At 51.8% G+C, this 57693-nt stretch overlaps 2 protein-coding genes across 6 annotated transcripts; both read right to left on the bottom strand.

The window, feature by feature from the left end:
- Positions 1-7308: 7308 nt before the first annotated feature.
- On the bottom strand, positions 7309-39711 carry RPS6KA1 (ribosomal protein S6 kinase A1). 5 transcript variants are annotated; one of them, XM_014258549.2, is made up of 23 exons: positions 39579-39711; positions 33879-33923; positions 24283-24336; positions 20710-20826; positions 18987-19068; positions 15817-15897; positions 15177-15256; positions 14299-14405; positions 13715-13752; positions 13462-13604; positions 12840-12910; positions 12526-12614; positions 12275-12339; positions 11875-11977; positions 11302-11429; positions 10735-10860; positions 10130-10219; positions 9503-9661; positions 9121-9282; positions 8742-8818; positions 8510-8627; positions 7984-8121; positions 7309-7720 (listed from the first exon to the last, which is right to left on the bottom strand). In XM_014258549.2, the coding sequence occupies exons 1-23, from the start codon at positions 39639-39641 to the stop codon at positions 7598-7600; spliced, it is 2259 nt and encodes a 752-aa protein (XP_014114024.1). In that variant the 5' UTR covers positions 39642-39711; the 3' UTR covers positions 7309-7597. The 5 variants fall into 5 exon arrangements, with proteins under 5 accessions (XP_014114024.1, XP_087923448.1, XP_014114027.2 ...); XM_088067322.1 differs by having other exon boundaries at positions 10735-10857; XM_014258552.2 differs by lacking the exon at positions 33879-33923.
- A 13945-nt stretch (positions 39712-53656) lies between these two features.
- On the bottom strand, positions 53657-57318 carry HMGN2 (high mobility group nucleosomal binding domain 2). Its single transcript, XM_005529683.3, has 6 exons — positions 57010-57318; positions 56330-56374; positions 55910-55939; positions 55284-55334; positions 54877-54972; positions 53657-54532 (listed from the first exon to the last, which is right to left on the bottom strand). The coding sequence occupies exons 1-6, from the start codon at positions 57022-57024 to the stop codon at positions 54497-54499; spliced, it is 273 nt and encodes a 90-aa protein (XP_005529740.1). The 5' UTR covers positions 57025-57318; the 3' UTR covers positions 53657-54496.
- Positions 57319-57693: the final 375 nt, after the last annotated feature.

The raw sequence follows: 57693 nt of genomic DNA, 5'->3' as shown, positions 1-57693 counted from the left end.
ACGCATCCAATTCAGGATTTCACTAGTGGCTCGTCAGAGCGAGAACGTGCACATTTATCGAGAGTGGGAACTCAGCACAGCCCTCAGTTTCCTCTGCTGCCTTTGCCGGGATTTGGTGCTGTGCGGGCGGGTGGGTGTGCGAGGAGCGTGTGAAATCCAGGAGCTGGTTGCCAGCAGAGGGAGCGTGGGGCAGGGCCGGGTTCAGCGGGGAGTCAGGAGCCTGGAAACGGGACCGGCTCCCGAGGAAGCATCACACAGCTCTCTGATAAAAAATCCCGAGACTCTTGCAACATCAGCAAGATTTGTTTCCTTAATCCAAATGAACCGAGAGGTGGGATCTCGTTTGCAAATCTGGGACCTTCTTGACCTCCCTAATTCACTCCCGGCTAAGTGATGCTCCCGGGAAGCCCAAGTCACTAGATGGTAGTGTTGCTGTTCAATATTGACGCCTCCGCGGGCCAGCTCCTCGGGAAACTCGCGTTTCTGTCGGGAGGGAGGCACGGCTGTGTCATTTGTGAGGGAGACGTGAGCGAGGAGCCGGGGAGGAGAAGTAGGTCAGAACTGCTTCCTGGGATTGGGCTGTGGGAGGGGGAGCGGAGGGGTGGCAAAGATTTTGTCAGGGCTGGTTTGCTTCCAGGTTTGCTGCCCAGAGGGGCACGGGGTCAGGCCCTCACATAAACTCTGTAAAAAGCTGGGTTTTGGTCAGCTTCACTCGTGGTTAAGCCCAAGCTTAACGTGGATGAGCCTTGTGTGACCACAGCCGGGGAAGTTTTGTCACCCTCTGACCTCAGGGCACACAGAGTCACCTCCTGGTGGGAGGCAACACAGCAAACCATAGAATCATAGAAAGGCTAGTTTGGCTTGGAAGAAACTAAAGCTCATCTCGTTCTGCTCCCTGCCATGGGCAGAGACCTTCCACTCTCTCAGGTTGCTCCAACCTGGCCTCAGACAATTCCACGGATCTCCAGCTCTCCCCTGAAAGCCAGCCCACAGTGAGGGACTGGTCACACAAATTCCTGGAGCGCTCTGAAATCCCCCCAAGCTTTCTAATTACATCATTGCCTGGGTCCCATCCCTGTTAGGAGGTCACCAAGCTCTCCCTGGCGAGGGTAACAAACAGGTTATTGTGCTCTGTGCTGCAAACAAGCCCCGGCCCTCCCGGCTCCAGCCCCAGCACAGAGTAGAGGAGCTGCTGCCTGCCCGCCCTGTGCTCGGGTTTCTGTTAGAGGAGAAAGTCAGGCCAATTAAATCAGGCAGCATTGAATCTCTAATTGACATAAATGAGACAGACAGACAGCTGGGAAAACTGGGAGGAGGGGAGGGAAAGGGGAGCAGGTGCCCTGGATGAGAAAGACATGGAAATACACCCTAATAGGACCACAGCTTTCCTTATTCTGTGTGTTTACATTAGCCAGCAACATCATGGAAAGTGTCTGAGCCTTTGCTGGAGAGAAATTAGTGAAATAAATACAAGTTACAACCGTTGTTGAGTTGATTAGAATGTTCCTAAAAATCTCCAAGCAAACCCGAAGGAAAAAAAAATCACCCTCAAAAAGACGTTTGAATTTGTGTATTAAATTAAGAAATCTGGTTTTTCCCATGCAGTTTGAACATGAGGCCTTGCAGCTGAACAATTATAAAATAATTTAAAATCATATTTGTTTAATTTTCCACATCTGAGCAGTGCTTGCCCAGGTATTTCCCCCTCTCCTTTTACCAGGGAGCGCTCTTTTGTCTTTAACAGACCTTTCAAACACTAATTTATACAGAAATAAGTTATTTAAATTCATACATTTCAGAAGGATGAGGCATAAAGAGGAGGAACTCACCCAGGTCCCACCCGGCACTGCAGAAGGAACCAGAATTACCAGCCCTCACTCTGCCTCGCCCAGGGTGTGCCCTGATGGAAACAAACTGTTGGACATTCTCTCCAAGCACCTCTGCTGCTGGTGGGGAGCGAAGGTGGGAAAGCATTCCTGACTGGATGGGGGGAATACAGTTTTGTGGTGCTGGTGAATCCTTCAGTAGCACGACAGAACAGCAATTTGGGATAATCTCTTACAAACCAACCCTATTTTAGTTTTAAAATAATCAAGATTTGCACATTGTGGTGTAAAAACCAGAAATGTTTTTCATTTACATTTCCAGAAACTTTTGAGATCTCTTCCCGAATATTTCAACACATTCTCCTTCCCCATTTTCCCAGCTGGGATAATTTTTTGCCAGCACAGGCAATTCTTCTTGGTATCCATGGGAATTGCCTCCATAATTAGATGTGCACCCAGTGCACAGATCAGAGCGCTCCAACCCAGCAGCTGGAACTAGGAGGCAGGTCTGATTAAATCTGCTCTGCCACGAGGAGAAAAGCCAGCTTTAATGAAACATCACAGGACTCCCTACCCCGTCTTTAAACAGGGCAGGAAAAGGGACTCTGGGATTACTTTGAGAGTGGCTGCTCGTGGTGTGCTCGCAATTCACAGAGCAGAAAGCGAGCACTGAGTGATCCAGGGCCTTGGAACTGGGGATCTGCCTCATTAAAAAGGGGCTGATTGCCAGCAGCTTATTAAAGGGGCTCACAGTCTGCCTTCAGAACGGCAGAAGGTTGGAGGGGTCAGCAGGTGCAGATGCAGGTTTTCTCCTTGATAGTTTTACCCCAAGCCAGTGAGATCAGGGTCAGCTTGTAGAAGAACAGCTTTTCTGGGTTTCCTGCCCTGCCCAGCAGTGATTGTTTGTGTGGATCCACCAAAAGACACAGAGCCAGCCAACAGCTCTTTTTTTTTTTATTGAATCCCAGAAGGGTTTGGGAGGAAAGAGACCTTAAAGCCCACTCAGTCCCACCCCTGCCATGAGCAGGGACACCTCCTACTGTCCCAGGCTGCTCCAAGCCCCGTCCAGCCTGGCCTTGGACACCTCCAGGATGGGGCAGCCACATCTGCTCTGGACAATTTTCATGGAAAGTAAATGATTTCTATTCCTGCACACCCGGTTCTGCAGGTACAATGTGCTCTTCAGGAAAGGGAGCTGGTGAAAGAGGCAGATGGTCGGATAGAAATTATTAATCCCATTCAAGTTCTTTATCTTTAGTTGCTGCTTCCACTTGGTGTCACAAACCCCATTGACTCCTGGGGGCTTCCCCTTTTAAAAAACAGAGCTGGAAGTTGGGGTGGAGCAGATGTTAAAATTCCAAGTGGTTTGGTGGGTGGGAAAAAAGCGACTTTTAACAAATAGGCCCAGGCTGGGGGATCAAACAGGGCTCTGGTCTAGACAGAGCCGCACTCCCCGCCTGCCTCAGAAGTTCATACCACACCAGCTGACAGAATTTAGCATCTCGTTTCCCTAACATGATTAAAATGCAGCTCCGTGTCCTGGGGTACCGACAGCCCCTCAGATCTCTCTGCATTCCAAGCCACGGTTCCATTTCCACTGCTGGAGTCGCTCCCTTTGGAAACGCGGCCCTGCGGACGAGCGCTGCTCACGGATCCCAGCAGTGCAGGTTGCTTTAGCTGGGGTTTGAACTCAGCCCTTCCTGTAATTCTATGATTTGAATATCATTTTCACAACCCTCGCAAGCAGCAGATGAATGAGAGATTCCTGGCTTTGAGTCAAAAGCTGCGGTAATTAAATGTTTATAAAACACTTTAAGCATGCGAAGTGCTGTTATAGACAAGGAACCAACAGATCTGGCAGATTGGAGCCGGATTTTAAGGCACACCAGCAAACAGAGCCCATTTCCCCCACTACATCCCTCTTTTAGAGCTGCTAGCAGAGGGTTATGGAGGCCATCACAAGGTTCCTTTTATTCTACCCAGAATAAGTGAAATCAGAATCACTTTCTTGCATATGAATATGTGTAATTCAGGAGTTTTCCCCTCGGTGAGAACTCTCCAAGCAAAGGGCCAGCTTGCTGTTCAGCTCGGGAAGGAACTACCCCGTGGGAAACAAAAATTGCTGCTACTTCTGATCTCTCACATAAAACTGGAGAGCTTCCACCTGTTACAGGTTTCTAACACCATCTGCTGTTTAAAAGGAAGATGGCATTGGAGCTCAGCAGCACTGGGAGCTTGTTTGATAAACCAGGCGCGACACCAGTGAATCTGGAACGTTTCTGTAATTGCCACAATTCCTTTTTTTTTTCTTATTTCAAGCCCTGAACATATTCTGACTTGATCTTCATTATGAAGTGAATTATTTCTTCACTAGAGGAAGCAGAATCCCAGTGAGCAGCAGCTGAATGTCAGGTCCACAACACTTCAGTTTTCATTCCCAGCCACGGGGCTGTGCCATTTCAGCACCAACACAAATTTCAAGCAGTGTCACTCTCTCCAAAGCTTGGCCCAAAGAACCGACTTAAAAATGTTTTCATAGTAGAGAGCCATGGTCTCCCTGGTGTATGAGGAGCTGAAAGCAAATCATTCTTTCTATTAAAAATAAAAATATTGACCTTCTGCTGGCCCACACTGCTGCCTGTAGGACAGAATAAACACTAACCAAGGATTCTTCTGCTGCTTCCTAATTGAAAGAGAGACAAACTTTTGTCCCAGCAAAAACAACAGAACCCAGGAGCTCATTACACATTTAAACTGAAGAGTTCACAACTACTGCTCTTAGTTTTGGTTGCAGATATTTGTAATAACAAATTTTTCTGAAACGAAAATACTTTTTTCCAAAGGAGTCCCTGACCATTCACCCTGAGACAAGCAGGGTTTAGACAAAAACCACCCAAAATCTCCAAATGTAAGCACCAAGCAGAGGTCGCAGCTCTGGGATTCTTCTCCAGTCCATCCCATCCGCCCAGCTACAACATCACCCCCCACCTCTCGCATTTCTCACCCCCTCCACATCATTTAAAGTCAGCGGCTCCTTTTGTGAGCCTCACCCCGGCACTTTCCCTGCACTTCGACAAAAGAGACCTTTTACATGTCAATTTATTTTCAGACAAGCATATCTGAAAGGGAGTTTCCCTCCGGAGTCGAATTAGTATTAATGGCAGGTGTTCAGTGGCACACAAAGGCAGGGAGGCAGCGCCTGGGCTGAGCTGAGGCACTAAGACAGCTTGATGTTTTAATAAGCAGAGGCAAGGAATGGAGTGGCAGCGGACCTGCGGCTTCCCCGGCGTGAGTGAAGGTTTTATTCAGAGCCCCCACGTACTGCCGAAAGAAGATCTTGAAATATTTTAAATGTTTTCTTTGCCTTGAAAGAGGGATTAAATTGTTGAATATTCCATGAAAGCACAGCATCCACCCCACATCCCGTGGAACTCACTCACAGTCACCGAGTACTTCCGAAGCCTCCTGCGGCCTTGGGAAGCGGCCGTGGCCACCACGAGGAGGTGGTGGCACCCAGGAGGCCACCACGAGGAGGTGGTGGCACCCAGGAGGCCACCACGAGGAGGTGGTGGCACCCAGGAGGCCTCCAGCTGCCCAGCTCACCATCCACCAGTGCCTAGAGATGCTGAACAAAGATTTACACGGACTGACTCAAAGGTGGGAACTTGGAGAGGGATTTGCATTAAAGTTTAAAAAGTTAAAACCACAGATTAGTTGCTCAGTGAAGTTTCACTATGAAAAAGAAAGAGAAGATGAAAGCTGCTGGCCTTCAGTTTTAAACTGAGTTTATATGGGGATGTTTCCCAGGCCAAAAGACACTTAGTGATGCCCTGGTGAATTTGACAGCAAGAGAAAGGCACAGCTACACAGTGGGAAGAAGGGAAACATCCTCTCAGCTGGGTCAGCCCCTTACAACAGAAAAATGGCTGATTTATGCTCCAAAATAGGAAAATTTAGCCTGCATTATACAGAAATAGTATTATATAGAGCTGTTCAATATTATTTTCGGGCTCCTTGACTTTGGATCAATATGCTCTTTCTGCACAGGTTATTTTCAGGTAGACTCAGCAATTTGAGGCTGGATTCCGGGATTTCTGCTCCCTTGAGCTTTCATTCAGATCTACAGGACAAAAGCTTTAAGATCAAATCCACTATTAAATACCTGATCTAACAGAGGTAGTTTTCCTTGTAAAATGTCCTTATGGATGGAAGTTAAATCCATTTTTGCCCCTTTTAAAACCAAGACAATTTATGATATCCTCCTTATCTTCTTTGTCCCAAGTTAAAGCTGAATGACCCCAAACAATGTGCATCTCACATAATTATTTTTGTGGAATTCTCCATTTTAGAGCCAACTGGTACTGAACAAAAAAGCAAGTTTCCTTTCTTGTGACATGATCAGCCAAAAGTAGCAGAAATTCACATGAGGACCTTTGCTGGCTCCAGTCACATCCTCAAGCAATCCTGCTGCTCCCAGAAATGCCACCATGGAACCACGGAGCTCTGGCAATTCCCAGCAGGTCAGAACGGGGTGGGTATTTATTTCTAGCACAGTTTTTCTCCAAGTTTTGGTTTTTATAAGCACAGAAGTGTCCTGAGAGTAAGAAATTCCCCATTCCTGTTGGTTTTTGCCTCAGTCCAGGACTGGTTCTGGTCACGTCCCACTGAGAGAAGGTAGCGTGGAGAGGCTGCCCTAAGCAGCACTGCTGGTTTTCCCATGATCAAAAGCTGATTTTGGTCTGATCAAAAGCTTTGCAGCTTTTCCAGGAGGCAGACAAGGAGCACTGTCCCTGCATGGCACGGAGGGACAACCTGGGAACGATGGGGAAATGACCAGGAAACGCCCAGGTCGCTGGTTCTGCAGCTCACAGTCAGTAACCCTGAATGAAATGTTTATTGTACGAGCCAGAAAGAAACCCTGAGTTACCGGCCAGAGAACAAAGTTAAATTAAAAAAAGAAAGGGTGGTTTGGTTCAGAGGTTCCTACTGAGGGGAAGGAAAACCCCAAATGGTAAAAGCAGCAGCCAGAGCCAGCCCTAAGCCTCAGCTTTGCCAGGGAGGAGGTTCTGTCATCATCCCCCCCTGCACAGGTGACAAACTCCCTATGGGAGGGCACAGGGAAGGAATGAGCCAAACCTAGGAGTGTCCTGGCCGGCTGAGCATCTATGGGAGGGCTTGGAAAAAAAGTGGTTTATTTTGTTCAGAGATCTGAGCTGCTGGCTGGGCAGAGAGGGAGAAACAGAGGCTGCAAAATCCACCTTACATGGAATAAACACACAGGACTTGAAGGGAAGGGGTGTCCTTCGTGGGCTGGGAGGCTGCAGGGCTGGCTTTGGGAAATGCATCCAAAGCTTTGAGGGAGGAAAAGCCCCAAAGCCTAAACCCCAGGTGTGACAGTCTTCCAGCTGCTGTGGAGTCGGAGAGGATCAGTTCCAAGAAATGCTGTAGTGACAACAAATACCTGGCCCTACACAGGGAAGGGTGAATCAGAGCTGCTTTTTAGTGCCACTTGACATCAGTTATACATTCTAGTTCTCATATACACAGATGGATTTCTTTAAAAATCGACAATTTACACATCAAAAAAGTTTTACAGTGAAGTTCTCTCAGCAAAGATCAGTCTGTACGAGGAGCCAGTCTTTCAGGAGCAGGAAGGCACTTGGCCTTTTAAAAGCAAGTCCCCAGGAGAGCCCCTGTGCAGACCCTGCCTGTCCCCTGTGCCCCTCTTCCATAGGTGTGCAAAATCCAGGCTGTTCCTGCACCGTGGGGCCTCACAGGGTGGTGGAGGGGAGCTTCTTCACCCGCCTCTGTGCCAGGATAGAGGATTCGATGGGCTTCAGCTGAGGGCTTGGCTTGGAGCTGTTCAGTGCCGAGTATGTGGCAGCCATGGCGCCCTGGAGAGAGGCAGAGGAGTCACTCAGGTGCAGGAGAGCTGCTTCAGGCTCGTGGCTTTACAAGACAGGGGACCAGAGCAGACACACCCACAAACAAAGCCAGAAGCATTAATCTTATTTCTTTAAGTCCCCCTCCTGCACTGACATGCTGTTAAAGAATTTTCCCTTTTTTATCTCCCAAAAACCCCAGCTTGTCCGTACTGCCTGCCCTGGCTCACACCTCTCCAAACTTCCAGCCTGCTTTCCCACTCCAAATTTTGTACCTTTACAAGCTGAATGTCCTGGTGATTCAGCTGGCTCTGGGGTAAACTGTCCTTCTGGGTTATCCAAGGATGCTGAAGGACCTGCTTGGCTGTGAGACGCTGGTGAGGATCTACGTGAAGCATCTTTGATACCAGATCCTACAGGCGTTGTTTGGAAAGTCAGACTTTAGAAGATTTCATAATTTAAATGCAAAAAACCCACCTGTGTACACCCTCAGATTAGGATTTGAATTCAGAGGCCAAGTTTAAAGTCCCCAGACATCAATGCCTTTTTGTATGAAATACGTTTTTGGCAGGCCTGGGGGGCATAACACAGAGCAAACCCCACAAGGGTCAAGCATGAGATTGGTTTTCCATGCAAATATCCACAGCTAGAGCTGAAACAAGGCTGCTGTGGAGGGACATGTGTGGGGTAGAAGCTGCAGTGCTGGTTTTCTTCTCTCTTGTGTGCTCCCTCCACAACCTGATCTAAATTTGCCTCACAGCAGCCCCAGCCCCTGAGTGTAACACAAATATCAAACCCTACCTTGGCCATGTCAGAAATAGTGTCCCAATTGCCCCCACTGATGGAGAACTTCCCCCCTCCTATCCGTGTCAGGATCTCTTCTGGAGTGTCACCGGGACCATTTGCAAAGGGAGTGCAGCTGGGGAGAGAGGAGAGGAGAGAGCCCTGGATTTACTGACCCAGGCAGGAGAGGGGCAGCTGTCCCCACAGAGCACGCTGGGGACGGGAGGTCACAGCCCCAGCACTGCCTTACCCTGCCAGCATCGTGTACAGCAGGACCCCCAGGCTCCAGATGTCACAGCCCTCGTCGTAGCCTTGGCGTTTCAGGACCTGAACACAACAAGCAAAGGGAGGAAAGTGTGTTTGGCTCCTGACATTGAGCTCATTTCAGAAGAGGGGCTTGACCTGGGTGCAGTCCATGTGCAAAGCTTCCAGAGCTGGACAGAACAGCAAAGTCTGGGACTAAAAGATCAGGATTCAAAATAGGTTCATTACTACAAGTGATATTTCTGTAACTGCCTCTTCCAGGGCGGGCTGGAGATGGGAACAGGGTTCCCACTGTGCCAAGTGGGGGCACAGGTCAGGTGAGGTCAGGGGAGGGACAAAGGGACTGCTGGAGGGTCTCAGCTCACCTCGGGTGCCACGAAGTTTGCTGTGTAGCAGGGGGTCATGAGGAGCCCGTTCTCAGCCCTGAGCTGCTTGGCAAAGCCAAAGTCACAAATTCGGATGCTCTCAGGGTTCCCTGATTTATCCACGTAGAGGATATTGCTGGGCTTCAGGTCCCTGTGAACTACCTGTGGAGACAAGAAAAGGCTGTGCTCGTACCCCAGGAAGATAAAGGTCTGAAAGCTGCCTGAGGTCACTCATCCCCTGCTCTGGCCCCACATCTGCTTTGCCAAGAGGGCAGCACCAGCAAGAAATAATTGTCATGATGGGCAGAGCTACTCCCTGGAGGAGAGGGAGTGCAGGGTAATGCAGGGAGCTTCCCAGGAAAATAGTCGTGACCACACTCACCCCTTGGGAATGCAGATATTCCACTGTTTTACAAATCATGTGCAGGACTGAACTGGCTTCTCTCTCTGAGAAAAATTTCTGTCTGAGGATCTTATCCAGGAGCTCCCCTCCCCTCATGAGCTCGGTCACCAGGTACACGTACTTCCCATCATCGTACACCTGCCAAAGAAAACATGGGTGGGGTAATCAACATGTGCTTCCAGAGCTTCCCTTTTGTGCTTCCATCACCAAGGAGCAGACAGGGATCAGCAGAGGTGGCTCTGGGGATGCTTCCCCAGCCCAGAATCAGGATATCAGAATATATCAGAATATCTCAACCTGGAATATCTCAACCAGCATCATCCAGCCCAGCTCCTGGCCCTGCCCAGACACCCCAACAATCCCAGCCTGTGCATTCCTGGGAGCTTTGTCCAAGAGCTCCTGGAGCTCTGGCAGTGTCAGGGCTGTGCCCATTCCCTGGGGAGCCTGGGCAGTGCCAGCAGCTCTGGGGGAAGAACTTGGTCCTGAAGAGGAACAGCAACACGTGGAGCTGGGTTGTTGTGCTGCCCCTGCTGGGGCTGAGCTCTGCCCCTGCCAGCCTGCGCTTCCTCAGGCAAAGCACAGGGAAATCTCTCAAGCCACACTCACGTCTTTGAGGGTGATGATGTTTGGGTGCTGCCCGTACCGCAGCAGGATCTCAATCTCCTCAGAAGGGTCTCGCTTGCTCTTGTCAATCACCTGCAAGAGCAGGGACACACTTTAGCCACGGATGGGGAAGGGACCAGGACAGAGCACACGAGCTGAGTTTGGAGCCCTGCAGAGCTCCTGTGCCGTATCCACTCCCTGTCCCCTCATCTCTTTAGCTCTAGAAATCCTTCAGTTGCTTCATCAGTTCTGTGTCCCCATCCCACAAAATTTTGTCTTTTGTTAAGACCTGATGTAGCCACAGTTTTGCACAGGAAGATGAGATGCTCTCCCCACTCTGAGGGAGGAGGACACTGCTTCCCTGCTATTCCTGGGGAAGGGCAGGTACCCGCAGAGCAGCACAGAAATTGTCCTTTTGCGTCCTAGATGAGCCTAAAGCTCATCCTGTTCCACCCCCTGCCAAGGGCAGGGACACCTTCCACTGTCCCAGGCTGCTCCAGCCCCAGTGTCCAGCCTGGCCTTGGGCACTGCCAGGGATCCAGGGGCAGCCCCAGCTGCTCTGGGCAAAGATGTAACCGGGCTGCTCAGCCGGAGGGCAGATCCCAGACCTTGACTGCGTACTCCATGTTGGTGGCCTTGTGGATGCAGCGTTTGCAGACGGAGTAGGAGCCGACGCCGATGGCCTCCTTCACCACGTACCCATCGCTGAACTGGACGTTCTTGCCGTGCAGCTGCTGCCAGGGCACAAAGGAGAGCTGAGCTGGAGGGTTCAGGGAGGGGTTTGTGCAATATGATGAGTTAAGTGCAGCACAGAGAGAGCTGTCAGACTGTCTGCTGCATCCCACAGCTTCCCCTCGCGGCGGGGAGCGGGAGGAGAGGAGAACGAGGCAGATATAGGTCAGTGGGCCGACACTGCCTGCACCGAGCACGGTGCCTTTGCCTTTGGCTGCCCAAGCCGTGGGCATTACAGACCCCTGCCAGCACTGATCCGCCTGGGGACTGGAGAGCCACAGCCCCACACTGCCCTGACAGCCTGTGCACAACGTGACAGTCAGCGGTGATGAAAGAACAGGAGGCAAGAATTCCAAAGAGGACTGCCTCGGGATCCAGGTGGTGCAGAGGTCCCGGAGCATCCCTGCACCTCCAAAGAGCTGTTCCTCTGTCCCATTCCTTACCTGCACAACTGAATGCAGGGGTGGCTGGGCAGCTTTCACTTTGCCATCCTCCATTAAGCCGGTTGCCACAAAACTGAAGCCTCGGAAGAGCTGATGGGCCCCCGCACTCGGGGGGACACCCGGGGAATCTGCAGCAGGAGTTGAGAGACAGCTGGAGAAGGCTCTGAGGAGCAGAAGCCTCCCCCTCACTCCCAGGAGCTATAGCTGGAATTTATTCGAGACAGGAGCCACTCCAGCAGCACTGAGCTTACCCCTAACGTCCCACAGAGAATCATGGAATTGTCCAGCTTGGAAAAACCCTCTAAGATCAGCGAGTCCAACAATTCCCCCAGCACTGCCAATGTCCCCAAGTGCCACATTCACATGGCTTTTAAACCCCTGCAGGAATGGTGACTTCACCACTGCCCTGTAACAGGGACTGACAACCCTTTTGGGAGAAGAAATTTCCCTGATATCCAACCTGAACCTTCCCTGTGCAGAAACCTTATCCTGCTGCTGCCAGATATTCCCTGGAGTGAAGCCACCAAGTGACATCTCACAGGAAACTTGGCCTTTTCCCCAAGTCATACAAACCTTTTGGTGTCCGTGACGTGAATTCTGTGTCAAAATAAAAGGTGTCATCTGGCTGGCCCACTGCAGGCTTGAAAGGGGGTTTGATTTCCCTGCGGTATAGCTTCTGCAAAACACACAGAACCAAAAAACAGCTGCAAAACCAGCTTGGAAGTGCCCCCACAGGGTGCACAGGCTGCTGAGGAAGGAGGGCCAGGAAGAGATTTTGTGAAACTCTGTGTCTTAGCATTTTGCTACAGCTCAGTGAGGTGTCAGGCAGCCCAGATATGAGACAGTTACATGACAGAGAATTTTGGTTTTGGAAAGGGTTATTGGAGTGGATGGGGACAGGGGCTGTGCTATTCCTGCTGCAGAACTGTGTTACTGGTGCTGAGTGGTGCAGGAATTTGCTCCTGATACTCACATTCCAGTCGATGGTGGAGTAGAAAGGGTGGCGCTTGATCTCCTCTGCCCCATCCGGCCCGGACCCTGCAAGAGCCACCGCAGGTCACGTTGTACTGAACCCCCAGCAAAGCACAGGGGACAGCCAGGGGCACAGCCAGATGTCACAGAGAGCCTGGCTGGCATCACCCAGCTGGCCTGACCCAGCCAGGGGGGTGTGAGAGGCCTCCACACAGCATCAGGGGCATTCAGAAACAAAAAAAATGGTCTTACCTAATCTGTTGGCTGGATTCCTTTTGAAAAGGGCTCGCAGGAGGCTCTGAGCCTCAGTGCTCAGGAACTGTGGCATGCCCAGTTTCGCTCTGGGGAGGAAGTTACACAATCAGCTGCAGGTTTGAAGAAGTCAGCTCACAAGGTGACTGCAGCACCTCCACCCCCAAAAGGCACAATCATCTCTCTGGCATTCACACTGCACCCTTTAAACCGATGGCTGATATGGCACCACTTGCCAAATAACACCACAAAATTGTGAGAGCCCCCAGCTGCAACACCCTTCCTGTGCAGACAGGAGAGAGAGAAACTCTTACTTGAGGATGAGGGTCATCGTCTCCTTACGGTCCTTCCCCTGGAAGGGCAGTGCCCCCGTGAGCATTTCAAACTGGGAGGGAAAGAGAAGAAGGGGGGTCATGTCCGAGCGAGGCTCAGGGTCGCACAGGTCCCACTGCCCCTCCCTGCTTGTGAGGGGTCCCAAAGCTGGCTGTGACAGAGCTCTCCGAGCTCTCAGGCACGGCACGTTCCCAGCAGCAGCCTGGCTCTCAGGGTTTGTGTGGGAACGGGTCCAGGCAGCGCCCGCTCCTCCCGGAGCCCGGGGATCCGGCAGCTGCCAGAGAGTGGCACCAGATCTGCACTGACAGCGATGGGCCAGCGCTGGGGTGGGCACAGACACCCCCACACACCCCACACACACCCCACAGAGACCCCCATGCATCCCACACACCCCATGGACACCCCACAGCCCCCTCACACCCCAGCACCGGCTGGCACAACAGCCTCCAGGGACCAGCGCTCCTGGCTGGAGCCCCTTAGGGAGCGTTTTGGGGGGTGTGGGGAGCCCCCCTCCCCGGTCAGCAGGTCTGGAGGACACACAGAGCCCTGCCTGGTTCCAGAGCAGGGGCAGCTGCCATTCCCAGTCCTGGACAGGGTACCCACCATGAGGACCCCGTAGGACCACCAGTCAGCGCTGTGCGAGTGGCCCTGGCGATTCACCACCTCCGGAGCCATGTACTCCACGGTACCACAGAAGGAGTAGGCTTTCTTCTCGTGGTCTATGGCCTCCTTACTCAAGCCAAAATCTGCACAAGGGGAAGTTGTCAGCACACAGCCACTACTCCAAACATTTCGAGCAGCTCTGTATGTCAGGAACCAACCTTGCTGGAGCCCAAGGCTCTGTGGAGCCCCTTACCTGTGAGTTTGATGTGCCCCTCTTCATCCAAGAGGATGCTACAGCAGGAATGGAAAAACAAGTTGTTACTGTCTGTGATAAGAGCTGGTGAGAACAGGCACAGCAAAGGATAGTCCAAGATCATCCTCTGGCTCCCAGAATCCAAAGGAAAAGCTACCTGTCCCTTCTCCCAGTGCTTTAAGCTCCACCACCAAGACAGGAGTGGGGCCAGGAGCAGCTCCCTCCTCTCCTCATCCTTGGCTTCACAGTGAACCAGTGGCCCCAGAGGTTATCCCCTCTGATCCCCACACACCCCAGGCAAGGGTGACCAAGCTGGGGTGGGCTCTGCAGAGCCCAGCCTGCTCCCTTCTCCCTCTGAAGGCTCCCAGCTGCCTAAAGCTGGAGCCTGGAGGCTGCCACGGATCTCTGCTCGGCCCTGTGGCACACACAGCTCTGAGGAGCAGCAGCCTTGGACTGGCACCACCACCTCCCATCTGTCCAGCCCCAGGGCATCCTCCAGCCCCTCAGGAAGGTGGAAGCTGTTCCCTGACTGCAGGCTGGGCTGGCTGCAGGGCTGGGATCCTCCCTCAGCTGGCCACACATACTTCTCTGGCTTGAGGTCCCTGTAGATGATCCCCAGGCTGTGCAAGTGGTCGAGCCCCAGTGCCAGCTCTGCCAGGTAGAACTTCACGTCCTCCTCGGTGAACATGACCTGCAGGGAGGGGGAGAAAGCAGAGAGGTGCTGGGTTACAATGCCAGCAGCTCCCCTGCACCCAGGCAAGACCTTCCACATCCGTGTTGCTCTCTCCTGCCCTTTCTGTTTCCCAGACTTCCCCCCACTGTTCATGGTTTGGATCAGAATGGACCTTAACGGATCCAGTGCCACCCCTGCCATGGCAGGGACACCTCCCACTGTCCCAGGCTGCTCCAAGCCCTGTCCAGCCTGGCCTTGGGCACTGCCAGGGATCCAGGGGCAGCCACAGCTTCTCTGGGCACCCTGTGCCAGGGCCTGCCCACCCTCCCAGGGAAGGATTTCTGTGTCACTCAACTCCACTCTCCAGCATTTGTACTCTGCCCCAGCCACGTTTTTCTACTACACAAGCAACATTGGAATACTATGAGCAGAAGAGAGAATGGCAAGGGTAAGAAAAAGCAGGAGAGATGATTATAAAGCTCAGCCTCCAGGACAGAGGGACTTGGCTCCTGCCAGGGAGCAGTTTGAGTTCTCATTGCCTTGTTTTAGTTCTCGTTCTTTAGGAGATGCTCATCGGAAGCTGTTGCAGGGGTGGGACCTGCCACCCGTGCTGCTGCTTTTCTGCTGGAGCTCAGGGCTCCCACAACACCCTCCCCTGGTGCCAGCTCTGCACTAGCAGCAGGTTGGAGGCTGTTTTCACCCTCTCAAGGACTGCAAGGGTGAGTTACTTCTCCAGACCAGGGATGAGCTGAGCTTCAGCAGCCCACCGAGATGCCGGAGCATACCCACCTCTTTGGAAAGCCGAGTGAAAAGGTCACCTCCTCTGAGGAAATCCAAGATGAGGTACAGCTTCCCCTCTGTCTGGAATGCTGAAACACAAGCCCAGAGCAGGAATCAAACCCCTGCACTGAGGGAAGGCTCCGTGGTGTTACATTAATCACTTAAATCCCAGTGGCTCCAGCTGGGTACATGCCCTGCGTGGTTCCTGGGTTAAATGCAGGTAGGGCTGATGGGGTAAAGGAGCTGGCCTGTCCCTGCTGCTGAAATGGGAGCTCCCCACAGCACTCTGGCACTGCAGAAAATCCTCATTTTATGGGGGTCTGGTTCCCTTTCTGCCAGTGATACCCTCCTGAAAGGGCTGTTTTCCTGGGAGAGGCACTCACTGGTCACCTTACAGGGAACAAAGCTGTCCTTGCCTTCCCCAGAGTCAGAACATTAACCCTGCCAAACTCCAGCTCAGCTAGTTAGCTCTGCTTTCTCAGTTTCTCATGGTTTAATGTTTTAATCCCCAGGATTTAATGTTTAAACCTCCTCTCCTGATCCATTCTCCATTCCCCATTCCTTAGCTGGAGCAGGCAGTGGGACCACAGATCCTTCCAGGAAAGGATTTGTGCTCAGGGGATTGTGTTTAAAGGCAGCCAGGACTCACCGTAGTGGAGTTTCACCACAAAGGGATGGTTGACATCGGCCAGGATGTCCCTCTCTATCTTTGTCCTCAGTCGGTCCCGCACTGTGGGGAGAGAGGAGCAGCTCAGACACAGAAAAGGCCCCTGGGCAGTGTCCAGCCCCATCCCAGACTTCAGCACCAAGCTGCTTGAGCCAGGGGTTTTCCCACCTCCATCATGATGCTCTTAAACTTATCATTTCACCCCAAAAGCTTCCCAGGATTTCCTCCCAAAATCCCTGAATTTTCACCCAAAATCCCCAAATTTCAGCCCCAAAATCCCCTGGGATTTCATCCCAAAATCCCCAAATTTCAGCCCCAAAATCCCCCGGGATTTCATCCCAAAATCCCCAAATTTCACCCCAAAATCCCCAGGGATTTCACCCCAAAATCCCCAAATTTCACCCCAAAATCCATCCTGAGAGTCCCAAGGTTCTGGAACCAGTCCGGGGGTTCTGGACTATTCTGCTGGACCTCGCCCGGTGCTGAGGTTCCGGATCACCCAGGACAGTCCAAAACCCCGGGAGAGCCTCAGCAGCCTTCAGGACCCTCAGGATGGATCCAGAACCTTCTGGAAGTCCCTCAGGACCCTCAGGATGGATCCAGAACCTTCTGGAAGTCCCTCAGGACCCTCAGGATGGATCCAGAACCTTCTGGAAGACCCTCAAGGCCCACAGGGCGATCTAGAACCTCAGCAACATCAGAACAGGCAGGACAGTCTAGAAACCCAAGAGCAATCTAGAACCCAAAAATGATCTAGAACCCCTGGGTGCTCTGGAACCCCCAAAGTGCTCTAGAACCCCCAAAGCGATCTAGAACCCCAAGAGCGACCTAGAACCCCAAGTTGACCTAGAACCCCACAAGCGCGATCTAGAACCCCACGAGCGACCTAGAACCCCAAGTTGATCTAGAACCCCAAGTTGATCTAGAACCCCAGAATGATCTAGAACCCCAAGTTGATCTAGAACCCAGAGAGCGACCTAGAACCCCAAGTTGACCTAGAACCCCCAAGAGCGATCTAGAACCCCAGAGCGATCTAGAACCCCACGAGCGATCTAGAACCCCGAGAGCGACCTAGAACCCCAAGTTGATCTAGAACCCCAAGTTGATCTAGAACCCCAGAATGATCTAGAACCCCAGAGTGATCTAGAACCCCGAGAGCGATCTAGAACCCCCGAGAGCGATCTAGAACCCCGAGAGCGACCTAGAACCCCAAGAGCGATCTAGAACCCCAAGAGCGATCTAGAACCCCAAGAGCGATCTAGAACCCCAAGAGCGATCTAGAACCCCAAGTTGACCTAGAACCCCCGAGAGCGATCTAGAACCCCAAGAGCGATCTAGAACCCCAAGTTGACCTAGAACCCCAGAGTGATCTAGAACCCCAAGAGCGATCTAGAACCCCAAGTTGATCTAGAACCCCGAGAGCGATCTAGAACCCCAAGTTGATCTAGAACCCCGAGAGCGATCTAGAACCCCAAGTTGATCTAGAACCCCAGGTTGGTCTAGAACCCCAAGAGCGATCTAGAACCTCAGCACCACCCAGCACTGTTCAGGGTAGTCTAGAACCCCCCAGGATGGCTCCAGAACCTTCTGGAAGTCTCTCAGGAACCTTTCATGGACCTTTGGACCCAAACCTGCACCAATCTCACTCTTTTTTTCCCCTTTTTACCCCATTTTTACCCCAAATTTTGTCTCTTTTTGACCCAAATTTGGCCTAATTTGATTCTTTGGGGCCTCTTTGGAACCAAATGTGGATGAATTTTGGAATTTTCACCCATTTTTACCCCAAATTTTGTCTTTTTTCCATTTTTACCCCAAATTTTCTCATATTTTTCCACTTTCCTCCGAAATTCTGTCCTTTTTTTCCCCATTTTTTCTTCCAATTATCTTTTTTCCAGTTTTTAACCAAAATCTTCTTTTTTTTTTCACTTTTCCCTTTAATTCTGTCTCTTCTTTCCCATTTTTATCCCAAATTTTCATCCTTTTTCCCCCCATTTTTTCTTCCAATTATCTTTTTTTCCAGTTTTTAGCCCAAATATTTTTTTTCACTTTTCCCTTTAATTCTGTCTCTTCTTTCCCATTTTTATCCCAAATTTTCGTCCTTTTTTTCCCCATTTTTTCTTCCAATTATCTTTTTTTCCAATTTTTAACCCAAATCTTTTTTTTTCACTTTTCCCTTTAATTCTGTCTCTTCTTTCCCATTTTTATCCAAAATTTTCGTCCTTTTTTCCCCCATTTTTTCTTCCAATTATCTTTTTTTCCAGTTTTTAGCCCAAATATTTTTTCTCACTTTTCCTTTTAATTCTGTCTCTTTTTTCCCATTTTTATCCCAAATTTTTTCCTTTTTTTCCACTTTCTTCCGAAATTCTGTCCTTTTTTTCCCCATTTTTTCTTCCAATTATCTTTTTTTCCAGTTTTTAACCCAAATCTTCTTTTTTTTTTTCACTTTTCCCTTTAATTCTGTCTCTTCTTTCCCATTTTTATCCCAAATTTTCATCCTTTTTCCCCCCATTTTTTCTTCCAATTATCTTTTTTCCAGTTTTTAGCCCAAATCTTTTTTTCACTTTTCCCTTTAATTCTGTCTCTTCTTTCCCATTTTTATCCCAAATTTTCGTCCTTTTTTCCCCCATTTTTTCTTCCAATTATCTTTTTTTCCAGTTTTTAGCCCAAATATTTTTTTTCACTTTTCCTTTTAATTCTGTCTCTTTTTTCCCATTTTTATCCCAAATTTTTTCCTTTTTTTCCACTTTCTTCCGAAATTCTGTCCTTTTTTCCCCATTTTTTCTTCCAATTATCTTTTTTTCCAGTTTTTAACCCAAATCTTCTTTTTTTTTTCACTTTTCCCTTTAATTCTGTCTCTTCTTTCCCATTTTTATCCCAAATTTTCATCCTTTTTTCCCCCATTTTTTCTTCCAATTATCTTTTTTTCCAGTTTTTAGCCCAAATATTTTTTTTTTCACTTTTCCCTTTAATTCTGTCTCTTTTTTCCCATTTTTATCCCAAATTTTTGTCCTTTTTTCCCCCATTTTTTCTTCCAATGATCTTTTTTCCCCAGTTTTTTCCATTCTGCTCTTTCACCCAGCCCACCCCAGGGCCAGCAGTGGCTGCTGTGACATTTCCCCAGCGCTCTTTAAATCACTGAGTCTCCTTCCTACCTTTCAGCGTGGCCTTCTTGAGCACTTTCATGGCATACAGGTGGTTGCTGTCTGGGGGTGTTATTTTCCTCACCAAGAAAACCTTGAGGCACAAGAACACCAAATTCACCAAGTTCTGAACACTGAGGAGCCGGATGCTTCCCCAACCCCGGAGTGTCCCTGAGAAGCTCCAGCTTTCCCGTGGGGTTTTTCCAGGGAAGTTTTGTGTGTGGGCTCCTGTAGGAGACGCTTTTTGGGGACGGTCTGAGACACGGCAAAGATCTCTATAATCGAGTTGGGTGTTAGGAGTTTATTTCAGGGCGTGGGAGAGAGAGAGAAGCTGCTATGAGCCAGCAGATAGAGCTCAAAGCGGGCTCGGAGGGAACAATACAAAAGGGGGTAAAATATGAATACATGAGCTCAAGACTTAAGATTGCTAAGAGAGGGACAGAACAGAAGTGAGAGAGCTGGGGAAAAAGAGCAGCAAGAGTGAAGCAAGAGAGACCAAGAGAGGTGTAGTAAGAGTATCAAGAGAGACCAAGAGCTAAGAGGGACTAAGAGAAACAAGAGAGACAAAGAGAACCAAGAGAGAGAATTCTCTTTTGCAGTTACTTATATAATCTATACATTTGAATATTCTATTCCTTCACTAACCAATCTTTCTAAGCATACTAATACAGTAACATTTGTGTGTGACCTATAGAAATCGCTGTTTTTACATATTTTTAGTTATCTCAGGGTCCTTTAGACCTTTCCTTATAAGGTTGGGAAGAGGGGTCTCAGCTTGGTTTTATTGCAGGAAAGAATGTGTTCTGGCACACCAGCCCGGTTTCTTTGAATTATTCAAAGAAAAATTTTCATTTGTATTTCTTCCTTAGCCTTTCTGGCTAAGGAGTCATATTTATCATTTCTTTCTAATTCTACCTTCCCAACAGGCTCCTCTCACCCCCCAACCTTCCACACCTCCTGACTCCTGCAGCTCCCGAGCTGATGCTGGAGGCACTGATGCTTCACTCCTGCTTTGTCACTCACATCAGATCTTTGTTATTCAAGGCCCTGCATCCTCTGGATTTTTATCTCCTTCCCTGATGTCTCCTTCCACCTGGTTTTAGGCAGCATCACAAGGACACCGCCTGCAAGTGTCACACTCCAAGGTGTGACAACAACTTGGAGAGCTGCAGGTCTCTGCTCTCCCCTGGGGATGAGGGCTCACCCACTGGGATCCCTCCGGGAATGTTTGGATTTGCAATCAGTCCTTCGCTTGCCTCATGCTGCACAAGAGTCCTGGCTGTGGAGTGTGGAGTTGTTTATCTGAGAGCCACCCTGAAGGTCACTCTGAGGTGCTTTTAAGGGCATTTCTTGTTTCTGGTCTGGATGATCCCAGAGGTCTTTCCCAACTCTCCTCTGATGCTGCATTTGCCCAGGCAGCAGCACACAGTCCTGTCCAAGCCCCGCTGTCAGACTGACACCAAGCTGATCTAACGTGTCAGCAGATGGGCTGTAAGAGACCTGGATTATTGAAACTGATAAGAGCTACAGGCTACTTCCTTCCTCCTTCACAGAAGGGAAACTGGACTGTAAAGAGGGGCCAAACCCAGCCTGGGGCACACAGCAGCACTTCTGAGAAGGGAGGAACGTGCCCAGGGTCATTCCTGGGAGTCAGGAACATGCTTGTGTTGGGGATGGTTCCTTTCGTCACCAGAATCATTTCCCTGGCATGGCACACAGGAAGAAGTGACCTTACCTTGCCAAAAGAGCCCTGTCCCAGCACCTTCAGGAGCTCAAACTGTGAGGGATCAGCCTTCTCAGAGCCCTCCTTCACATGGTGTGTGATGTTGATCTCCTGCACCACACCTTCCCCCTGAAACAGAGGGCAGGGACTCCTGAGCAAGGGGAAGCAGAATTATGGGGTTATGGAACAAGGAGTGCAGCTCCAGACTCACAGGAGCCACATCTGAGAGAAGCAGGAAGCTTGGAGCTTGTCACAGGTATCAGCATCTGCAATCAATAAGTCAGGGCAGGGAGGACCAGGTAAATACAGAGCCCTCCCTCCCAACCACAGAAGCTGCTTTGAACTGCATTTCAGAAGAGTGCTTGAGAAGCACCTTCCTTTCTGAGGCACTGGTAGCAAAAACAGGAGTGTTTATGCCACTAAAAATCCCACAACACAAAAAATACGGCACTGTTGTCAAAACAGGGCCAGGGCTGGCAAAAATCAGACATGTTGGAGCCCATCTGCTCAGCAATCTGAGCAACTCTGCAACATAAGTCTTAGTGCATCTTCAGCACATACAGATGATGCTTTAACAGACTCCAGCCTTCAAGAAGATTGAGGGGAAGCCAAGGTCTCTGGCACATGTTTTGTTTAAAACACATTATTTTACTTCAAAAAAAAAAATAAAGAAGAAAAAATAGATTTAATCAGCATAAATAGAATAAACTCACCAAGGGAGCTGGGCCAGCACAGCCACAGACCCTGAGGTGATGCTGAAACACCTCCTATTCCCAGTAAAACTTTTGGACCCAAAGGACAGCAATTATGTTCAAAATGCATTAAACTCTGCTGGCGCTGGCCCTGGGGAGCTGTGGCCAGCAGAGACTGCAGAAAGCTGGAACTACAATTCCTCTTTTTCCCTTGCAGAGCTGGGAGAAAAAACTCACACTTTGTTTTCTAGACCTATTCAGACACTTGGTCTGGAACCAGCTCATCAAAGCAGCTTTTGAAGGCAGGCAGAGGCAGGTGCCAGCCCTGCCTGTCCTCCTGCCCAGCCCAGGCACCCTCCAGTGCCCGTGGATGTGCTGCCCACCTGCACCGAGCTCCTTCCCACTTTTCCCAGTTTAGGAAGTGGCTTTTTTCCCATTCTGCTCTCTCCTGTGCTACTCAGGCACTCAGGGCAGGGGCCCAGGAGCTCCCTGGTGTTATCCTGCCTTTCCCTGGGCTCAGTGATCACAGGCAAGAAAGATCCCATAATCCTTTAAACAACGCATTTTCGTGTTCCAGATGATCTCCCAGCTTAAAGCAGCCACTTTGCACTTCTGGGTCCATCTGGAGGCTGAGTCCCTGCAGACAGCTGCTGTGAGGAGCAGCTTCCCACCTCCAGAGCTGGAGCAGGAGCCAGCCAAGTTCAGCTCCTCCTGCCAGCTCAGCTGTCCAGGGAGAGAGCCCACAGCAGGGAGAGACCCAAAAATGGACCCAATAGGGAGAAATTCTTCCCTGGAAGGGTCGTGAGCAGCTGTGGCTGCCCCTGGATCCCTGCAAGTGCCCAAGGCCAGGTTGGACAGGGCTTGGAGCAGCCTGGGACAGTGGGAGGGGTCCCTGCTGTGGCACAGGTGGCACTGGATGGGCTTTAGGGTCCCCTCCAGCCCAGCCCATCCTGTGATCCTCCGACCACAGAAGCACTTTGAGAAGCCATTTGGTATCTTGCTGACACAAGGGAGGATTTTCCCTCACAGAACTCACAAAAGCACCTGTGTTCCACCGAGTTCAGCTTCTTCCAGTGCCACCACAACAAGCTGTCCCCGAAGGCAGAGAAAGAAAAGCAAACCAGAGTGCCCTGAACAGGAAGCATCAGGCAGCAGCAGGAGGGGAAGCGGTGCCAGCGGTACTGACCGGAGCGGCGAGCTGGCTGGGGACAGGCAGCTGCAGGCTGCAGGGCTTGGCTCGGTGCTTCCTCTGCAGCCAGAGCGTCAGGAACGCCCAGAGCCGGGGAAGTTTAGGGTCCCTCTCCATGGTCCCATCCCGATCTACACGGCCTGGCCCCGGAGCTGCGGCCCCGGAGCTGCAGGTGGCTGCGCCAGGGGCGGATGTGCAGAGGGGACGGGACTCAGTCACACGGAGGGAGGGAGGTTCACGCTCCCCCTCCCCAGCAGCAGCGCTTGTGGTTGGGGCTTTTTTTTGGTTTTTTTTTTCTCTCTCAGGTTTGTTTTTAAAAAAATAATCTCACAGCTCGTCGCTGGGTTCCCTGGCTCAGGAAGACACTGATAGAAAACACACACGGTCTCCTCAAAGTGATTTCCATCTAATGCTGCCTGAAGCTCACGTCAGGCTGGGAGCTTTGGGGTATCTCCACAACAGGGGAACCCGTGAGGAGCCACTTTGCTCTCTAAAACAGAAGAGACAAACTCACAAGAACCCAGCCAGGAGTGTGACAACACCTTGGAGAGCTGCAGGTCTCTGCTCTCCCCTGGGGATGAGGGCTCACCCACTGGGATCCCTCCGGGAATGTTTGGATTTGCAATCAGTCCTTCGCTTGCCTCATGCTGCACAAGAGTCCTGGCTGTGGAGTGTGGAGTTGTTTATCTGAGAGCCACCCCGAAGGTCACTCTGAGGTGCTTTTAAGGGCATTTCTTGTTTCTGAACCCTCCATGGCTCAGATTATTGGCAGGACAGAGCAGAGGTATTTAGAGGGCTTGTTTTGCCTCCTTCCCCCTCCAGACCTGTTCTCCTTTGACCTTCCCATCAGGACAGACAGATGTTTCCCGCAGCAGCGGGTGCAGGTAAGAAAGAAACCCCTTGAAATGAGTCAAAAGACACCCACACAAAAGGAAATAGCCCCGTGTCAGCTCCGATTTCTGAATTTCTCCCGAGCGTGCCGAGGATGGAACCAGAGACACAAATTATGACTGTCTTGCCCCCTCTGACCCCATCACGTGCTCTTTGAGACCCGATAAGGAAAGAAACAAATGACTGAACCCATGGAGGCAGCTGGGCCCGGCCCCTCCTCGCTGTGTTCTGGGGGCTGGGGCAGGTGCCAGCCATGGAAAAGCACCTGCAGCTGCTCCCTGTTCACACCGACACCTCCTGCCTTCTGAGCCAGCCCTGGGAGGAGAAACCCTGAGCACCCGAGGTGAGCACCCATCCCACAGCAGCCCCACGTCTCGGTGTGGGGGAGCAGTGATCTCCCTGTGCGTGGGCCCGGCTGATAAATCTCATCCTGACCCAGACCATTTTTCATGTTGTGTTACCAGCGTGGGAGAGGAGCCTCAGAAAGGCAATAAAATCCCCCCTGCACAACCACGCAACCAAAAGTGCCTGTCCTGGCTCGCTGACAAGATCAGAAAGCCACAGGAGACACAAATGACAGCACGGAAAGGGGGTTGGTGTGGGGAGGAAGGAGGAGGAGGAGGATGAAATCAAGTCCAGGATGTCACGTGAACGAGTGAGCAATAGCTGCTCTCCACAGAGCTGAGGGGGGCTGCCAGGGGTGGGAGGCAGGAAAGGGTTTGGTTTGCAGAGAGGTCCCTGCGAGCTCTGTGTGTGTGGGACAGGATACAAATGGAATGGATGAGCCTTGAGGTGCCCAGAGCCCTCTCCTACCTTGTCTGCAGAGTCCACGAGGTCTTTCTCTATCCAAGTGATGTCAGATTTTGCCTGTGGGACAATAAACAAACGTCAGCACAGAGGGGCCGTGATTCTCTGCTGAAGTTTTCCCAAAGAGCCTGTTCAGCAGGACCAGGTGAGCTGTTCACAGCCCCTGCGGGTGTCTCACCAGGACCACAAGTCCGGATCTCTGCAGGTCCAGCACTCCCTGCTCCTGGGGGCTCCCAGCACCTGCTGTCACCCCCAGCCTCCAGACAGGCATTTCCCAGAGTCCTGCACTGCTGGGAAATGAGATTGGCTTCTCCTGGAAAATAAAAGCCCTGCAGGACGCTCCAGTCAGAGGAGGAGACGAGTCCTGAGCTCTCCTGTGCCACCTTGGACAGCTGAGTCAGCCCAGAGCAGGGGCTGGGCACAGACCAACAGGGGCTTTTCCCAAGTTCAAAATACGAGTCCTGTTTTCTACTTTCCCCTTTTTTTGAGGGAGGATTTTACAAGCCAGAAGCCAAGAGACAGGTTTGTTTTTGCTCGCGTTTTGTCACTTTGCCGGTTGAGACCGTCACATCTAAATGCAAGAAAAAAAAACCCACCCTGCAAAGCTCGAAACAGATTCTGCTCTTGGCATTTCGCTTCCTATTCATCAACAACTAACCAGAAGCTGTTTTAATTTCTGTTGCTTCAACACATGCTCTGGTCCCAAAACACTCCCAAAATCTGGCAGCACCTAGGAAAGACACTTCTTAGGAAGCAGCCATACCCTCCAAAAAAGCGCTTAATTAAAGCTGGGTAAGGTCTGGCTCTCTAGGCTCAGGAATTCCCTGATCCCTCGTGTCCTGCAGAAGAGACAGAGCCCAGCACCGCAGGCAGAGCAGGGATTTTATCAGCCACTTGCCTCCTGGATCCTTGGCTTGCTGCGGAAGAGGAGCCTCAGCATCTCCAAAGCTTTGGGCTGTTATCCTGCCATCCTTCCCCAGCTGCCCGCTGAGCTCTGGGCCCGGTGTGAGGTTGTGTCACTGGGATGGATTTTGGGAGTTTTACTGAAAGGAAACGGCGGTTTCGTATGGGGAAATGGCTTTGTGTGGTCATGGCTGCACAATGCGGCAGCCAGAGCAGAACACTGGGTGGCTTTACGGGTGCTTAGGCAAGGAAAGAGCCATCAGCAAATCCCAGCCGGCTTTTCAGGAGGGTCAGGTCAGTCCCCCGTGCCACACACACAAAAACAGGCACAGAAAGAGCGATTTCAGGCCCTGCACAAGGCAGCAATGAGCTACTGAGAGTCTCGGGAGTTTTCCTCCTCCAAATGTGTCTGTCCCTGCTCTGAGCAGCACAAATGCTGATCCAGCAGGGATGCTCTCCCTGTAGGATCAGTGGGATTAAAGCTCTCCAGGGAAAGGCAGCAGCAGCTTCTGGATCAGCGCAGGAGCAGCCTGGACCTGCTGGAGAAGGCCACGAGGATGTTTCAGGGCTGGAGCCCCTCTGCTCTGGGAGAGCTGGGGGTGCTCCCCTGGAGAGGAGAAGGCTCCAGGGAGAGCTCAGAGCCCCTCCCAGGTCCTAAAGGAAAGCTGGGGACAGAGTTTTTAGCAGGGCCTGTTGCAACAGGACAAGGAGTGATGGTTTTGTGCTAAAAGAGGGGAGATTGAGATCAGATACAGGGAAGAAGTCTTTTACAATGAGGTTGGTAAAACCCATGGCTGAAAGCAGCTGGTCTCCTGAGGGAACTGGGAGTGCACATGTGGCTCTGCATTACCCTTGCACACAGAAATCGGGAGAGAACTGGTTCAGAACGATCCAGCTGCTGTGGAGGGACCTGGAACCGGTGGGAAGCACGAGGTGCTGCAGCTCTGCAGAGGAAGCCAGGCTGAAGTTTGTGGAGAGCAGCAAAGGCTGCTCTGTCTGGAAGTTTTTTTTCAAGTGGTGGTTCTCAGAAAGGGGAACAAAGCAAAGAAACCTCCCCAGTCACTGCCTGCCCTCCTGCAAAGGCCTTTTTTGGGCAAGGCTGGCCCTTGGCCTCATTTGCAACAAAAGACTTGGCCAGAACCCCGTACTTTTGACAGTATTTTTGTGGTGGATCCTCTTCAGCGCCCCTGGGAGCCCCCAGGCTGAGGAATCCTGTGGGACACTGAGCAGAGACGTGGCCCAGGCTGGGAAGGGAAGGGTTTGGCTTGGGGTACCTTGGGGCCACAGGATCTCCTAAAACAAGACCTTGGAACAACCCAAGAGGATGTGCAGGGAGAGAGAGGCTTCCTCAGCCCGTGAACTCACACTGCACAAGGGCATTTGCTGACAGACACTGGGCCCGAGGAGGAAGGGACACCGCGGGGTGGCTTTGAAGGTGGAAGTTCTGCACAAAGTCAGAGCTCCAAACACAGCCCGGGAACACCGGGGGGAACGGGAACTTCCCAAGGAGTGGATCAGGACAGGGGCGGATTCCTGGCAGCAGCTTTGCAGGAAGGGATCACTGAGAGGGAGCAGGGCTGCACGTTTCACCCCACGCCATCTCCAAGGACTGTTATTGGCCTCCTGAAAAACAAAACCAGCCAAAAATGGGAGAGGGAGGAGAAACCCAGAGGACACGGTCAGGCCTCTGCTCAGTGGGGGTAACGTGGTGCCCAGAAATCCTCAAATCATCAAAGCCCTCGTGCCCAAACCCTTACACAGCAGGTGAAGAAGGGAATGACCAGCTCCATCCTGGCGTGGAAAACATCAGGAGCCCCCCACACACGGCAAAACAAAAGCCTGACTCCTGGAAACGCTCTGCCATCCTCCTGAGGGCGATTCCTCCCCACTCACAGAGGCAACCAAACTGTGTAAAAATAACCTGGTGCCTCCTGGGAAGGCTGTGCTGCTCCTCCAGTGATCCTGGCTCCCCACAACGGGGGTTTCAGGAAATCCCTGAGGGGGGAACGCTGCCAGGGGCCAGGCAGCATCACACTGGCACCCCTCGAGCACATTCCAGCAGGTGGCACTCGGAGCATCCTCAACGTCCAAAATGTGTTTCTCATCTGAAAGGGGATGGGGGCAGCCCAAAGCCCATTTCATAAACACCTCTGGGAAGATTCAGCACCCCTGAAACAGAGGGAGCTTGGAAATCATTAAGGGATGAGGGGTTTTCTCAAGCAAAGCCTGAGGGGGAGGAAGGGAGAAGGCAGATGGTGGCTCACACAGCTGAGCCCCTGTCCTTGGGCTTCATGACATCCTTTTTGATCTGCTCAGTTTTTAACCAACTTGTTTCACAGGGAAACCAAAATATCTGCTTTATGTCAGAGGGCTGAGGTCGGTTTTGGGATGGAGAGCAGAGAGGCTGCAGCACAGGCACCCCTCACACGCTCCTGGCTCCATCCAGGGCTATGCTGGCAGCAGATCCTGAAAGTTTCTTCAATAAATAAATAAAGAAATAGAATTTCTGCACCATTCCCAGGCACCACAAGCTGCAACTGGCCAGGATCAGCTGACAATGAGCTGTTTGGGCTAAAGATACAAGCTCAGGCAAAAGATGTTCCCAAACTCCGCGGAGACTTCCCCACGGCTCCGGAGCTGCCGCAGTTCCAGAGCTGTGAGAGGAGCACGGGGAGCCAGGACTTTGCACCCAGTGAAACGTGACACTGGAGAGGAAAACACCTCTAACAGCCAGGAGATGAGGAATTACTCAGTTCTGCAGCTTCTGCAGAGCAAATCAGCCTCCAGTGCGAGAGAGAGCAAAGGATGCAGCCTCCCCTTCCTGCAGCCCTACTCACAGCTCCCAGCAGGGAGAAAAGCTCTGCTCTCAGCAAATTCCAACCAGCTCATGCTTGGATGGTGGTAAAACCAGGAGACCCCGTCCCAGACTGTTCCAAACACAGAATGCCACTCTGAGGAACCAGCAGTAAAGCACCACCTTCCATCATGGCACTTCTGCGACTTGCACTAAAAAACCTGACATCTCTTTCTAGCCGAATTATAAAATACAACACCGGTTTCACAACAAGAACCAAGAATTGTTTGCTGCCCTTGGAGTAATTGTGGGATGTGGAAACTATTCTGTATTGCAGGAACGCTGGAATTCCACACTCCTCCCACAGCACACAGGCTGCCCTTCCCTCGCAAGGCACACCAAAAGTGTTCTCAGGACCTGGAGAAGCCTTTGCTGGGCTGGGTCTGTGCAAGCCTGGCTCTCTCCCACCCTCAGGGGATGTCACTCGTGCAGGACACGCTGAGAGAAAAGGGATTGTCACCTTTTGGGGGGGCTGTGAACTGCAGCAGGGTTAAAAGCAAAAAAAGCCCTGTCCAAAACACACCCCGAGCTGTGCGCTGCCAACACCCCGGTGAGAGCGCACAGGATGAGTGTCTGCTGGAGCAAAGCAATATTTTATCATTTAATGTTTATAAAACCACAGACACAGCCAGCAGCCACCCCCTCCACGGCTCAGCTGCTCCAGGGACAGGACCATGGAGATCACATCCATCCCTTCCCAAACATGGAGATCACATCCATCCCTTCCCAACCATCACAGCAAGGGGATTGCAGCCCACGCTGGGAATACCACGTTTTGTCCTCTTCCCCTCTATTTTAAGGAGCTTTTTTCTCCTCACTCTGTCCCTGTGGACACCCCAGGGGTCCCGTCCTGGACCCCAAAGGTGACCACGGACCCCAGGGCTGGAGTTCTCTGGTGCAGAGCCATTCCCCACCCGGGCTGTGCAGTGAAATCCTCTCTGCCAGCGAGGGGATCAGTGCAGCCCCAGCTCAGGAGCACAGAGCGTCTGTCTCAGCCCTCTTGGCATTCCCAGAGCAGCTTCAAGCACAAACAGGGATAAACACTCTCCTTTTCCATATCCAAAGGGTGACGTTTCCCAGCTGCGCTCTCCAGGACAGCCAGGGGAAGGAAGGACCTGGATTTCAGGCTGCAGCTGGGAAACCCTTCCTGCCTCAGAGCTGCAATGAGATCAGCAGGAGCTGCTGCAGTGCCTCTGCTCCCACTGCTCAGAGGCTGCCCCAGGCACGAACACAGGGGATTTCCTAAGGGAGAAGGAAAAGGGCTGCAGGCAAGGCAGGAATTCTTAGATAGCTGGGACTCCTCTCCCTGGATGGTCCCCACCCCTGGCAGCCCTGGCAGGCAGCAAAAACAGCTTCTGCAGCTTCACCTGGAGCTAGGGAAGGAATTTACTGCTCATGTCCAAACCAGGCTTCACTTCCAAATAAAGCTGAGACTGGTGAAGCCACAGGAGCTTCAGGCAGGGAGAATCCCAGCAGTGTCTTGGCCAGCCAAGGACACTGCAAGCTCCCAGCTGCTGGGGTGGGTGACCCAGTGACCCAAACCCACTTTGGCCCCTTCAAAAATCAAATGAGAATTTGGGGTCCTCTCCACTGCCAGCTCTCACCACTGTCCCCTCCAAGTACAACACACAGTAAGAGATTTTCAGGGTTTTTTTTCCTTCAATAAGAAGCTTTCTGGAGACAGAAGATGAGGCAGCTTCTACAAACTCACCAGGTGGATGGAAATGGCAGAGAAGAAACCGGAGCGGTTTGGATGGGTTGGGGACCATGTGGGAGGGCTGCTGGAGCAGACTCTGCTGCATTCCTCGTGTGCAAGTCCTGTAAACTGACCCCTCTTCAATTATTCATTAGAGCCTGCAGCTCATCAGAGACTCTGCTCCTCAAACAGGCGTTTATTTGTGTTTTTTAAGAGCTCAGAAGCTGCTGTTCGCCATAGCCCAGCCCTGCCAAGGACACAGAGCAAAGGCTCTGCCAGAAGAGGCCAGGCAGCTGTCAGGCACTGCTGGAGCAGCAAAGCCACTCAATTCCTTCAGCTGACAAGGCACAGCAGCCAGTTTGAACTCGGAGCTTTACCAGTGACAGGCTGGAAAAGCCAAATGTTCAGCGTGGCCACAGCTGCTGCCCAGTCCCTGCAGAGTCAGGGAAATTTCCAGGCAGCACCAGAGCACACTGGAGATGTTCTGCTCCCACAGCCTGGCCAGAACACTGCTGTCTGGGAGCCACAGGAGAGGGACAGTGGCCTGAGAAGGGATTTGCTGAGGTACCTGCCTCTTCCCACAGCTCCACAGCTTTCCAGGTCCTGGAGGAACCAGCAGCAGCTGTGCAAACACGCACAGAGCAGAGCTCCCACTTGTTTTGAAACCCTTCACGTTAAGAGGCTGAGCAGGATCACAGCACTGGATGTGGATCCTGTCCTGCTCTCAGCCTGGAGCTCAAGGGCAGTGCTGGCCCAGGAGCCTCCCTCACCTGGAGCCTCACAGGCCAGCTGGGACAGGGCCTGGGCAACCAGGGGAAGGTGTCCCTGCCCAGCATTCCTTCATGCCCTCGCAAGGAGCTGCAGGGAAGGACCTGCCTGCAAGCTGGACCTGCTCAGGATAAAGCAACAGGAGAGACACAGAGCTGGGGAAAAGCCTCATCCCTCCCTCTCCTGCACTGCCACAGGCAGGCTCAGCCTGGAGCACCTCCTGCCCGGTGTCTGTGGCAGAGCACAGCCCTTGCTCCTGTCTCAAAGGTCCCTTTTATGGTGCGGAGCTGGGAGAGCTCAGATCTTCCCTTCCCCAGCTCTCCCGGAGCTCTGTGATTATCACCCCAGAAGAAGCTGATCAGCACCCTCAGCCCGTTCCCCAGAGAGAGTGTGGGCACACTCAGCACTGCCATTCCACTCCTCTGCCTTTCATGATGAAGTGATTTCACTAACTGGGTGTTGTACTTCCATGTATAATTCCTCATGCTTGGCACCTTCAGGGAGCACAGGCTCACCCCTCAGCCCAGCTGGCTGCAGAGCAGGCTGAAAAACCCCAATTATGAGAGGTTCCATTTTTCCACTGAATGCAGTTGCTGTTCCCCAAGGAACAAGGACCAATTTCACCCAACCTGGCAATTAAAATTTGGAGAACACAAGAGAGAACGAAGCTCTGAACCCAGAGAGGCTTTTAACCACCACCACCAAAGAAGGTGAGAAAAAAATCCATCCCGGTGCCCATCCTGCAGCCTGGTGTTAGGGATGTGGCCACAATTAACCCTGTTTGCAGTGCAGATTCAAAACACAGCCTCATCCCATCCACTGTGAGCACTGACTCTTCCCCAGCCCCAAGCAGCACCAGGACCTTGCAGACATTCCCAAGGTAAGCCCTGAGGAATGGGACCTGCAGGGACTTGTGCACCACAACTGTTCTTGAAAGGTAGAAAACACGGCAGGTTGTGGAATGCACCAGCTGTCCTGGGTAGGAAGCTGAGCTGGAGCCACAAAAGCAGCAAGAAAGTACCAGAACAGAGCCAGCCTGGCCCAAAACATCCCCTTGCTCCCTCTGCTGTGACCATTTCCTCGTGTTTCAGGTGAGATGGTGACACAGGCATCACACTCCATCGGTCTGACAGCACCAACTGTGAACTCCCCGACTCTTTTGAGGAACTCTTGGGTTTCCTCCTTTCCAGAGGCTTTGGTTATGGCCCAGGCACACGAGGACTGGACTTTGGCACTGTCCTGTTGGCAGGGCCGGGAGGGCCAGGGCCGCGTGTGGGCTTTGAGAAATCGCCGCTGTCGCAGCTTCAGGTTATTTTTAGCAGAGATCACAGAATGAGCTGCAAAAGGGTAGCACAAACCTGGAGAAAAGGTGTTTCTTCCCCTTGCAGCTCTCCACACACAGCACAGAAGGGTGTGGGAGGGAGCCTGAGCAACCTGCAGTATGACAATTGTTAATGGTGATGGCCACTTGCTTCTCCTGCTGGAGGCAGAGCCAGAGCCAGGAGCTGCTGCTGCTGTCCAAGCACAGAAAGAACCACACAGATATTCTGGGGGCTGCCTGCATCCCCCATCTGCAGCATCTCAGGGCAGAGCTGCCCTCAAGTTGAAGGTATGTGTTTACAGGAGAGATTTCATTTGTGCTGCTAGCAAACATACCTTGTACAAACTTGGAAAACGCCACCGAGGTTATTTCAGGAGCGTGCAGCGGAGCTTTGGGTGCTCAAAGTTACCCAAAATGGGATTGTCAGGCACTGCTCACAGGCATTTTGGCCACGGGGCCTCAGAAAAGCAGAAAGCAGGACACCTGCAGCAGCACAGAGCTCTTGTGCCTTCCCTGCTCTGGGATGCTGGAGAACTTCCCAGTGCTGTGCTCCAGCCTGGGCTGCACATCCACATCCCACACAGCAGCAAAGGGAACCTCAAGCGCTTTTTGGCTTCTGTCTCATGATCTTTCTGTGGAATGGCACCCACAGATGGAATCAGCCAGGGTTTGTCTCAGTCATGTCCTTCAAAGAGAAAAAAATCCTAAACGATTTTTAAAGCAGCATCCATCAGCAGCATTTAGGGAAGGGCAGCTTAGGCAAGTGTTTGAAGATGAAAGAGGCAAAGTCCCAAACCTTAGAAACCCATCTGGAATCCAAGCAGAAGACACGGATTCCTTTTTTCCCCGGGCCAGAGATGCAGGCACAGTGCAGAGCCATAAAGCCACCGCTCTCAGGGGAGGGAAGTGCAAGTTCCATTGACCTGAATTCATCTGACCCAAAGATTTCTTTGCAAGCTGCTGAAGAAGTGCCAGGCCAGCTCCAGAGTGGGACAGAGAGGCACAACAGGTAGGAGAGATGCACTGGCACTGCTAGAAACCCACAAATGTCCCAGGGAAAAAAAGAACTGGCTGAAATGTAGACAACTGGGGTTTAGGTTTAAATGTCTTTTACTAAAAATACAACGTAAGCAGCTGGAAAAACAACCCAACAAGCCCCCAGAGCCTTGGGCAGGATGATTCAGAGAGAGAAGCTGCCACAGGGCCCTCGCTGAGGGTACAGAACTCTTGACAAACCACTCGGGAAGGCTGCCCAGGGCAAATCCAATGTTTTGTGTCATTCTCCACGCTCAGAGCACGGCTGGATGGGAAAAGGAAATCCTGAAGGGATTATGATTTCACGGTACTGACGTGGCCCTTGTGCTCTGCTGGGAGTGCAGGACAGAGGAATGGGCACAAGCAGGAAATGCCCAGGGGACAGCACCGTGCTGCTCCTGTACCTGGGGAGGGCTCACAGCAGACAAATCCAGTCCTTCACACCACGCTGCTCTGGTGTGGAGCAGGAGGAGCTTTAGGTGTCTCAGGAAGGAGCAGCAGGCTCAGATCCCTGCCCAAAACACGGCAGCTCAGCTCCTTCTGTCATTCCCAGCTGATGCTAACGGGGATGCAGAGGGCAGCTTCTCCCAGCCCCACCAAGACAAGAGAATAAACAGATACCAGACGCTCAGCAAGGGCAGCTGTGCCAAAACCATCCATTTCTCTTGTACTTCTCATCCCAGCTGGCAAGATCACACCACAGAGAAAGGCATAAACACGGCACTGAAACACCCCGGGGTTCTCACTGCTCGCCCTCGGCTGCAGCCTCCACTCCAGCTCCGGTGTGCTGGACCCCGGTGACCCTCTGGAAAACCTTCCAGGCAAGTTTGGATGACCGAAGGGACAGGAGGACAGGGGTTTATCTTTCCTCTTCCCCGTCTCCAGTCCCTCGCTCTCCCACGTGCACTCCTGCAGATTTACAGAGCAGCAGCAGCTTTACAGGGTTTAAAAATAACCATCCCCGAGTCAGCTCACACCCCCACGCTCAGAGGGACTTGCAGACGTAACCCCGGGGCATTTTTTACCTTGGATGGAGGATTCCCACCTTCTTCTGGAGCTGCCTGCCCGTTCTGCAAAGGAGGAGAAGCCGCTGTTAGCACATGCTAGGCATGGGATTTGGGATCGTTCCTCGTGTCCCCCACCAAAGCTGGTGGCTTTGGGAGCCCCTCTCGTGGGACAAACAGGGCAGGGTGGCACCTTGGACATTTCCCCGTACACCAAACTCTTGTCTTTAACTTGTTTAAAAGAAAGTCTCTTGCCCAGAGAGTCTCTCCACGCTTTCCCCGAATGAAACTGGGGCTCCTCATGCAGCCAGTGTTGCTCGTGGGGTGAACAGCACCCGCCGGGATGCCTGGGGGGGCTGCTGCAGATTCCCCCCGGGCACCTCGGGGTGCAGCCGCTGCTCCATCCCGGCCCTCCCGCTCCACTCCGGCACCGAGCTCACAACCATCGTGCCGTGCCATCGGCTTTAACTGCAGCCTTTATCGGTTATTTATTAGCCCACGGCAGCCGGTACCTGCAGGGAACCTGCCCCACCCGCCTGGCTCCAGGTCCAGCTCCGCGAAAGTCACCGCGGGGACCCGCGGGCACCGGAGCCCGCAGGGATCGGGTTCAGCTCCGGCACCGCCCGGGGAAGCCGGGGGAGCAGGAGTGGGTGGGATTTCATTGAGTCACAGATACTCAGAGCAGGATAAGCACGTACAGGAGGTTTTCTGCAGACTGTGGAGAAAAACAAGGGCAAGAAGACTTTGCTTTGACATCTGTTTGCACTGCAGTCTCAGGCTCCAAAAATCACGGCGTTCCTCTCCTCCTCGGGAAGAACAAGGGCAGTTTATTCCCTCCTTTTCAGAAGTCATGGGCCAAGGGAGGAGTTGCAATGCCAGTGGACTCGAGCCTCAGATCCTCAGTGGAATGAGTGGGTTCTAGAACCTTTCAGGAACTGACAGAAACGAAGCCAACTCCTTCCCTGGAGCAGCAAGGACCCAGTGATGGGATCAACCTGACTTTTTCCTCAGGTGTCCTCTACACTGCACCTCTGTGCACCCCATCTGAGCTCCACAACTCGCCCTAGTCCCAACTTAGGAAGTTCCACAGTAGTTTCAGCAGAAAAGCCCCAGCAGCAGCAGCAGGCTCCCCCAGGGGAATGCTGCCCTGGTGTTTGCACCGAGCTCTCCTGCGTTAGCACAGAGAACAGCTGAGCAGTGAAGTAAAAAGTTGTGTTTATGAACAGCCCCCACAACGCAGGGGAGACTCAGCACTCGAGCACCAGGCTTGGAGACAGGCTGATGTTCAGTGGCTCAGCTGTGAGCCAGCCCCAGCTCAGAACTGCTAATCCAAACCACAGCTCGGAGCTGCTTTTCTCTCAGACAGCTGAAGAAGCAGAATTTGTGTGTTGGACAGAGGGAAGCAGTGATCCCTCTGGAGAACAGATCCACAAGGCACATCTCAGGGGAGGGGTGAGTGTCCAACCCCTCAGCTTCAAGGGCGAGCTGGGAGACACCAGGTGATGCCCCCAGAGCCACCAGACTTTCGAGGGCTGGGTTTTATCAGCTCCTTGCTCCGAGGAAAACTTGTCCTTGTGCTGCTGCAGAAACCCATCCTAGCCGGGATGGAAGGGATGGGGAAAGGAGGAGAGCAGTGTCCGTGCCAGGGAGCTTTCCTGGGCACACAGGTCCCTGGCCTTAGGGGGATGAAGCTCCTGATGAAGCGGTCGCTTTCTCAGGCTGACGTAAGTCAGATGTGTGAGCAGAGAATTGCAGTTTAGAGCCAAGTGCTCTCCTTCTACCCCAGAGCAAAACCAGTCCTTATTCCCTCATATGGAATTGGAGAGCCATTTGTGAATGTTCCAGATGGGAACACAGCTCCAGACTCATCACCTCCCGAGATAAAATATGGCCATTCAGCACATCATGAGCAGAGCTGAAATAGTTTGTGGGTTTCTTGGGCTGACATTTGCCTCTCTAAAATGCTTCATTTCTGCCCTGCCCACCACACACGGCGGGGAGCAGGCGCAGCTGCCCTCTCACAGCACTCTGGGGCTGCAAAGGAGCCTCCCAAACATCCTGCTCCAAGAGAATTCCAAAGATCTCCCTCCTGCAGCAACCAGGCATCGTCCCTGGGGTGCCCAGGCCAGTGAGGAGCTCACCCAGGCTGTGGCAGAGCAGGGCTTGGGCTACTGATGAGGCAGCCACAGGGGCCCCAGCGGGAGCCCGCAGCTGTCCCCGCAGCTTTGCAGCTGTCCCTGCTCCGGGCTGAGCGGAAACGGGGATTAGGGAGCTGATCTGATGGGCACGAGGAGCAGCAGCCAGGGCACCTCGGGGTGACTGAACGCTCCAGCTGCCCCAGGGCTCACACAAAGGCCCTGCTGAGTTTCCTTAACAGCACCCAGAAAAGGATCCTGGAAAACAAGTGCACTCAGTTACGCAACTGCCAGCCCGGCTGAACTTGGGAGATATTTATCTTAGGACATCTTGCGCTTTAAATCCTTTTAATTCCACATAATCCTCAGCACAGGGAGCGATTTCCAGAGCAGGCCAGTGTGCTGTGATGTGAAACCAGGACGAGGCACATCCTGGCAGGACCGTGGTGCCCAGCCCTGCTCTGTGGTTACACCAGCCCGGGGTAGCGACAGCTCTGCCTGCTGCTATTCCTGCACCCCAACGCTTTGAGCAGTCGCTTTTGAGGAGCCCCAAAACACCTCACAGGTACCAGAGATGCTCCTTCAGCCAACTCTGATGAGCCATGGAACACTCAAGGAAGGAGCAGGGGAAGAAACCCTTCACCTCAGAGCTCCTGCTGGTTTGACACAAGAACAAAGCACGTTTAAACTATTACCATTAAGTGGAATTCATGGATCTTGCCTATTGCAGTTCAGAGAAAAGAAATAATTCTACAAAAATAGAGATCTCCAAAGGAGCTCTGGTAGCCCAAACAGAGGAGTCTCTGCACAAGGCATATCAGGGATGACAGCACTCAGCTGTGTCCCTTGTCTCTTGATCGTGGTTTGCACAGCTCAAGTCCAATGCTTGAGAAAAGAGTTATTCATGAGTAGCTCCTGCTCAATAAAGGGTGATACATATATACAGGCAAAAATAATTAGCTTGAAGTGGTGGAGTTTGGCGTAATCCCACGTCAGTTGCATTGTTGCAGGTTTGTGTAATGAAAGAAGAATTTGAAGCAAAGCAGAGCGCTGATGACAGATCCATCACTATGGGGATGGAGTTATGGAATCAAAGAAACACAGGATGGTTTGGGATGGACCTTAAAGCCCATCTCATTCCCTCTGTCATGGCAGGGACACCTCCCACTGTCCCAGGCTGCTCCAAGCCCTGTCCAGCCTGGCCTTGGGCACTGCCAGGGATCCAGGGGCAGCCACAGCTTCTCTGGGCACCCTGTGCCAGGGCCTGCCCACCCTCCCAGGGAAGGATTTCTGTGTCACTCAACTCCATTCTCCAGCTTTGTACTCTGCCCCAGCCACGTTTTTCTACTACACAAGCAATATTGGAATACTATGAGCAGAAGAGAGAATGGCAAGGGTAAGAAAAAGCAGGAGAGATGATTATAAAGCTCAGCCTCCAGGACAGAGGGACTTGGCTCCTGCCAGGGAGCAGTTTGAGCTCCCATTGCCACCCACTCCCACGTGCTGAGCTCCGGTGGGCTGGGACAAGGGGCACCACATGGCCAGTTCTCCCAGAACACAGTGGAAAAACCCCAAATCCCTCAACAAAAGGACTGATGCCTCCACCAGCACGGTGACAGCACCTCTGCTCCATGACTCAGAAAGCAAAGGTCGGAGGAAGCCGGTTTCTAACCTGGATGGCAGCGATCCCAGGGCAATTTACGTAACCGGTGTTCCAGAAATGTCTCCTTGCTTTCTCAGTGGTGCCACCTCTCCCAGGAGTGCTGAAAACTTCCCCCTTGGGCCCCTGCCCTTGGCGATTTTAGCCTCAAAGTGCAAAACTCTTCCCAAGCTGTTTCCACTCCAGTGCTGGACCTCAGGGAGCTCTCTGACGTCTGACCCGGGTGTAGAGGTGAAGAACACCTGTATGATTCTCCTCGCTGCAATTAAGCGTGTATTGTCATTTTAAACCGAAGGGAGGTAAAGTGCTAATTCCCACTTGAGATCCTGAGACACAGAGATCCAGATCTGCTGAAATCCCACCTGCACGTGGTGCCTGACCCTGACCCCGAGCTGCGGCCAAGGTGAGCCGGGGAGAGCCAGAGGCTCCGTCCGGTCTCGGATGACGATTAACGCAGCCGCTCCTAATGCCAAGAGGAAAAGAGTCCCTGAGCCAGCTGACAAGAGCCCGGAGCCCCCGGTATTTCCTCTGGAAGCGATCCCGGAGCCCCTGGGACAGCCGGGATCAGGCTCTGAATGAAGCCTCGCCCGCGGCTTCCACTGCCCCGGGCACCAGCCTTCATTTCCTCCCGTCATCAGTCGAGCGGCGTTTTCTGACTTTTCAGGGAGGAAGCACAAATGAAAATCCCTGTCTGCCAGCAATAACCTAGGGCCCGGCTCTGGGCACACGACATGATTCAGGAGCTGCCGCAGGATTTCCCTCCTCTCCCAGCTTGGAGCACAAACTGCTCCTCATGGCTCCAGCGATGTTTCAGAGCAGGGGCTCCTCACCCACCGCACTTCGTGCCGGGTGTTTGGGCCAGGCGGAGCCTCCCCAGCTCACGGGGGACTCCAGGAGAAGCTGTGCCATACCTGGCTGATGGAAATTAGGAAATCTCACCATGAATGGCCAGTGCCTCCCTGCTGTCCCTGCAGCGGGGGTGGAACGCTGCCTCTGCTCAAAGTACAGACCTCTGAAGAGGCAATTTCAAACAGGACCGAGCAAATCCGACCAGTTAACCGTGGAGCCATCCCCAGGTATGATGGGGGAGTGTGACACCATCAAACCCAGACAGAACGACAGGAAAGCACCACGGTCTGTGAAACACCTGGGACAAAATCCCCACCTCCCCTCTGGAGGTTCCAGTTTGAGCGAGAAGATGTTCAAGTGAGGAGTGCCAGAGCACAGAGCCTCAGCCGTGGGTGACAACTGCTGCAAGCTGTCCCTTCCCTCGGAAATGGCTCCGCAGATGTGGGCAGGGGATGAGCTCCGTCCTGCACATCTGCCTTGGGGGTCTTCATGAGGAGGAGAAGAGCCAGGTGGGAGGGAAGAGCAGACATCCAGCAAAGTGACACGGGAGCGTGATCGGAGTTGGCGGCGCAGGCCTGTGCGAGAAGACGGCGCTGGGGAGGTGAGGGAGAAAACCCCCAAAACTGAGATCTTTATTCCCTGGGCCTTCAGCCGGGTCCGCTTTCCTCTGCACCCGGGAGATTCGGGAGCGCTGCCTGCACTCCCTGAACGCTCACAGCCCGCACGGGCTGCAGCGAGCCCGGCAGCCTCCACTGCCCCGACCACAGCCCCGGGAGCGCACGGCGAGCCCCGGGAGCGCACGGCGAGCCCCGGGAGCGCACGGCGAGCCCCGGAGCGGTCTCGGAGCGGTCTCGGAGCTGCCCCGGAGCGGTCTCGGAGCGGCCCCGGAGCGGTCTCGGAGCGGTCTCGGAGCGGTCTCGGAGCGGTCTCGGAGCGGTCTCGGAGCGGCCCCGGCAGCGCAGGGCTCCGGCTGCCGCTCTCCCCCGCCGCAGGGAGCGGCTCCGCGGGGTCCCGGCGGGCGCTCCTTTGTTCGGCGGAGCCCCCCGCCCCGGAGCCCCCCCGGCCGTGCCCGCTCACCTCCGTGTCCAGATGCACCAGCTCCATGTCGGGCCAGGGCTGGGCCAGCTGGGCGAGCGGCATCGCTGCCGGCGGGTGCCCGCGGCGGGCTGGCTCCGAGCGCCGCCGGGCTGGGCACCCACCGGCTCCGGGCCGGGCCGGGGCGGGGCGGGGGGCGGGCGGGAGGCGCCGGGGAGGGGCTGCGGGCATCCTCCGCCCGGAGCATCCGGCAAACCCAGCCCGGCGTGCCGGAGGGGACCGGAGCGTGGAACCGCGGAATCGGTGGGGTCGGGAAAGCTTCCCCTGGAGAGCATCGAGTCCGGCTGTTCCCCCAGCACTGGCCCGAGGCCACCACTAACCCGGTGTCGCCAAATGCCACATCCACACTGCTTTTAAATCCCTCGAGGGATGGTGACTCAACCTGGGCAGCGTGTTTTAATATTTCCTCACCCTTTTGGTGAAGAAATATTTCCCAATATCCAACCTAAACCTCCCCCGAGGCAGCCTGAGGCCGTTCCCTCTCCCCCTGTCCCTGTTCCTGGCAGCAGAGCCCATCTCCCCCGGCTGTCCCCTCCTGCCAGGGACTTGTGCAGAGCCAGAAATTCCCCCTGAGCCTCCTTTGCTCCAGCCTGAGCCCCTTCCCAGCTCCCTCAGCCTCTCCTGGGGCTCCAGCCCCTTCCCAGCCCCCTTCCCTTCCCTGGACACCCCCAATCCCTCCAGGTCTCTGACCCCACACTTTGAGGGGCCTCAGCAGCACCAGCACAGGGAACAGGCACTGCCCTGGGCCTGTGGCCACACCAGGGCTGGGACAGCCCAGATGATTTTCACTGGGAGGCTGAAACCTTGGGAAGCGACGCCTGGATGCTCCATGAAATCCTGTTCTGGGGGACTTGGGAGCCTCTGCCAGGGAGAGCTGTGGCTGAGCCACTGAAAGCCATTTTAAAGATGATCTTTAAAAATCTCTTCCAAGCCGAGCCATTCTGTGGCTCTGCACAATCCTCACAGCACCACGAACACCTGGAACTCACAAATACACGGCACTGAGTCCTGCTCTTCTGTGCCTTGGAAAGATTTTTCCTCTGGGAGTGTCCAGCTGTTTCCCCGTGTGCACAATCTGCGTGGCTGCACCAGGAGAGGTGGTGAGGACAAAGGTGGTGACACAGCTCAGATTGCTGCTGAACTCAGGAAACTGCTCCAGGAAATCCGGATTCCAGGTTTGAGATGTGCCATGAATCACTGCCCATCGCCTCCTGCGGTGCCCCTGGAATTCCCTGAAAAACAGGGATAAGGAACACACCCACCTTAAAAACGGGCATTCAGAATTCCTGGCTATCCTCACCTATCAGGTTCTCAGATAGGAAAAAAGTTTTCTTCTACTCACATTTTTTCAAAGCCCAATGCAAAATTTCATGTTTCATTATAAAACTACTTGTTAAAAAGAAATGAAACTAAGCCTTTTTAAAAGATGCATCACTAAGGGTTGACTTCATCAAGGTGTGGCTGGAAATATTTAACGAGCCTGAGTGGCAGCCTGCAGAGCTGGGACTGAGCATTCTGAGGGCAGGTGTCCCAGCAAACTCTGAAAAAGCCAAACTGGGACAGAGCTCAGCGCTTTGAAAAATTCCAATTAATCTCCACAGCACGTGAAGCTTCTCTGTGAGTCATCTCCAGGACCTGCTCGTGATTTAGGATAGAGCTGTCTTCCTTTCTGCAGAATGGAGTGTAGGAAACCCCCAGGGTGGCTGTTTGAGCTGGAATCGCTGTCCCAGCCCCGTGCCCGAGCCCCAGGTGGAGGCATTAAATAACACAAATCCACCCTGCTGCTGCTGCTGCCTGTGATCCTGTTAGAGCAAATTAAACTCATGGCACTTGCTGCTGGAGCAAGTTGGAGCAGATCTTGTGGAGGGTTATTCATTCAGCTCCAAAGGCACCCCGAACATCCCCTCATTGCCTGGAACGTGGAGTGCCAGGCTCCAGCTGCTTTACCCAGCACAGGTAACACGGTGATGTCAATTCCAAACCCCATTTACCTCCTTCCTTCCTTTTCCAGACCCATCTCCCTTTCCCTCTGCTCTGCAGGGACGCAGGGGGAGCTGAGGGCAGGACAATGCTGCCTTTCTGGAAGGAGAATGAGGCACTTCTTGGTGATACTTCCATGGAAGAGAGGCAGGATCGGGCACTGAGCAGGAACCTGAGGCAGCTGAGGGGGGATCTCAGGCTGATCGTGAACTCCAGGGAAATTTCTGATTCTCAAATCACAACTGTTATTCCAACCGATTATTTTTTTAAAGTTACAAATAAGTAACTTTTGAAGTGTTGAAAAGTTAAAGTAGAAAACCAAAGCTTCTTCTTTAAGGCCACAGTGAAAGGTTCATGGGCAATACCCTGAGCAAGGCCTGTGGAGAGTGTGGAGACAGAAATGCTGCTGCTTCCACCCCTGGCTGCTCTGTTGGGATGCAGGAAATCCATCATATTTCATAGCAGAGAGACAGACAGCCTGCCCCAGGACTTGACAAAGACAGAAATCATGAAGCTTCACCTAAATAAAACTTCCAGATTATCCTGTCCACTCCTTTTAGCAAAACAGCACATGAGAGACTTTGGGGAGATGCACAAAAGAATTGTGTGTGATTATTCTCTGCATCTCTGCAGATATTCCTGCTAAAGGAGAGGATTCTGCTGAGGTAGCTCTACAGTATCTCAAAATTATAACAACACCCAGAAAGGGTTGTGGTGACTCCACGGTGATGCTGGGGGAGAGCGCTCTGGCCTCTCCAGGGCTCCAAGAAAAGCCACCTCTCCACTGATGGGAGATGTTCTCAGACTGACCTTCCCTCCATTCCTGCACCAGCTCATGCTGAACCCTGGCTGGATTAGCAGAAGGTGAAATGTGCCACAGGAGATTGCTGCTGAGTTCAGGGCAGGATGTCAGCGGAAGAGAAACGAGGTAGTGGTGTCCCCCAGGATTTATTTCCAGCCAAAGAACGGCTATAAAAAGCATCCTTGATCCTGGAAGCAGGGTGCAAAAAGCAAAATCTGCTGTTTGGGTGACTGTCATGGCTAAATACAGTGATTAAAACATATAGCCTGGCGTTTTTCTGAGATGGTGCAGGCTGGGAAGAGCTGCTGCTGTGGTAAACAGAGACTCGGGATCAGCTGGATCCTTTGTCAGTGCTGCATTCACTGAAAATTCAAAATACTGCGGGCTTAGTTTGGATTTAAAATCATCAAATCCTCCTCAAATACAGTTGTAGATATTTTTGCCTCTGCAGCTGGCTGGCTGTGTTACATTTTTCCTTTGCAGAGAGGCTGACAACATTCGTTAAACCAGTTAAGAGAAAATTAACTCTACCCCAGCCGAAACCAGGACATCCCCAAAGCGCTTCCAGAGCAGATGGAGACTGATCTGTGTCACCACTCCCAGATCCAATTCTGCCTCACAGTTCCAGAAGCTGGCCAGGTGATTCTCCCCATGCCCACACAGTGCTCCCATGGCTCTCTTCCTCCTTTTTTTCTGATCCATCCCCTGCCTGCCCTGTGTGCTGCTGCTTTTACACCTACAAGGAAATGCAAAAAACCTCACAGGCACAGGACCTTGCCAGGCTGTCCCAAATATCTGCTACAATTTACAGACTCGTCTAATTTGCTAAGACAATTAATTAGAGCTTGCAGCAACCCTCTTTGTACTTTTAATATTGACCAATCAGGTCCAGAGCTCATTGTTGTCCTCACAGGGAAACTGAGTCGGGTTTTTATGGTCAGGACAAAACTTGAACTCCACGTCCTGTCTTCTAATCCCTGGCTCTCCATTCACCCTCTCATTTCTTTGCCTCTTCTGCTTTGTTTTGCCACTGTGGAGGAAGAGATGATGGATCACCTTGTTTTGATCCCAGGAACGTCTTTCCTTAGCGTGGTACAAACCACGCTGAAGATATAAAGCAGGGGCCCTGGAAATGGGAAAAACTGGCTGCCTTTAAGAGCTTTTCGCTTTTCTGACAGATTTCCTTCTGTTCCTCCGCACTGGGTGCGATTGCAGCTGCTTCAAATGGCAGCACTTTCCAGGGCAGGTCCAGGCAGCGGTCGGAATGCAGGAATTGCAGCACAGCAGAGCTCTGGGGAAGCACAGCCCAGGCAGCTGCTGCTCCCTGGACAGGGATTGTGCAGAGACTGAGGCTCATCCACGGAGCAAACACCTCTGGCCTCTGCCGACATCCCCGCGCAGGTGAGCGCCACATTCCCTCGCTCAGCTCAGATTTCTGAAGGTGTCCAGCACATCTAAACCCTGGTTTTTTTGGCAGGATAATCTGCATTTTGCCTGCTGGCTCCACAGACTCTCAGTCTGCCAAGCCCACCCTGCTCCTGCACGATGTTCCTGTAAAACCACAGCATCCCTGCAGCCGGATCGCTCAGCCTGGGATTTCTGCTGGGAACCCATCGGGCTGCTGGCTCCAGAAATGTGCTTAACCCGGGGATTTTACACCTTTCTCCCAGGGGTACTGAACCGCAGCCGAGGGACCCGTCTGGGCCGGGATGTGCCCTGGGGAGGGAGGAAGGAGCTGCGAGGCAGCGAGGCCGTATCTGCCGGTTGTCATGGATACAATCGCTGCTCTCCTGTATCAGTTACCTTCCCTCTCCTGGATGCGAATAAGCGAGTGCCGGCCTGGCTCCTGCGCAGGACACAGCCCTTGACACCCCAGGAGAAGGAGAAAAACATCTGTTTCAAACCCACACATCTCCTCACGGCATCTGAGAGGAGTGGGAGGTGGCTCCGGTTTTTGGTATTCCAGCTATGCGGGGCCGATAATGCTCTGCCCAATTCCGTGTGGTTCTGTCCTAACCTTCGGCTGTTTCCTGGGATCTCAGAGGAGCTGAGGCCCCTCCATCCTTTTGGATTCCCGAGGAACTGCTGAGGACTTGGGATCCCTGTGCTCAGCACACACACCCCAGCAGCTCTGCCTCCAAACACTGAGAGGTCATGGCTCAAACTACACCCGGAATCAAGGAATTTTTGGGTTGGAAGGGACGTTAAAGCCCATCCTCCATGGGCAGGGACACCTCCCACTGTCCCAGGCTGCTCCAAGCCTCGTCCAGCCTCACCTTGAGCACTGCCAGGGATCCAGGGGCATCCACAGCTGCTCTGGGCACCTGTGCCAGGGCCTGCCCACCCTCACACAAAAGAATTTCTTCTGTAAAAGATTCCTTTTTCTACCTGAAATAGGCCTTTGCAAAACCCCATGTAAAACACAAGCATTTCCTCACCTTTTCTTTTGTAATTTAACTTTCAGAACAGGTTTTCAGCCCAGGTGGGAAGTTATTTAGAGCAAGTTATCCATCAAATTTTGTTTTTAATGAGCACACAGCTATGTTTGCAGCTTATTTCAGTGTTGGGCTATGTGAGGGAGTGAAAACATGAAAGAGAAAACTATCAGAAACTGTAAACAGGAGTGAAGCTGCCAGGGCTGTTTGCACTGTCCCCCAGGAGGGAGAAAGCTGAGTAAACACAGCACTAAGTACAGTCAGGGTTTATGGTTCTTTTAGCTTTAAGAACTTGTAAACAAATGATGAGGCTTTTAAGTGGATACAGAAAGATACTCTGAGTTTTGTGCTGCTTCCAGAGCACGCAGGTCCCACTTTCTCCAGACAGGGGAGGGGAAAACAAAAGCACATTTCAACAGAATTCCAGCTCCAGGGAGAGGAAAATGTCATTGCAGGGTTTGTGGTCTGGAGCTGACATCCTGCAGCTGGACAAGTCTGGTCCTGCTTTGCAGGAGGCACACACAGATACCTGCTCCTAATTACCCCATCCCAGAGTTTGGGATGCCATCATTCCACAGAAAAAACAAAGAAACCATTTTAGAATCGGAAGAAAATCTCAGAAATCCTGATGAGAAGCCCAAACACCACAGAAATGGATTTTCCTTAGGGAGACCCCAAACTTTATTTCTGATTTCAGATCAGTATATGACTGGCAGCATTTCACTTCCCAGTCCCCTTAATAAACAGGGACCACTGCACACATCCAGCCTCAAAAGCCACATCCCAAAGTAACCATAAAAATAAACTTCAAAAATATGAGGAATTATCCTGGCCAGGAATATTTTGGCCTAATGACTGATTGTATCAGGTGGGAAGGCATAACACAAGCACGAGTTTTTGGAGAGGTGGGGAAAAGAGGTACCTTTCTCATTTAGGGAGAGAGGAGCAGGTCTCTTCTAATAACAATTGTTTCTGTATTTGATAAGTGCTTGGGGCAGTGCAGAGCACAGGTGAGACTCAGGGCCAGGGAGGAGATCCATCCAAAGAGGGCTCAATGGGTTCCTTGTTGGGAACTGAACAAAAGGCACAACAGGTTCACTGATGGCAGAAATTTGATTCCCTGGAAAAAGAAAATCTATCTGTCCCTCATCAGCTTCCCAAAAAAACCCCAAACAAACAAGACTCTGGGTTTAGGGAGGCTCTTGGATCTTTGCAGCATTGCATGTCTCACAGCACACACTAAATGGGTCAGAAATGCAAGGCTGGTACTTTGCTGCTGTGAAATTGCTCTTTCCTTCATGACCAAATATCAGACTGTCCAGCTGGGCTTTTTCTGGCTCTCTGAGGAGAGGCTTGGTGCATTTCTGGGAGCTTTAGCAGGAGTCCTCAACACCTCTGCTGATGAGGGAGGACACACTTGATCCTCCATTAGAAAAATCCTCCTGTAGAATCATTTCCCAGCGCCCCTCCAGTCACTCCAGGCTCAGCCCAAAGGGTTTTCCATTAGCAGCCTCCAAATCCACCTGCCTGATTCTTGTGTGCTGCTCTCCCTTCACTGTCATACAGCTGAGCTTCTCAGAAAAGATCATTTCTAGCAACAGAAACAAGAACTTTTATCTTTCTTCCTGTAAATTTTGGGCACCCTTGTGATGGAAGCCACCTCTGTTATGCTGTGGCTGTGCCTCTCCTCTGCCACGGTGCAGAGGGGAGGGCAGTGCTGCTCACACGGTGACATTTTACCATTAAGGATTAAAGATTTTTTTATCAAGAAATGTGAATTTTATAAAGAAATGTGTCCCCAGGTTCATATCCCAGAATTCAAGCATGTCCCCTCTTGCTTGCCTCTGCTTTGCTGTCCTGTGCATCCCCAGCCAGTGAGTAACAGCAATTTACAAAGTAAAAACTTGATTAATCAGTTGTCACCCACCGGGTAGATAAAGCCTCAGAGGATGTTATTTTATGCCAAGAAGGATTTGACCAGAGGCAGTTTAAACAGCTCCAGCCCTGGAAGGAGGTTTGGATTTGCTGCTGACTTCAGTGACAGCAAAACCAGGACTTGCATGGCAGGAAACAACTCCTTTCACCCCTTCCTCCAAACCCAGGGTCAGACATTGCTGGCCAGACCTGCCATCTCATTTTTCTATTTACAGTCTGCACAGAATCCTTTTCCCCCTCAACCCAAGCAGCCACTGGCATAATGTTGGAGATAAATGTCCTGTGGCAGTGGCCCAGCACAAGATAGGATGGAAAAAGGGTCAGTGTGTCAGAAATGGATAATAAATAACATCAGATGCAACAATATTTAACTCAAAACTCTTCTATTAGATATAAGGACTCTGAGATATGCTACAGCCCTTTAAATAGGATAAGAATCATAGTGCTATTAGCTGTTAACACTCTGCAGCACCAGATACTTGTTGAAAGGGACTATTGATCAACAGAGATGGAAAACAGTTTTTTGGCAGCTGTTTGCCAGTTGGAAGTTAATAGGGGAGTCAATTACCACCAGATAAATGTCCCTTCTACAAGATCACCAGCAGAAGCTTTCAGAAGAGGAAGATACAGGCATGGCTTCAGATATCATCACTATTCAGACGAAAGCAGATGGGTTTAAATATCAGCACTACAGTGTTAGAGATGAATTTTTCAGTGAAGTGAAAGGATTGGGGTGGAAAGCAAAGCTCAAGAACCAGGCAAAGCAGCCCACACAGAGCGTGTGTTACCCCTCCCGGTCCTGCAGCAGCCAGGGGGAAAGCGAAGGGATTTTTCCTCTCACTGTAAGATGGGGGGGCTGTGATTAATGTGCAGAAATGCAGGTGGCAGAGCTGGTGCTGCAGAACGATTCCCTCTGGTGAGGAGAGCCCGGCACTGCACAGGGAATTACACGGGGCAGCGGAGCACGGGAACTGCTGGAGAGAGCAGCACGGGGAAGCCACAGCTCTGTCCTCACCTCCGTGTGCTTGTGCAACACCACCTGCTCAGACACGGCGTCCTCAGCCCGCAGGAACCCGAGGAACCTGAGTTTAAATGGGAATGGGAACCTGGGAATGCTCAGCCCCAGCTCCAGGCACGCAGCATGTGACAAGGACCTTGGGCTGACATTGGGGAGCTTTATCTTGAACAATCTGTTTGCTCCTGTGTGCAGGGCAGGCTCACAGGAGAGGAAATCTCACACGTCAGTGCCAGCGCTGGGGGCTGCCAGCCCGACCTCCTCCTTTATCAGCATTCCCAGTTCCTATTGTTTTCATAGAATCCCAGAATTTCATAGAATCCCGGGTTTGGGTTGGGAGAGACCTCAAAGTTCACCTGCCAAGGGCAGGGACACCTTCCAGTGCCCCAGGCTGCTCCAAGCCCCGGCCAGCCCGGCCTTTCCTCCCCAAACACGAGCTGGAGGCTGGCTCAGCCCTGCTTTGTTGATGGAAGCTGTTCGCTCACTGAGTTAATCACTAAACCCAACTCCCAACAATTGGCTGTGAATGGGTGGAACCCTGGCCTGCTCATTTTCCTGATCTCAGAACAATCGCTGCAGGTTTGTTATCTACGGCTACCAGGGCACAGCTCAATGGAGACCTGAAGAAAAGTTACATCAGCACGCTCAGATGTCCCTGAAACACTCGGTTTCAACGTTTGTTACATCTTCCTACCACAGCACTTACACTTGGGACTGGAAATCTCTGCCTTCTGCTTTTTCCCTGTAATTCTGGGTGAGTTCTGCCCACTTTATCCAACAAATCCCCACCCCAATAAATGCATAAATCCCTGCCCCGAGCAGGCACTGAGAACTGAACAAGAGGGATGAATTTGGTTTACCAGGAGCTCATCTTTCCGTTTTGCATCCATTTCAAGGAAGTGTCAAGAAGGTGTAAAGTGCTTTCCCTGCAATCTTGCCAGCTCTGGGAAGCAGCCGCTTCCTTCCCAGCTTTCAACACCATCCTTGGAAAAGATAAACATGGAAAACATGTGCTAGAAGGAGATAACCCAATGGCTGAGGCTTTTGAGAATGGGAAAGGTGAAGGAAAACCAGCAGCTGGTGGCATTGCTTCAGCACAATACAGGGTATCATTCTGGGAGTCTTCAATACAATGCAGGTAAAAGTTGCTGGCTGGCAAAGTGAACCCAGAGTTTCACAGCATCAGAAAAATCACTCTGGCTAGACTTTTAAGGAGCTTAACACAGATGTTACAGCTCAATTTCCTAGATTTGGCTTGCAGAGCAAAAGCACACACTCCAATACTGGAACACAAAAGCAAAATGAAATAACACAAAAAGCACAGGAAACTTTTCAATAACTAAAGTATTACTTCTTTCAACATCACCATTTATTCTGTGACCTCAGCTTGAAGTCTGATAGATGTTTGTGCCAACAAGCCTAAAAGAGACCAGGCTTATAGGCTACCTATTTAAATCTGGGTTTAGCATGAAGTATCCCTTCCCAAGCTGAGGACAGATGAGATGGAGAGTGGCAGCTCTAGTTTTAGGCTCAAACTTTCAGGACATGTGTCACAGCAGCTGCAATAATGGCCTGAGGAGGAAAAGGAATGGTCCAGCGATTCTTAAAATAGACCATGGGAAGCCCCAGTTCAAAGGCTTGATGTAACATGGATAAATTCCTTTTCAGTGTCAGCTATGCCTGTAAACCGATGAGGAATTGAGCAGCCAGTCTGGATTTCGAGTAAAACCATAACAAAAGCTGGAAAGGGAGGCTCAGAGAGGGCTCGCAGTGCTGGGGGGAGTGGAGTTTTGGTCTCTGAGGGTGGCAGAGACCGGAGGTTGCTGGGGCAGAGCTGCTTCTGCTTTCCAGAAGCAAGAAACGCTCATTAATTAGGCTGTGAGAGCCCGGGCTGCCGCCTCCCCAGGTTTGCTGAGCTGCTTTTGCACCTTACCTGCCACTTGTTGGCCTCCCAGCCCCATTCCGTGTTTCCTGGTACCACCGTGTGGCCAAGGGAAGGAACAGGCTGTTAATCACAGCGTGTTAATGAGCTAAACAGCCCCGCGCAAATCCCCGCTCCACCGGGCTGCGGCAAGGAGGCACCGGGAGGTTGCCAAATCCAGCCTTCCCCTGCCTCAGATCCAGCTCGCCTCTGAAATAAATCGTGGATATTTTTTTGCAAGAGAAATTAATTCGGTATCGAGGGAATTTTTCTCCGTGGGGCTTGGCAGCATGGATCATTGGATCATGGAATGGCAGGGAAAGCTGGGCACCTCCAGCCGGGCTGCAGGCCAACAAAACCCATCCACCAAACACCCCCAGCACAGGAACAACCTCTGCTTTTATCCCCAGTCAGAAGGAAATGATGAGAAAAGCTAATTTAATTGCCCAAGTTTACAATCAGTCCTCAGGCTAAACTCAGAACCCTAACCCAGGAATGTTCAGCTCTTGTGCTGAGGTAAGACTGAATTCCATCAAGAAGCACCAAGACACCACCTCATTAGAGTAAAAGCAAACAAAATCTGTCTGGGCAATGCTGAAACAGTAATCCAGAGGAACCAGATTAATAGTAATCTAATAGTAACTCCTCTCCAGGAGGAGACTGCCAGATCCACCCACCTCTGCACAGCAACCAACAAACTCCAGAGCAGGGGAGAGCTGCTGCCTGCAGGGAAATTTGTTCAAAATCCAAGAGTAATCTCAGTGGGATAGTTGAGTGAGAAAAAGTTAAATCTACTGTCAAATCTCTTTAGAAGGGGAAAAGTAGAAATTTCCCGTGGGGTTTATGTGTTCAGCAAAATGCAGAACGTTGTGGTACCTACTCCACACCTGGGCCACCTACAGCCATCCTGGGACTGCTCCTATATTCTTTCTCCAGGTTGGTTTGTTGTACCCAAGGCAATGAAGTTGTTTTTTTAGGAGGCTTTAATGCATTTTAAAAGGTCTCACATTTAGGAAGTTTTCCCTGAAATTTTCTACTCCTGTTTCTTGTGCCACACCGTAGATTTTCTGGCTCCCTTTGTAGGGAAATGGTTAAAATATCAAAAAAAAAAAAAAAAAAGGTGACAGAATAGTTTTAATAAAAGGTCTTTAAAAAGCCCAGTCTTTCATATCAGAAATCTTCTAAAGTGAACTTACTAAAGATCTTTATTAGCCTCAATCAACTTTACTCAACCACAGCTCCCTCTGTGCCATCTCCTTCCCATCCCTTACAAATGATGAGCTCACTCTGTAAATTGTGAGTTTAACTCAACCTCCATTTCATCTCCACCAACTACAGGAGAAGGTGCCATTTCTCAGGAATTATAGTCAGCAATATTAGTCCCTGGGTATGGTATTACCATATCTGAGATGATTTAGGGACAATGAAATCCCTGTGCCATCAAGCTGTGTGATTCTTCTGACACAAATGATCCTGCAGCTCAATATCCTCTGGATGCACTCACTGAATTCAGTCCATTTTCCTTCCTTGTTCCCTTTCAGCCCACCCGTGGCAGGGCTTGGGGATGGGAGGAGGATATTGTGGCTTCTTCCAAACAGGATTGAGCTCTGTGAAGGCAAAAGGAAAACTGCTGCAGGGGGAAATTATTCTGAAATCAAAAACTGTTAATCCCAGGGCTCTGTACTGGGAGGAGCCCTGGGGAATTCTCCAGCTCACCTGTTCTCAGGGGTTTTAGCCCAATCCACTTCCAGTTTAACATAAACCATGGCTGGGGGAAATGTTCTGTAGGATATTGGGAAGTGAACACTTGCTCACATTAACTTCTGCTCAGTTTAATTCTCACTGCTTTTGGGGGGAGTCCAGAGACTTTGCTCTATAATTTATCAGTAATTTCACTGTCCTTAAAACCCCAGCAAAATCCTGAAGTGTTGGGAAAACAAGGCTCATCCCCAGTATCCACTTCCAGCATCCCAAAGGCTACAGCCCTGTGCAGAATTTGGCCATTCTTTGGAACTTCACCGATTAAGAGGCAAATAAATGATAACAGCAGTTTGGGCCTGTTTCCCAGGTGACTTGTGCTGAAATTAATAAATGGAGAAACAATTTAGTGGCAGAGCCCTAATATTGCATGGACTGAAGCCATTCTGGTGCCCAGCTTCAAGGCCTGCCGTGGAGCACAGAACTCATTTGCCTTTCTGTTGCCAGTGGTGACTTTCTGGACTCTGGATGTGATGGACAAAATCCCTGCTGCTGCAGAGCCCAGCCTGTTAACTGCACCTGGCAGTGCAGATCCCATTCCCAACAGATACACAAGAGACAATTTTCCATGTCAAATGATTACAATTTAGCAGAAAAGTGTCTGCTCAGCTTCAGGCATTCTGGCAGGCAGCGATGCAGATTTGTGGTGCCTCTAACCACGAAGCAGGCACGGGCTGCAGCTCAGTGCCTGCTCCCCAGCTTTAATTTACACAGCTAATTAGTTGGGTTTACTGGCTTCAGCATCCCTCACCCTCTATATAGAAATATAGATGAGCCCTGCCTGAGGAGTCCAGCCCAACAGGCCAATAACTCCAGCAGTGCAGGGCACATCCAGTGGGAAGCACCTCAGATGGAGCAAGCCCTGGAATCTCAGCACTGAAAATATCCATTGCTTTCAGAGGAATTCAGGTGGCAGATACTGCTTAAAATCACTATTTTCACGCTTGCCTGAAGAAAACATCCTGCAAGGAACCACACAAGGCTGCTGAGGGGTGGAAAGATGGAAAAGTTACTCCTTAACTTCTTTAACAAAGAGCAGCCCTGAGATCCCCTTCATTAGCAGCACTTTGTTTAATGATGGGGGTGAAGAGGTCACCCAGCCAGCCATGGACACAGGCAATTCCAGAACATTCCAGCTGGCACCTTGGCCACTGGCAACCCCTTCAAACCCAGTTCATTTGGAAGCATTTGTTCATTTGTAGATGGTTAAGACTGTACAAAAGCAAGGTAGGCTATTTCCAACTTGCTGATTTTAAGATTTAATTATCATTTTCTTTTCCACATCTCACTGCCCGGCCGCTCCAGCGACTGCTCAGGAGGTTTGGTGGCCGTTTCTGGGTGGGGTTTAATGAAGATTATTAAACAGGATTATTCAACATGATTTGTTTTCTGTTAGACATACCAGCTATGGGAACACAGGACGGAGCAGTTCCTAGGGGTACATCCCAAACCTCCTTCTGTGCGTGCAGAACACTTCCAGCACTCCTGACATCGGGAATTTCTGGATGTGAAACACTGCCCTGCTCGTTTTCACTGGATTCCCTCTGAAATCAGCACAGGTTGAAACAGGTCACTGAACTTAATCACAAACAGACACTGAAATCCCAGGGAAAGCCAAAAAAAGATGGAAAAAATATTCCATCTGACAGTCACTGAAGGAGACGTTTCCACAGGGGGGTTTGGGTTTGGCTCTGCTCTGGAGTCTAAGGAGCAACTACAAAAATGGTGCATTTTTACTCCAAAAAAATCTCGTCTCCTGCTTAGTCACTACCCCAGCCAGGTCTGGATTCGATTAGCAGGAGCAACAATATTCAAGTTTAAGTGCAGAAATGTAACACATCATCAGTTTTATGGAGCCAGTTCTGGTTTCACTCCCAAGAAAAGCTCACCAGAATTTACTTTTCTCTGCAAGATCACTGTATTCCTCCCTGTTTTGTATGGTGCTACATTTTAGAAAATAAAGATAATTTATCTCAGCAGATTCACTTACATGTTCCATTTTCAGCCTCCAAGCAAGCCAAGACTTTAAAAACATCCTGCAGGGATTTAGCTTTTAGGCAAGGAAACCTCACTTTTAGGTAAGGAAATCTTGCTTTTCAGGTATAAATTACAATTAATTATCTGAATGAAAACACAAACACAGACATGCACACAGCAAATGTTCTTAAACCACATGAAGTGAACTAAAGGCAAGAGAAATTAGAGAGCATTAAGAACAGTCCAAGCCAAACCGTATCCAGCTTTATTAAAGGTACTTTTCATGAACAATCATGGTAATTTAGGCAGGACATGGGCTACAATCTGCAACATTTTACAACAACTGTCAAACTCCCCTCCCTTTGTGGACTACTGAAATGGAGAAGTTGCTAAAAACCATTAAAATCTTCAGCTCACACTTGTAGAGGGCAAAGTTTAGAGTGAGGGTGGACACGATCACATCCGCACGTTGTCTGACAACTCTGCACAAACCCACCCTGACTTTGAGAGGAAAATAAAATTTAAAGGCAGGTTTCTGTATCTGAGGATCCACAATAGAAAAGAGGAAGTGCAGCTCCTTTTTGAGCCAGCATATCCCAGACTGGACACCAGAAATCCGGATCATGAGTGTGTGGCACGTCCCAAAATGCCAGTTCTGCTGTGGTTTGGAGTGACGGGCTCTGGGCAAACAAGGAGACAACAAAGGAGAACTGATGGCATTGGGATTTGGAGCAGGCAACAGCATCTTGGGAGCTCTGATGTTCACCTGGACATAACTGACACGCAGCATGGGGGAATCCCTTCTCCCTCCCTGCAGGAAGGGCCCTTCTTCCAAAAACTGGGGGACTGGCAAAAGCTTTTCTTATTAAAATTTAGGTTTTGAGAAATAGACTAAATGACATTTGTCCCCATTGCCCCCCACCCCCCCAGAACACAACAACGAAGCGGTCTGTGTGCTAACAACATAGCTTAAAAAAAAGTAAACCAAAATTCTGCATTGTTATAAAACTTGATAAAAAATAGTATTTCAAACTGTACAGTCACCAGAAGTACACAGTTATCAAAAATTCACACATTTTACTTGGCTTCACCAGCACCTTCGGCTTTCTGTGCCTGGAAAGAAAAAGGGGAATGCATTAAACAAATGGACACTCATTTTTATAAACAGCAAAACCCTGAGCACAACAAATCCCCTCTGGGCTGCACAGCTCTGATTGTTAATAAAATTAAATTTAACATCTGTGCTGCTGTCAAACACAACTTGGAAGTTGCTTTGAGAACTTTACAGAAGAACAGTAACTTCCATGTGGCAACATCCCCTGGCAAACAGACAACTTTAACTCTTTACCAACAACCCCATCTGCGTTAAGTGTCGTAAGCGTTGCCACAGGCCAAGACCTGTCCCGGTCTGAGAGGGAAAGGAATCAATCCTGGAGCACGTCAGGCTGCTGGGATACCTGGTCTGTTTTGGCATCTCCATTTTCTGCAGGGTTGTTCCCCTCCTTGCCAGCATCAGCTTTTCCCTTCTTCCCCTTGGGCACCTTCTCGCTCTTCTGTAAATGCAAGACAACATTTGCTGTCAGCTCCCAGCAGCCAAACACGAGCCACGGCCCCTGAGCGAGGGGTGCTGGCCCCAAAGGAGCACAGCACACCCATGTTTGTTTGTTAAGGGATTGACAGCAAGAGTGAAGTTTTCACTTTGGTATTTCTCATGCAAATTCTGTAAAAGCTGCAAGTTTTCAGTTCAGCTTTATGCAGCTCCATTTCCTCGCTACACAGCTGTTAACCAGAGGTTTGTTAGTTGTTACTGCCAACAATGCCAAACCTCATCACCCATGAGCCAAACAGCCCTGACCCAACTCACCTTTGGAGCTGCTTTTTTAGGTTTGGGCTCTGGCTTTGGAGGAGCGGGCTTCTGCAAGGGAGAGAAAACCTGTGTTAGAGACTTGCGGAATGGTTTGGCTTGGGAGAACCTTAAAGTCCCTCCAGTGCCACCCCTGCTGTGGCAGGGACACCTTCCACTGTCCCAGGCGCTCCCAGCCCTGGCCAGCCTGGCCTTGGGCACTGCCAGGGATCCAGGGACAGCCCCAGCTGCTCTGGGCACCTGTGCCAGGGCCTGCCACCCTCACAGCCAGGAATTCCTTCCCAATATCCCAGTCCTCTGGCAGTGGGAAGCCCTTCCCCCTTGTCCTGGCAGTCCAGGCCCGTGTGATGAGTCCTGCTCCAGAGAAACAAACTACTTTTTTTTTTTAAAAAACATTCAGGCTAAATATCTGAGTTTTAGGAAAGCAAGTAAAGAACACTTGAAACTGCAGCAGTTATTTGGTTTGTCCATTATTTTACCACTCCCATAGCACCACACAATGGGGCAGGTCCTTAAGGCAGGAACTTAATTTTCACCTCCAGCTGTGACACACATTTACACACCCAGTGGTCATGTGTAAAACCACCAAGCGTTGTGACATCTCTGCCCAGCAAGAGGATACTCACAGCAGATAACCTCGCTGATCTCCGCTGTGGCTGTTGGAAAAGGAGAACAGTTCTATTGAAATGACATGGAATATGAACTCTCAAAATCTCACAAACTTGCTCTCTTCCCAAAGTAGTAAACCCCCCATTATGTTTATAGTTCTTTAGTTCTTAGAAATTAAGGCAGTAGTTCCTTTTTTCTGTGTTCTCAAGAGACATGAGGTTATGCCATTGAAATTACTAATAGCTCAGGATAGTGGAGTATATTTTTCATGGTTAAAAGTAGGTTTCTCATAGTTAGAAAACAGTCAAGACTTTGAAAAGTCAGAATCGAGTGAGACCAACCCTCCCCCTGACTCCCCAGTTATTCTGATGATGTTAAACCTCATCTTCCAACGGAAACACTTGATGATCCAACTTTCTCAAAACTGAACTTCTTACCTCATCCTTAACTTTGGCCTTATCGCCCTTGGTCTCTCCTTCAGCCTGGGGACACGGACACAGGTTGTAGGGACAAGTGATGGAGAGGATCCTCAGTCACCAGCCGCTATTTTAACCCTCCCGAATCTCCAGGGGACCCATCCCCATCCCACCCTCGGCGGGGAGCGGCCCCTCCCCGCGGGGCCGGGGCGGGGGATGCCGGAGCACAGCCCCGCAGGGACGCGGCCCAGGCGGGGCGGGAGCCGCCGCCTCCCCCGGCCGTGTGCGGGGTTTGTGCGGGGGCGCCGCTGCCCCCTCAGGGCGGCCCCCCCCCCCCCCGCCCCCGCCGTTTTGGCGGCAAAGCTCTGCCGCCGCTTCCCGCCCTTTCCCGCCCCGCACCGGCGCTCCCCTCCCCCCTCCCCTCAACACCGACCTCCCGCCAAAACCAACCGGTTCGGACCGGCGGGGCCCGCCGGCCCCTCCCGCAGCCCCGGCCCCCCTCGGCCCTCGCCGGTAACGGGCCCCGCGCCGCCCCCACCCGCGGTGAGGCCTCGCTCCTCCGTTACCGCCCCGAAAGCGGGGGGGGGCAGGGGAAACGCGTAGTCCCGCCCCCCCTCCCACAGGCGGCTCCGTGAGGGGGGGAAAAGGACACCGTGAGGGGGGAGAGGACACCGGGAGTGGGGGGCGGCAGCTCCACGTACCTTTCTCTTCGGCATGGCTCCGTGTGTGCGCGCGTGTGTGAGCGTGTGTGTATGTGTGAAGGAGAGCGGAGCGCGCTGGGCGGCGTGAGGGGGCGGAGGGAGCAGGCGGAGGGAGGCGGGGGAGCCGGGCGCGCTGGGCGCGGGGGGCTGCGGGCGCGGTGCGGGGAAGCGGTGCGGGGAGCGGGGCTGCACCCGGCGGGCTGCGCTGGTCCCGACCCCACTAATTGGAATCGGGTGTTTATAAAGTTTTATATAGAGCCGGACGCGGCCCAACCGGTTCCAGCCGGATCCCCGCCGCCCCGCGCGCCCATTGGCCCGCGGGGGTCACGTGGGGTGGGGCCGGTGGGGGGGGGGGGGCTCGGGGGGGGCGCGGAGGGGGCGGCGCGCGCGCCACCCCCCCCCCCCCCCCCCCCCCCCCCCGCTCCGTGCGCGCGCGCGGGAAACCCGCGGGGGGCGGGGGCGGGGAGGGAAAGGAAGGAAAAAATTTGGGGGAAAAAGGTGAAAATTTGGGATGAGAAAGGCGGCTCGGGAGAAAGGGGGACACCCCCACCCCGCGATCCCGCCGCGATCCCGCGCGCAGGTGAGCGGAGCTGTTCGTTCAGCACCTCCGGCCCCGCGGGGGCCCCCGCGCCGGGAGGGGCTCCCGGGGGAACCACCGAGAACCCTTTTTTCCTGCAAAAACAC

This window comes from Pseudopodoces humilis, chromosome 27 (genome assembly GCF_049639895.1).
Source record: "Pseudopodoces humilis isolate 2021_Gansu_Grassland_sample_001 chromosome 27, ASM4963989v1, whole genome shotgun sequence".
NCBI lineage: Eukaryota > Metazoa > Chordata > Aves > Passeriformes > Paridae > Pseudopodoces > Pseudopodoces humilis.
This window is presented reverse-complemented; position numbering and strand designations above follow the sequence as displayed.

Coding starts and splice junctions, on each gene's coding strand:
- RPS6KA1 (XM_014258549.2), bottom strand. CDS start 39,641: ATGCCGCTCGCCCAGCTGGCCCAGCCCTGGCCCGACATGGAGCTGGTG. Junction 24,337..33,878: donor GTGGGAATCCTCCATCCAAG/GTAAAAAATGCC, acceptor ATTGTCCCACAG/GCAAAATCTGACATCACTTG. Junction 10,861..11,301: donor CCCTGCATTCAGTTGTGCAG/GTAAGGAATGGG, acceptor GTGCCCTGGCAG/CAGCTGCACGGCAAGAACGT.
- HMGN2 (XM_005529683.3), bottom strand. Junction 55,335..55,909: donor GATCAGCGAGGTTATCTGCT/GTGAGTATCCTC, acceptor TCTCCCTTGCAG/AAGCCCGCTCCTCCAAAGCC. Junction 54,533..54,876: donor GAGATGCCAAAACAGACCAG/GTATCCCAGCAG, acceptor TTTTCTTTCCAG/GCACAGAAAGCCGAAGGTGC.